The sequence below is a fragment of the Sabethes cyaneus genome, chromosome 1 (genome assembly GCF_943734655.1).
Source record: "Sabethes cyaneus chromosome 1, idSabCyanKW18_F2, whole genome shotgun sequence".
In the NCBI taxonomy this organism is placed as follows: Eukaryota; Metazoa; Arthropoda; class Insecta; order Diptera; family Culicidae; genus Sabethes; species Sabethes cyaneus.
The window spans coordinates 44,243,425-44,315,513 of NC_071353.1; the positions used below are offsets into that span (position 1 = coordinate 44,243,425).

A 72,089-nucleotide genomic window follows, 5' to 3' on the forward strand; every position below is an offset into this window, starting at 1 on the left:
ACCTTACCCGCGAAACAATATTTTCGTATGTGAATAGAATCTGTAAGTTTTACACTGTTAATATGTACTATGAATTTCATATGAAATAAATTGTTACAAAATTAAATATTAAAGCTTCATTCCGCTTATTGAATTACCAATTGTTAACAAAAAATTTATATATAAGCATTTATGATTTAGGTATGATTAAGGTTAATTATTAGCAAAATAACGTACGACCGTTGTGAAACGTGCTCATGAATATTAATGAGTTTTTCTTTTATCTAAGGCTCACCTACCTGGTTTACACCAGACTTTGTAATTCCATTCAAATCGTTTACTTTTGTCTTTGATTAAATACTAGGTACAAATGTTTGAACCGGCATGCACGACATCTTGTGACATATTATTTCATATCTCTTCCAATCGCACATAGATGTATCCATTAATCGTTCGATTAATTAAACTAATTGAATGTTAAATAAAATATTCGGATGATATTTAATCGAATACGATCATTTCCAGAAATTTTCAATTAATCGATTATTGATTAACCGGAGAGCATTGTATTCACTAATCAATCAATTCAACTATTCGAGCTAGTGGTACTTGATTGAAAAATATTATTACCTGAGTTAATCGAATGATTAATGACGCATTCCAGCGTTACGGGACACAATCAGCACCCATTGTTACCGTGTGAATCGCCTCATGTTTCACCAATTTTTTGGCAAATACTTTGTAAAATAGTTGTTTAAAGAGTACTTTATCTTCCACTACAATACCAGGGATTTCATGAAACAGGAACCGATCTGCATAGCAGGGATAGTGCCCGTCCCGCTACGCTACTATCTCCAGCTACAATTGTTATCAAGCTAGTAGAGAACTCAACCGAAACCACAAACAAGATACAGTGGCAAAAATACGGGATTCATGGCTGTACGACTATGTGCTCTCCGATAGTGAAATATTGCGCGATAATAAAGCGGAAGCTGAAGATGAAGCACAGAGAACAGACTGACAGGTTCGAAGAAAGTAATCGATATTTTGTAAATATGTAAAATCTGCCGATTTCGCCCTCCAGAAATAGTTACCTTAACCAACATTACCCGATAAAAAATCCCTCCTACTTTTTCCTCGATCTAGTAGGTTCGCGTCGGCTGAATCGCCCGATTTTGGACCCGATGAATCGGCGGATTGTTGCAACGACGCTTATGGGACAGGGCGATCTACTGATTCGTCGTTATGTTTGTTCGATCGACTAAAACCGACCAAATTGGCTATTTAGTAGGATGATATAATATATCTGGCCTATGAGACCAGACGAAATAGGTTGATTAATCGAGAGATGAAATTTATCAAAATAGACGAAATGTTATCGAGTCCCCAACAAAAGCAGACCCAATTCGCAGATGAATCGGATGACGAATTATTTAAATCCTACGAAATAGGCGGATTAATCGATGCAGAAAATAATGCAACGTACAGAACCAGACGAAATAGGTTGATTAGTCGGTAGATAAAATTTATCACTACATACGAAATAGGTGGAATAATTCATGCATTGGTAGACGTTATTAATAACTTTATTTCTAATTATAATATTATGCGTATTATCTTAGTTTTAAACGTACTTACATTCGTTTGACCATGCAAATCGTACATCGTTATATTCGTTGTTTTTAGTGGCTCGTTGCTGGTCGGAGGTGGTAGCGTTACTTTGATTAAAAAAATTGGTCATCAAAAACTACAAGGTATACAGCCCTAAGGGTTGTACGAAAGGGTGACGTAGGACTATATCAGATCATTAGATCAAAGACAAATGTAAACTAATGTATGTTTATAAGAATCTGTCAGTGCCATTGTTCAAGAACGGTTGAAAGCCCCATCAAATAAATGAATAAACTGTTCAAGTGAATGTTTAAAAGAGAAGAGCGAGATATTCAGATTCTATTATTCATTTAAGGCAATGGTAGCTTTGAAAATACGTGTACGGGTGTTCATAAGTACAACGCCTGCAACCATTGAGATAGAGATTTCTTTTCAAATCACTTGTGGGCATCATATAGGTTGAAATAGTTATAAATGACTAGCCCACAGATTATTGTATTAAATATGATTATGCTTCGCTTAACATGTTTCAATAATCTTGCTTTAACTCGCTCGTGGCCTTTAAAAGGGCCATTGGTTACAAATAACATTAAAGCTAAAGCATGTTCATCGCAAATATGACGTGCCATTCGAATGTCCTTCTCTGTTGACATGAATGGCGACATGCACAAATATTTGATGTGCAGTAAGTTGTAAGTTAGCGGCGTCCATTCACTTCTTTTGCTCCGAGAAGGTTTTACTAGTTTACTTTCACAGCTTACCGCTTGTTACATAGCAGAAAATATGGCGCACACGCAAAAATTTCTGTTTCATTTGATGAGAGTCCTTGTATTCCTATCACAGGGGTGAGGGGTCTCAAACCATCATAAAATAAATTCATGCCTCCAAAAATCCCCATATGCCAAATTTGGTTCCATTTGCTAGATTACTTTGAAATTTATGAAGAAATTTGTATTTCATTCGCATGGAAGCCCCCCCTCTTGGAAGGGTAAGGGGTCTCAATATACCAAAGAAAAAATTCTTACTTCCGAAAACCCCCACATGCCAAATTTGGTTCTATTTGCTTGAATAATTCTCGAGTTATGAGGAATTTTGCATATTATTTGTATGGGAACCCCCCTCCTAGAAAGGGGACGGGTCTCTATTAACCATAGAAAAAATTTTTGCCTTCTGAAACCACCACATGCCAAATTTGGTTCCATTTGCTTGATTAGTTCATGAGTTTTGAGGATATTTATGTTTCATTTGTATAGGAGCCCCCCCTTACGCCCTTCATAAGATTGCTCTCTTACCCCCTCCATAAAATTGCTAATCATTTTATTTGTCCAACGATACATAAATTGTTCAGTTTCGTTCAGTAGTTTAGTAGTTATTAGCATTTGTAATCTTTCATTCAAACCCCAACAAACATTTTCGTTAAATTACAGCTTATCAATCGCTTGTTACCCGGTAATTAGCTTTACAATGGTGGTATAAGCTACTATTCAACAAAAATGTTTGTAGGGATGTTACACTTCTATTTTCGTTTTCACAAAGTACTACTCAGTCCCAGTATAGTAAACAAAGACGTAGTCCAGCGTCAAAAGGAGAGCTGGGAATTCCGGAACGACTGGTGCTCACAGAGGGTCTATTTCACAGCTGGGACGGTTCTCGGTGGTACTGGTCTTGGCAACTGTGCCTCCAACTTCTCCTGTATACTGGGGGTTCACTGTCGCTTTACGAGCTGAATAGCGTATTAACCCAATTGCTGGCCGGATAGTTTCCTCAGGAACACTATCTGATGTGCCGGAAGCACCGGTCAAACAATTCAAGATCCTTCTCATACGAGCAGTATAATCGAGAAATGTAACACGAACGTTAAAAATATAATCACAGACTAACAGACGTAACACTGAAGCCTCATTTCATCGCCAATAAAAACGATCATTTCACATTTTCACTTAAGCCAAGAGTCAAATAACAGTCGCTACGCGAGAACGCCGCTCGCCTGCGCTGACGCTGTTGTCAGATAATATACAAGTAAATTTATAGCATTGGTAAATGATTGCCGCCACTGTAGTAGATGTGATACTTGAAAGAAGTGCATGCAATAGGGTCTACTGCACGGAACTCCCTTTCTCCGGAATTTGGCCACCAAACTTCCTGAATAGCAGCGATCTTCACTCCGAGTTGATGCAGCTCTCGAGCAAGCAAGCCAACCTGTGCCGATTCATGGAGAGTTCGGACATTCCAGGTACCAAGTTTCCAATCATTATCCCTTAATCGTTTTCTTGCCCCTTGCCGTGTCCTATACCGATTGTTCCGTCCTAAATTTCTTTCTTCGTTATTCGTGGTAATTGATTTTTCGGTATACTACCTCATCGGGGTCGCGATACCTACATCCCGCTGATGGGTCTGCCTTGTTAGGTATAGTTTGCGGGACACAGCATTTCATATTCAGCCACCCGTTCCGAGACAGACGCTGTGTTAGCCGCCCCTCACCTGGAGAACAGGTGCTCTAGTTCGCACCTCCTAGCTTAGCTGCTGCAGTAAGTACACGAAGCATTTCCGGGTAAGGCCATCGACCGTCTTGGCCGATCGTTTGACTTAGTCTAATTTCCAATCGTTAGTCCGTTATCATCGCTAGGGTCTTTGCCGATTGTTCCGAATAGAGTTATTATTACTCACATAGTTCCTTGCTTTAATTTTTTAGCGGTCCAGGCTTGCAAAGCCCGCAACCAACCCCACAGTATCGCCGGAGGGCCAACGTAGCTCAAAGGAGCCCCCCTCGCCTGTCAGCATACGAGCTTGGTTTCCACCGGGGTTGGTTACCCGAACTCCAACGAGGTGGCTCGTACCACGAGGAGATAGGGGTAGGAGTTGCTGGGTAAGAGACTGTGAACCACTGTGCTGTGGGGTCTATTTTATACCCAGTGCGCAAGGCACCGATGGTAAGCATTACCCAGCCGTTTACCAGCCAATGTGTGTGCAATAATAGTTCTGGAAACCTGCTTACTGATAAAATGGCTTATCCGTTGCGTATGTGGGTTCACACAACACCCTTGTCACTTCATACCGCCACCACCCTTCACCTAGGGCCTGGGCTGCCCAATCAGCCCATTACTGACCCCAGCTAAGCTATGTCAGGCCCTGTCGTTGCAAACGTTCTAGCCGTTGCAACTCCGTTATCACATCCGTTGCCGCCCTATCGACGGCACCCCATTCCCCTTATGGAAGCCAAACTGCGAGCTTGCCAGTCCGACATCACTTTCCATCACAGGCGTCAGCCTGTTTACGATTACCTGCCTAACGTGTCCAATAGGCAAATTGGCCTGTACGACGAGGGATCACCAGGCGGTTTCCCCGGCTTTGGCAGCAGTACGAATCTTTGGACTTTCCATTTGTCTGGAAATTCGCATACCTCTAAGCAATTCTGCAACATATTGGGATATGCTTGGATCGCCACTTTGAGTGCCTTATTTGGTATCCCGTCAGGACCGGGCGCTTTCCTTGTTTTTAAACCCCTGGCAATTACAATGAGTTCCTCATTCGTGACCGGAATGAGGACATCATTCGATTGACCGTACGGGGTCGGAGGCCACCAAACTGGATCGTGTTGCGGAAAGGGCCCTTCCACGATGACTTTCAGCTTTTGGGGGCAGATTTGCTGCGGAGCGGACGTACCCTTCATCTTTTTCATCACCACCTGGTATGCACCGCCCCAGGGGTTCGAATCCGCATCGCGGCATAGCTCCTGAAAACAGGATTTCTTGCTACGCCTAACCTCCTTGTTGAGCGCCAACCTGGCTGCTCTAAGTTCGACCCCCCGAACTTCAGCTTCTGCATCGGTTCAGGCCCTCTGCGCTAGCTTTCTCGCTCTGTGGCACTTAGAGCGGAGCTGGGCAATGGTATCACTCCACCAGTATACCGAGCGACGACCGTTCGTTGGCTGCCCCGTCCTGGGCATAGTGGTATCACACGCCCGTACTAGGACGTTGGTCAGCTCACGGGCACTCGGATTCGAGCGGTTGTTCTCTGCGCTGAGTGCTTCAACGAACAGGTCTTTGTCGAAGGACTTCACTTTCCACCTCCTCCCTGTCGACTTCGACCCGTGTGGCCGTAGCATTCGTCGTTCAATCGTGTACCGTATAGCTTGGTGGTCGCTATGCGTGTACTCATCTGACACCCTCCAGCCCATGTTGGTAAGCAGCGTTGGGCTGCAGAAGGTGATATCGATGATCGATTGTTGTACCCCCTACAAAAGGTACTGACGAATCCCACGTTAGGCAGACTTACATCCAGCTTGGACAGAGCTTCCAGCAAGCTATGTCCCCTAGGGGCAGTGCACCTGCTTCCCCATTCGCCAGCCCAAGCCCCTCCTCCAATGATAATGGGCTTGCGGCCCGTTAGTTCGTCGGTGAGCACGTCTTGCATCCAGTCAAACTGCTCCGGCGACCACCTAAGTGAAGCGTAGCAGCTACAGATGCAGACGCCATCGACCACAGCAATCACGAACCCCTCTTGGTTGGACTAAACCACCTCCTGGATCGGGTATCTACCCATCACGGCAATCGCTGCCATCCGACCCTTGTCGAATACCCAGTTTGCGCCGCTCCGGGGAACCCGGTAGGGATCCGCGATAATGGCAATATCGCACCCCGTTTCGGCTGCCGTTTGCCAAAACAACTGGTTCAGGTTAATCTGTATAACCTGCACCATTATCGTTGCAAAGCCCTCCTATAAGCCGCACACAGTAGGCCACCTGTGGCATGCTTATTTCCCGCTTCGGATGTGCAGAGCAAGCACCTGGGGGGATTGCTACATCCCCTGGCAAAGTGGCCATTTTCGCCGCGTCGCCTGCACAGCTTAGATCGATCGGGGGCCTTACACTTGCCTGCCCGATGGCCAAAGCCCATACACCTGAAACAGCGTTCGATACGCCGTTGGGACGCAAGAATTATTAATCATTTGCGACACTTTAAGCGAGCTGTGGATAGTAGAATAGTGAGCAGAAAATATCTTCATTCAAGAAATCCTGTGTGAAACACTGAAAATGTAATTAATTTATTAATTTATACTTACCTATCATAAAATAGTATTACTAAATAGATTTAATAAACTACAGCTTTAAGGGGACATAAACGACTAAAATTTTTGAAAAACTCGTTATTTTTTTCAGATTTTGAATCTGCAATCTTTTCCGCTTATTTTGATACTAAATTTGTAATGATCCGACCACGGGACGTGGTCGAAAAACGATCCTAGGCATAAGCATTCCAGTGCGTCGTGGAACAACAACCGTAGCGGAAAAAACGCCGCTCCTGTAAAACCACGATTTTAAAACTTTAAGTACCTTTTTCTTAGAAACTGCACAACGTATTGGAATAAACTTTTTTTGTTCTGTTGGTAGTAGCTTGGCACAGACTTTTATAACTTTTGAGCTTTGTAAACGAAACACAGCCAGAGAAAAAAGAAAAAGAATACAAAATTTTATTTTTTCCGTCATCTTTTCTTCTTCTTTTTCGTTTTTCTCGAGTTGTGTTTTGTTTAATAACTTCAAAAGTTATAAAAGTTTTTGCTAAGCTTATACCAACAAAACAATAAAAAGTTTGTTCCAATACGTTGTGTAGTGTCTGAGAAAAAAGGTACTTAAAGTTTGAAAATCGTGGTTTTACAGGAGCGGCGTTTTTTCCACCAAGGTTGTTCCACGCCGCACTGGAATGCTTATGCGTATGATCGTTTTGAAGTAGGACTACTTCTTTGATTTCTATATTGGGGTGCACTTTAGACAAACGAAAAGGGAACATGTAACGAAAAGTGGTTATAGTTTGCACGCTTATAACTCAGTCATCCGTCAATAGATTCTAGAGATATCAGTATCAATCGATTGGAAATTTTTCAAAAAATCCATTACAACACAGTAGATTACATGTTTCCCTAACAGACGTTTAATAAGTGAGGAAATATGAGTCGAATATTTAATATTTCATTATTTGCATTTTCTTGCCTTCCCACATCAGTGCTTCCCTAGCACGGATGACAGAAATATATACGAGATGAGCTGTGGGTTTATCTTCCTTTGTTGGAAACACATCGGCAAGCAGCTAGCTTGCGACACATTAGACAGCCAGTTTTTGAGTCGATTTTCGAGTGTATTTGTCGACCAACATTTGAAAGGGGCGGATAAGCCAACTGTCAAATAGAAAAATGAACTCTCACTCGTTCTGTTTGACAGTTGGCTTATCCGCCCCTTTCAAATGTTAGTCGACATTTGAAACATTGTTTGCCTTTGCCTCGGTGCGCGTCATCAGTCGGTCACCGGCTTTCATTGGAGACACATCGGCAAGCAGCTAGCTTGCGACTCATAACATCATACACATCTATCTATCTTCATTACAGATCCTACCAGTAGCGTTTGTCCGATAAACAGTATTCCCACCATTAATCCACCATAATTTTACCTACAAGGTGGACTCCTATATGCTATTCTGAAGATTGTGACCGTTAGCGAAGTCCTTCGTCGGCGAGTACCAAGCTGGTTTTTGAGGGATCGCTTTACGATGAATCAATTCCGGGAGTACAACTTGCAGACTGAACATCTGTCTGTGAACTTTAAAAGGACGTACGATTCAGTCAAACGAAATGAGCTGTGCCAGATAACGCTAGAACATGAGTTTTCGACGAAACTAGTTACGCTGCTCCGTACGATGCTGGGTGTGTCAAAATTATGCGTCAGAATAGCGGGTGAGACCTCAGTTGCTTTCGTGACGTTGGATGGGTTAAAGCATGGGGATGCACTCTCTAACCTACTATTCAACATTTCCTTGGAATGTGCGAAAGGAACGGGATTACCATGACGAAATCTAGTAGTACAATGTGGCAGGCTGCGGTGGGCTGGACATGTGGCCAGAATGCCCGACAAATGAGTAGTCGAAACTAGTTTCAGCAAAGAACTAGGAAGAGGCCGCACACTTCGGGGTAAACCCTGCACCTGCTGGATATGCGCTATGGATATAAGATATCTGTGGCTCCGTAAAGCGAGTTTGTATTGAGCCGTGTCAGATCAACTCTTAGCACTAAATGTACCGTGAAGGCGTCATTTGACGCCTTGCTTTTTTGGCCCATTTTCATAGCGTTGTAACATTATTCCGGATATTAATTAGAAAAATAATTTAAAACATAATGCCAGGCTTGCTGCTCTACTATTAATCTTTTTACTGAAAATTTTTAAAACGATAATCTATTAATAATCGTGAAATTTTCGATCTCATTGCGAACTTTTAGTTTAAGAAAAACTTAATTGATACCTAAAACGTTGGTATCGTGTTCAATGGTACCTGGTTTATCTTTTTTAATTACACGTGCCATTTGCAATAATTATTCTTTATTCCAATTTCAAACGCTTTCATTTTAAGCGAATATTTGTGGAGGAAACTTAATGTTTATTTCCTTGCCGCGCGCGGGTCTCTACGCGCTCGACTGTTTCAATCGACCGCACAATCACGCGGAAATCATGCCTCCGGACAAGTTGTCATCAACGTACGCAATTGTCTCACGGAACACGGAACAAAGTCAGCCGGGTAAGATTTACAAACATTAGTTGAACGTTCAGTCCATAATTCCTCCAAATTACAGGCCTGAAAACTATCCAAAACGATGTCTGTTTGCACCAAAGTAGCCCCAGAGTGTCGGAAAGCAACGACGGCCGGGAGGTGAGGACGGCTCGGCTTACGGGCTCGGCGACCCTTGGTTTTACTTTGCCCCGTGCATGAATAGACTCACATTCATGAAAACAGCGAAAGTTTAGAATTGTCTTAGCGAGGGCAATGAAATGGAAAGGGGCAATTAAAGGGGTTTGCTGTGCGCTGGGTTTTACCTTACGCATCGTTGTGGAAAAAGCACCGGTAGATACCTGCGCGGCTTGGTACTAATACCATTGCAGTCGGTAGAGTTGATGTGAATTTTTTGGTGGCGTTTTGCAAAAAGAACTGAACTTTGCTCCACAATATGTACTGCTTCGGATTGGCTGGGAGCCACTAAAGTACTTAGCTGTAGTTGAGCCGTAAGCCAAGATCCGTCACTGTCGGTGGGTCGGTGATGGGATGCAATAAAAGTTAAAAGATACACGTGATGAAATTATGCATTAGCGTGGGAAAAAAAGAGGAGTTTATCGACATGAATAAGTTATAACCTGCGAGAGGAGAATGGCCGGTGATTGCGACGAGAAAATAGGAAATTTAATTAACAGTAATTTCTTTATGGAGTGTTTGAATATAATATTTTAAAAATATACTCGAGTAGTTAATAAGCCTTATAAAAGTATTTTAATGCTTATGCTAGCATTAAAAAAATCATATTATCTATTTGGGAGTTACTGGCTACGAGCTGTTAAATTCCTGCTCTAATAATAATTGCGTAAAAACGAGTTGTGAAATATAATGCTGCTTATTAAGTTCTATCATTATCTTACCTACCTGTCAATTCTAATAACAATTTCTTTAATCTATTTTATTGCAACTACTTTTAATTTTCATTTTATGTTAACGATCAGCTGCATGATATGATTTCTTCTTCCCCGTTTGTTGCCTTCCGTCGTTAGTTTCGTTTGATACTAAATGTAATTAGTTGTGGACGCCCATAAGATCTGGGTCACAAAATTGTCTAATTTTCAAATTATACAAAAGCTCTTGTTCTTGTTGAACGTACTCTCAAGCACTCAATTCTAGGATGGGCAGTATGGATTCGATTATAATTAAATAATTATCTAAAGATGGAAGAGTAGAAAGTAAAAATTATTACCTACTTGTACTTGTACAATCAGATCACGGTTATTTTTGACGAAAAAACACCTGTTCCATTTACTTTTCAGAGGTTTCGTTTCCAGATGATAGAGACCAATGGCGGATAATGGTTGCTTAATTCAAGTGGTCGAAATGATATTCGCTCAACTGAGATTTTAGATGCTGTATTTGTTTCATACGATAGAAATAAAAAGCGATGGATAATCAGCTTTTGTGTGAAAACAGTCTCTGTTTGTCTAAAATCTATTGTTTTTTTTCGGATGTTTCGGTATATATTCTCAATTGATGTTGGTTCCTCAATAAGCAAAAATGAGTTAAAATTCGTGGTTTCCCGTTTTTCAACAATACTTAATGCTGTTTTTTGGCAACGTGCGGGCTCTTTTCCGAACTATCGGGACCATTCTCCATCTAGACGGCCTAAATTCTATTCCATATATACAAATATACAAATTTTCTTCACAGTAAAGTAGAAAACAACTCCCCCTATTGCTTAGCCTGATAAAATAAAGCGGATAGCATTTAAATATTCGCCATCATTACAAACCATTTCGCCGAATACCATTTTACGGAACACCAATTCTCGGTTGACCATAACGCGGAATATAGAGTTTCGCAGAATACCATTTCGCGAAAAACCTTACGCGGGATGTACCATTTCACGGAAAATCTTTTCGTAGAAACTACCATTTCGCAGGGGTGACCCAACTGAAGGAAAGTAATAGAGGTCAGTAGATCTAGGAAAATAAATAAACCTAGATAGAGGTGATCTCTACGGGGGGCTGCCCCCCGCAGTGGCCGGCGCTTCCGACGTCAGGTCGTCGGCAACACTCGCGGCCTGTGGCCGTCTCGCGCTGAATTATCTAATGTTACTATTGATAGTTTTGGTGGTCTTGTTATTCATTAATGTTTTGTGAAAGAGTCTAAAATTTCTCGAGATCGATTAGTTTTTGAGCAAAAATTTCTATTTTATTTGTATGAGAGTACTTATCCTCTTACCACAGGGGTGAGGGATCTCAAACCATCATTAAAAAATTCCTGCCTCAAAAACCCCCCACATGCCAAATTAGGTTCCATTTGCTTGATTACTTCTCGAGTTATGAGGAAATTTGTATTTCATTTGTATGGAAGCTCCCCCTCCTAAAAAGATAAGGGGTCCTAATGCATCATAGAAAAAAATCATGCCTCCAAAAACACCCACATGCCAAATATGGTTCCATTTAATTAATTAGTTTTCGAGTTATGAGGAAATTTGTATTTCATTTGTATAGGAGCCCCCCTTTCTAAAGTGGGGAGGGGTCTCAATTCACCACAGAAAAAATTCTTGCCTCCAAATACACCCACATGTAAAATTTTGTTCCATTTGCTTGATTAGTTCTCGAGTTGTGCAGAAATTTGTGTTTCATTTGTATGGCAGCCCCCCCTTTAGTGGGGGGAGGGGTCTCTAACCACCATAAAAACCTTCTCTGACCCCAAAAACCCCTATATGCTAATTTTCACGCCGGTCGGTTCACTACTTTTCGATTCTATAAGGAACATGCGGGCAGACAGACTGAAATCCATTTTTATAGGTATAGATTTGTATGGGAGCCCCCCCCCCCTCTCAGTGGGGGGAGGCATCTCCAACCATCATAAGAACCTTCCCTGGCACCAAAAGCCCCTACATGCAAATTTTCAGTCCGATCGGTTCAGTAGTTTTCGATTCTATAAGCAACATAGGGACAGACAGACAGAAATCCATTTTTATAGGTATAGATGCTTGACTATTGAAACTATGTAAAGAATTGCAAGCAACTAACTGACGCAAAGCAGCAAATGAAACGTTCAAAACTATTCTCGGATAAGAGAGTCGCTGATTTTGCTCGCTTTGAGAATTGCTGCGTTACGTCACATGCACAAATATCCCTTCAGCACTGTTTCCATGTAAGGCAACAGTTCTGAACAAATTCTTGCAGTACCTATATGGATGTAATCTGGCAAAAGGAATGGATACCCGCTCACTTTTCTATTACGTTTCACTTTCAGGACATTAATTTGGACTAGATTCAATATTTTAAGCTAAACTCGGTTGAAGAAAAGGTGTGGTTTTATGCTGTAACAAAATTGTTTACTTTCAGGACATCAAATTGGAGTAGGTTAAATGTAGGTAACATCGGTTGAAGAAAAGAGGTGGTTTTGCACTCTGGCATAATTCCCAAGCACAGATATCAAATTGGTGTAGGTCTGAACGTCGTAAAGAATATGTTGGGACAGGTAGTTTTTGTCATTTTGCAAAAATCACATTCAAATTTTGATGACGTCTTTTCCCACCAATCAGGATGCGAAGATTTCTAGTTGGACAATGTTTCATTATTTTCAATTTCTCAATAGTGTATGCTTGCGAATTAATAGCGTTCTTCATTTGGGCCAACGCGTAGAAGATGTTCCGATCGATTGGTACAAAAATATTGAAAATCGATCGGGAAACCACTAAGCTATTGACGTTCAATGCTTGACCAGATTTTTTGGAATGATACCCTATTTAGTCAAACCTTGCCGTAAGACGTAGTCTTACGTTAAACCCATTCTTCGTCTTTTCTAATACCTTCATATCATATTCTTTGTAATTTGTTTATTTGTTTATTTATTTATAATCTATCTGACAATTTGTCTTAATGAAGTGTACCCAAGTAGCACACTTTTGTCATTTCTGGTTGCTGCAACCTATTTATGACTGAAATTAGTCATTAATCGGTTACCACATCTAGTTTATAACAACTGTGCTAGTAGGGTATGATGTACTTATATAATATTTAATCTTTTCACTCGGTTAACAAATTGAGATGCAGACATGCCAAACTCGAACACAGATTCCACCGAAGTAAACAGGCGTACCATCGCAGCGATAGGCTGATTGTAACCATAGCGTGTTCGATAAAATCCTGGCTGCATTAATGATCGCTGTCGCAAGGTTCTTTCTGATGCCCGGAAATCAAGCAGGGATAAAAGATGTGGGCAATCGATGTCACCAGCGAGCAATTTAACAACGAAAGCGGCTTGCTGGATTTTTCGTCTCCGAGCGAGCGTTTCGAGACTAAGCAGTTGACATCTATCTGGATACGCTGGAAGATTCCAGGGATAACGCCACGGAAGATTCCTGAGAGCGAGCCGTATGAATCTTTTTTGGACTCGCTCGATCCTTAAGTTCCACGTTACGTCGTTCGGTGTCCATATAATGGAAGTTTTTTCAAGGATCGGCCTAACAAGAGAACAGTATAATGCCTTTGAGCACTGCGGATCCGTAAAGTCCTTGGCAATTTTGGAGATGAAGCCAAGCTGTCGGTTTGCCTAGGAAATGATCGACTTGTAGTGCGCATGAAAGATAAGCTTAGGATCCAGTAGAATACCAAGGTCCGTTACATGGTCCACTCGATTCAAAATAGTACCGTCGATATGGTAATCAAACATAATCGGATCTGAAGAACGATGAAAGGTCATGACGTTGCATTTTGCGATACTTATAACAAGTTTGTTCAGCTGACACCAATTAACGAACACGTTTAGCAACATTTGCAAATGGAGGCAGTCCTCGATAGAGCACACCACTACATAGATTTTCAAATCATCGGCGTAAATGAGTTTGCATCTATAACCAAGCGAGAATGCAACATCGTTAAAGAAAACGACGAACAAAAGTGGTCCTAAATTGCTCCCTTGCGGAACTCCAGATTTATTAACAAACGGTGACGAGATGCTTAGACCGTGTTTGACATGAAGTGTTCTTTCAATCAGATAGGATGAAAGCCACGACACTAATCTGCTCGAGGCTCCCATTCGCAACAATTTACGCAGTAACACTTTGTGGTCAATTTTGTCGAAAGCCGCTATCAGATCCGTATAGATGACATCAACTTGCGCTCTGCCTTCCATAGCCGTCGAACAAGTGGTAACGAAGTCTAACAAGCTTGTAGTTGCGGATCTGCCGGGAATGAAATCATGTTTTTTTTTTGTATGCCAGAAGGGCATTGGGTTAAAAGGCCACTGCGACAGTCTTAATGATCGTCTTTTGTGGCAGGCCCCGATTGCTGTACACAGTTTACGGATCGCTCATACCCATTGATGGAGTTGAGCGGAATAGTTGTAATCCTGTGCCCCAATTCGGTACTACATGGTTTATAAAGCCAATGACCGTTTTGGGATTTAGGCTCCATACCTGATATGGAGTAAGAAGGAAACTTCCTAAGAAGTTGTGCCTTGATAATGCAAGAGCTCCGCAATAGCAGAGTAGATGCGCTGAACTTTCAGGTTCAGAGTTACAAAAGCGGCAGGTGTCAGATGATACCTTGCCGATATTCTTTAAATGATAAAGAGCGGGGCTGTGTCCTGTTAGGAGTCCCGTGATCGTGCGTAGTTCACTACGAGTTAAATGGAGTAGTTTTTTAGCTACTGCAGGGTTTGGGTAGATAAACTGTTTAGCTTGTCTACAACCCTGTGTTTGATTCCAACGGGATGCTATTTCTAGCTTTTCCCATGTCATCAGTTCGCCTTTCACGGCGGATGTGGAGGTGCCCAGAAACGGTTCAGGACCAATAAATTGCTGAGCTGATCCTTGTCTTGCTAGGTTGTCAGCAAATTCATTGCCCTCGATTCCGCAGTGACCGGGCACCCAAAGTAATAAAACTTTGTTTTGGCGGGAGAGTTCCCTCAATGCTGTGCTGCACTCCCAAACTAATTTGGACACGCATTTGGCGGACTTGAGAGCCAGTAGTGCTGCTTGGCTGTCCGTGAAGATACCGATTTTCGCATGCCTGTACTTTCGTTTCAAGCATATTGTCGCACAGATGTATATGGCATTTACTTCTGCTTGAAAAACGGTGGGCCACTTTCCTAATGAGATAGTTTCCCTGATGCCGGGTCCGTAGACTCCGGAGCCTGTGCAGGCCCCCATTTTTGAACCATCTGTAAAAAAACAGATAGTTCCAGATGGAAGATCTGGCCCTCCATTATTCCACATTGAGCGATCTGTTTCAATCACCTCATATGGAACGCCCATATTGGGCCTGGCTTCCATGCAGTCAGAGACTGAAGTTACTAAGGGTGTCAGATTGAATTCCCGAAGTATGCGAAGATGACCGATTTGGTCACCTTCGAGTATGGTTTTACTCCTTTGCAACCGTAGTGCGCCGAGCTCTGCTTCCTTCTTCACATGAAGATGCAAAGGCAGTAAGCATAGCATTGCCTCCATGGCTGCAGTAGGTGTTGTACGCATGGCACTGGTAACTGTAAGACAGGCCAGGCGCTGAACTTTGTTTAGTTTGGCTTGGGCTGTCACCTCATTCACCTTTGGCCACCATACGACTGCAGCATAGGTTATCCTAGGCCGTGCAATAGTAGTATATGACCAGAAGGCTAGTTGAGGTTTCAATCCCCAGGTTTTGCCAAACAGTGACCTGCATGCCCAGATAGCCGAAGTTGCTTTCTTAACAGAATAATCTAGGTGGGCAGCCCAGTTCAGTTTTTTATCGAGAATTATTCCGAGGTGTTTGACTTCATTACTGAAGCCCAGTCTGACACCATTCAGTATAGGCGGAGTAATGGTATGTTTCCTTCGCCTAGTGAATGGTATAACGACTGTTTTGATGGGATTTACATTAAGTCCCTCTTGTGAGCACCATAACATGGTGGTGTTTAGAGCTCCTTGCAAGCGACTTGACAGTACTGCGTCAAACTTTCCTCTGACGATAAGTACAACGTCGTCGGCGTAAGCAATGGTCTCATAACCAAGCTGTGACAGCTTGTGAAGGAGTGCGTCGGCCACCAGTGACCAGAGCAGGGGGGAGAGAACTCCTCCCTGTGGACATCCTTTGATCACCGAAATCGTGACCGACGTATCTCCCAATGATGCTGTAATTTGTCTGCTCGAGAGCATTGCTTGAATCCAGCTCATTGTAGTGTGGTCGATTCTCTTTTGACAGAGAGCCGTATTAATTGACGCAAAGGACGTGTTATCGAAAGCGCCTTCAATATCAAGAAAAGCACAAAGTGCCGTCTCTTGATATTTGAGCGATTTCTCAATTAACGTCACTAAGCAGTGCAGTGCGGTTTCCGTAGATTTACCGTGTTGGTATGCATGTTGATTTACATGTAACGGATAGTTTTTTAAAAACTCATTGCGGATATAGTTATCCGTGATTTTCTCCATCAGCTTAAGAAGCGTTGAAGTCAGACTTATCGGTCTGAAAGCCTTAGGCATGGTTTTGTCTTTTTTGCCAGCCTTAGGTATGAACACAACCCTTACTTTCCGCCAATTCTCTGGGATATACCCCAAAGTGAAACTGGCTCGAAAGAGGTTGATGAGCTCGGACATTATAACACCGCCCGTTTTTTGTAAGAAAATGGGTAGAATACCATCCGGACCTGGAGATTTCATTGGTTCAAAAGAGCTGAGTGCCCAATTGATCGAGGCCTCCGTAAACAATCGGCGTGCAAGTAGAACCGAATCATTTGGCACATTGTGTAATGACCCATTCCACTGTTGCCCACCTATGTTTTGCCCAGTGGTCACTGTCGAACCAGGGAAGTGCGTGTTCATCAGAACTTCCAGAGTTTCCCTGGTGGTAACAGTGAGACTCCCATCCTCTTTTTTCAATTGCCCTAGACCATTGCAATGGTCCTTGGACATCGCTTTCTGCAGACGCGTAGCCTCTGGCAGAGTTTGAATGCTTTCGCAAAATTTAACTCGAGATTTCCTTTTGGCTTTGCGTAGCTCAGCGTTGTATTTGGTGAGGGAAGCTCTGTAGTCTTCCCAGTTAGACATGATTTTGGCCCTGTTGAACAGACGCCTGCCTTCCGACGGAGATTGCTAAGCGTCTCATTCCACCAGGGCACATCACGGCAAACTGTTCGCGTGTTTACGGGACAGTTTGTGTTATACGCGTCTGTGATCCTACATTGCAGGTCACTAGCGGCGATATCCAGCTCAACTGGAGTTCGTATATTATTGTGACAGGAATTACGTGAGGCAATCAGATGATCCCTAAAGGAACTCCAATTGATTTTCCTCGGATTCCTGAATTGTTCTCTCTTTAGAGGATTAGCCTCGATGTCGAAAATGATATGTCTGTGGTCTGATAAACTTGGTTCATCAGAGACATGCCAATTTTTGACTTTCTCAGCTATAGAGGCGCTACATAGAGTAAGGTCTAGGACCTCTTGTCTGATAGCGTTTATAAAGGTGGGGTCATTCCCTACATTGATTACATTGACATCGTTAGAAGTAAGATATTCAAGTAGGTACTCACCCCTGTTGTTTGTGTCCGAGCTGCCCCATATCGTGTGGTGCGCATTTGCGTCGCAGCCTATCACGTACGGCTTGTTGACTGCTCTGCAGTACTGCACAAGTTGAGCAACCTCGGGCGGTGGTATTTCGTCCTTGTCCCCTGGAAAGTAGGCGGACGCAACGACTATCTCCTGCTTCCCTCTAGTCGTCGGGACTACCACCGTAATGGCAACGACGTCGCGTTGGATGAATTCTGTAATTGGAGAAAATGTTATTCTCTTATTTAACAGAATGGCAGTCCTAGGCTTGGACTGTGTATTACAATAGATCAACTTACCATTAGCGCCGGATAGACCGAGGATCGTGGTATCGTTGATCCATGGCTCCTGGATCAGAGCAGCACTCAGCTGCTCTTTGGTGAACCTCCGGCATAGGACACTAGACGCGCCCTTGGCATGGTGGAGGTTCACCTGAATGCAGCGAAAGCTGCTCATTTGGAGGCAGGATTGCCGTTTTCAGCTTGATCCAGTACTGGATCGAGCCTTGGCGAACGGGTACCAACAGCGTTTTCGCTGAGTTGAGCGGCTGGGTCGCTCACACCGGCAGGCTTCGGTTGCCGCAGGCGACAGGCCACAGATGTCCGACCCGCACTTAACGGCGGATTGAGCCTCTGAGGTCTGCTATCGACTGGTGATTGCTGCGTACGCCTCTTGCGAGGTTTTCGCGGCGCTCGCCTAGTCTTCGCAGGATTGCATTGTTTAGGTGGCGGCGGGGCACTTCCAGTGGGAAGTTATGCACTTTCCACCCTCAACGTTGCAGGATTGCATTGTCTTGGTGGTGGCGGGGCGCTCCCAGAAGGGAGTTCCGCTCGTACCTTCCTCGACTTTGCAGCAGAGACTGTTGCGCCTGTGTTGATCAGACCTCTACCAACCTGTCGCATGCGTGCTTTGCCAAACATAAAATTTAGCGTAAAGCGCTGCTCAGTGATCTGACTTGCCGACTTTTGGTCAACCTCCATTAACAGTTCCACGGTATTTCCACGCACAATGCGACGGCGTATCTGCCACGCTTGCGTTGAAAAGCCGTCGTTCTGATTCTGGAGGAATCTCAGGATTTTCTCGTCCGTGGTACCGACACTGTCCTGGAAGTACCCTATGAAGGTGTGAGCCTTCGGCAGGTCCTTCGTGTCGTAGGCCCGTAGTTGTGCTCCTTCCCACGAGACGAGAGTAGATGCCGTTTGCTCCAGCCATTTGACCGTGTTCTGGTCAGAGCAAGCCAGTATCAAGTAGCCGTTCTTGAACTGGCAGCTCCTGAACTTGGGTCTAATGGCTGGAGTCTCCTGGTCAGCTATTTGATCCAGAAGAACGGCGCGGACAGTCTGGAGCTGATCCGTAGTGAGCAGGGAAACGGGATAATCAGCCGTAGTTATGGCTACACTGAAAGCATCCACCATTTCCCTGTAGGTGCACCCCGAGGATGGTTTTGGTGCCGAAGGACCCGCGCAGGCTCGACTGCGTGGTCTCTTTTTAGTGGGACCTTTGCTGCTGATGTTCGGCGACGCCGTATCAGCGGATCGTTGCCTTTTGGTAACGACAAGGCCCGCTGGCTAGGCTGGCCGGCCGGCAGAAGGGCAAGTTCCTCCGCTTCGTCCTTTGAGTAGCCCTTGCTCCGATACCACTTCTGCCGTCGCCGTTGCGCTTTGGAGAGACGCTTGGCTACAACTCCGGAAGTCCCAGGTTGCCCCTTGACTTCAGGTAGCGTCACCGGATCGGAAAGGTTATCCGCGTCGCTTTCCGCATTCCCTGATGGCGAATTCAGGATCAGAGATGAAGCCGAGAGTCCTCCTTCCAGCGACATGCTGTCGAGGTTAAAGTCCTCTTCCATCCCTGTATCCATTACTTCGCCAGTATTGTCCGTGCCGATGGGACTGCGCACTTCCGGTCTACCGTCGTGCGCCACCTCTACACCTACTCCGAAATCATGTTGGTCACAGGAGATATGAGACTTCGTTGCTTGTAGAATTCGGTCGCTGACGATAATCTCGAACAGTTTCGAGGCGGCGGAAAGGCTGGTAATCCCACGGTAATTTCTGACGTCACGACGATCACCACTTTTATACACGGGAAACATGTATGACAGCTTCCAGCTCGCAGGCAATTCTCCCCCAACGAATGATCGGTTAAAAATGGCGGCTAACGGCTCAGCAAAAGAACTAGCACAGCGACAGAAAACAACAGCCGGGATTCCATCCGGTCCAGGAACGTACGAGCTTTTTAACTTTTTTGAGACAGTAACAATAATGGCGGGCGAAATTTCAAACGTATCCAGGTCTACAGAATCCAGTGAAACATTAGACGCGGCAAGTTCGGCGTCTGCATCGGCCGATTGTTCAGCTTGAAAGACTGAAGCAAAATGTATCGCAAAGAAATCACATGTTTCGGCTTCACTCGTAGATTCTCTGCCATCGTAAACCATGTTAGATGGGATTGACTGATTTTTCCTTTTCGTATTCACAAAACTCCAAAACGATTTTAAATCCCGACGCAAATCAAACTGCACCCTTAGAACGTACGACTTATGAAGTGCAGCATTTAACTTTCTGTAGTTGTCACTCGCACTCTTGAAATTGTTCTTTAACACTACTGATCTATCAATCCTCAAACGACGCAGCCAACGATTGCGGTCCCTTTTCGCTTGACGAAGAAGAGGAGTACTCCATGGAGGTGAAATTGGTTTTCTTTTCACTGGAACGTTTGAGTTTAGCCATTGACGAATAACATCGCCGAACAGGGAGGCCATACCATGAACATCCACGCAATTGTGGATACAGCGCCAATCTACAGCTGATAGGTAAGCAGAAAGTCTGTCGAAGTCGATTTTCCGGAAATTAAGTTCTCTCCTGCGTTCATCAGTCGTTGGTAGCGACCCCGAAAGTTCGCCACAAACATTAATGCGAATATCCAGTGGAGGATGATGAAGATCTACTGGTCGTAGGGGATCCTCTGAAGCGGTAACCACAGCACAGCTGGCCTCAGACACAAAAACTAAATCTAGAGGGCGGCCGTTGTTATTCAGTTGTAGATTTACTTGATTCATGGTTAAGAAGTTCATGCCATCGACCAATGTTATATTCGCTGGAGTTAAATATGACACGTTAGGAAGAGTACCGCTCTCGTCTTTGCGCCATGCAATGCGGCGTTGATTGTAATCGCCGCACACAAGGACAGTATCACCTTGAGAGGCCTTGCTGCAGAGTTCACGGACGGTGCTAATGTGCTCTTCAATTATATCAACTGATCGGCTTTTGTCGGGAGGAATGTAAATATTGCACATCAGGAAACGATGACCCCGTATCGTAGCAGAGACACACACTTGCTCCAGCCTATTGCCGTTACATGTGTTAATGCGGGAACAACCATGCCGCTCGGCAACAGCAATTAACACACCGCCAAAACTATGCTTGTCGCTGTTAACACTGGATCGGTCGCAACGGAATACATTGAATGAGGTACCGAAAATCTGCAGTGAATTGATGCTGTCATTTAACCCAGTCTCCGTTAGCATAATTACGTCGTAGCTACAATAGAAAGATGCCAGAAAGATGTCGTCAAGTTTGGTCCTCAATCCTCTTCGAGCGGGTTATTATCGTCTAAATTAACACGCGCGAAGTCACTATTTATTGCTGCATCATTTCCGGTGGAGTATCGAGCGGAGCATCGAGCGTTGGCGTCAAGTTCACAGCTGGGGATCTCCGAAATTTTTTGGCAGAATAATCCTCAAACTCGCGGAATACAATACCTTCCGGCCAAGTCGAAGGGTCAAGTGCATCCGACTTTAGCGCAGGATTTAGACCGACTTTGAAGGAAATGAACGTCATACTACTAATGTCCGCCGCTTTTCCCACCAGCCTTACAACTTCAGGTTCTTGGGATATCTCGAGATTTGCTCGTACCATAGCAGAAACTTGTTCATTTGTCACATCCGAGCGAATGCGGGATAAGTAGACCCAAAATTTGTTTGCCGAATTGTCAACTACGGGAACGGACACAACGTTTTGCCCTGCTTGCTTAGAACCGGATTGGTATTCGGATGCTTTATAAGCCAGATCAGGTACACGGGAACGTTTTGCAGCGCGAACGGGTTCAACTGATGCTTGTAGCACCTCATTTTACACAAGTGTTAGTTATAGATGACATAGCCAGTGCAGGCTTGGTATGCACTTTTCGCTTAGATAATGCTCTTTTGATTACTGCACCTCAGCCAAGCAAAATTTGAAAAAGTGGTGTATGGGGCATTTGGAGAACAAGTAATTGTCTACAATATCACCGAAGAGAGTAATGTTTTATCTTTTGTATTTATGGCGCTGTAGGGCTGCAATGCCGTTGGTAGCGAAACGAGCGCTCTTTTTGCTACCATCAGAGTAGCTGCCTTATAGCGCCTTAAATACAAAACATTAGTTTCTTCAGCAATATTGCAGATAATAACAAATTCTAAAAATGCCTCATACACCACTTTTTCAAATTTGGCTTGGCTGAGGTGCAGTAATCAAAAGAGCAAAATTGAAGCGGAAAGTGTATGCCAAGCCTGCGTGTGCCTATGAGAACGCATTACGAACACTATGACAGGTTAGTAAATCCTCTTACCGTCAGGAGCCGCCCCTTGACTGACGATTGAATCTGCGAAGAATGGCGTATCTATGTTCTTGAATAATCTAAGGCTGTTGCTAATGGTAGTACTTATCATTTTTATGAGCTCGAGCAAGAGATGCTAGTCTTTTTTACCAATATCGTACCTCGAGGTCTGCTGAGAGAATATTCGCAGGACTATAGATTTCATATGGCTACTAGATGAAGCAAGTCAGATATTCGTGGTTGTTCCACGATAGATGAGGCTTGGGAATGTTGATGTTTTAGTTAAAGACGTTGTTTTCCTCATATGCCTCCATAGCAGCAATTTCTCGAAATGATCCTGGCAGTTTAGGAAACAATGGTCACATGTAGGAGCAAGAGGTACCCACAAAATATCAGGGCTATTTGGGTTAATATAGAACAATCCAGTGTACCAAGGTATTCAATGAAAAATGAGAATGAGTACAATGTATCGAAGAAAAAACTCCATAGAAGTTTGGTTTGAATTGATTTATTTCATACAAATACAAATACAATCTCTGTTGGTTCTATTGTTACGTTCTTAGCACCAATTTTAAACCCCTTCTTTTTCGGACCCACAACAGATCCTGACCGGAATATGTTAATGTTCGTGAGGTGCTCGCACTAGTACTGTCGCGACGAGACCCTTCAGTTCCCATTTTCTCTGGAACAACCCTATCGCAACCGCAAATTGCTGCGGGACAGGTTTTGGGGAAAGACTTACTCGTTTTCAGTCTAGCATTCTTCTCACCAAACGCTCCTCCACTTTATTGAAAAAAGCATTACGTTGATGACTACAGGGCAACAGTCGTAGAATGGGACTTATGAAATACCGCATGACATCAACGAACGCTGGCGGCTTTGGGTAGACTCTCTTCAGCAACCGGACTAACTCCACATTCCAAGATGTTATTTTCGCTCTTCGAATGATCTCGCTCATCTACAAATCCACCGGTTCGTGGACGCTAGCGAAACCGCATACGATGCTGTAGTTTTTTTGCACTTAGAAACCGATCGTGCCATCGAGGTCCACTTTGCTCCAAACATGGTATTCGCAAGATTCGACCGGTGAACTAAAATGCAACGTGTTGTTGAGTATGTTCTCCGCGGCATCGATAACTCCCGCCGGCGTGGCGTAGAGCTAAGGACAATTTGGAACTGGATCACCTCACAAACGATGAAATCTCTTGGGCTGATGAAGCGTTGCCAAAGATCGCTCAAAGTGAGTGATTTGCTGACGAATTCAGCATTCTCGTCAAAACTTAAAAGCTGCTTGGAAATCGACATGCTACCGTGAACAAATCAAGCACCATCTACAGAAAATGTCCGTTCCTGGATGAGAAGGTTATCCTGCGAATCGGTGCCGCTTCGTACGCTGCTACCGAAGTTAAGTTTACCATCCTTCCCAATGAACAACTAATTACCTTCCTCCTAGTAAACAGGTATCATCGCCGTTTACATCACGTCACCCGCGAAACCATCTTCAACTAGATTCGACAGAGCTTCGAAATCTCAACACTAGCACGACTGCTGGAGAGAGTGGAACGCACCTGTGCCTTCTGTCGCCCAAGCAATCCTCGAAAGCAATCCCCCGACCAACAGTCATGGCTCCGCTGTCGGAGATGTGCCTACAGAGACTATAGATTACAGAGGTGCCGAGACTCTCAAAATCCGCTAAATTTTGAAACAAGACAGAGGAACAGAAGAGTACCATCTTAAATAAAGGTAACTCTCCGCTTTCGTTCAAAATCTAGCGGTTTTTAAGTGTCTCGGCGCCTCTGTAATCTACAGTCTCTGTAGATGTGCCTGACGGTCTTCATTCAACCCTTTGCTTTCGCCGGGTTGGACTACTTCGGGCCAGTACTCGTGAAGGTTTTGCCATCTTGCCATCTTGGATTGCCCTCTTCACTTGCCTTACAGACAGGGCTGTGCCTATGGAGCTAGTATACTCACTGAGCAGCGAATTTTGCGTCATGATGGTGCAACGCTTTGTGGCACGGGAGGCATAGCGAGAGAGTTCTGAACCGACAACGCCGCCTGTTGCCAAGGTACAAGTAACGAGTCAAATGGACACCTCCAACAAAGCACTTTCGGAAAAGTTTTCGTCGATAGACACCACTTGGAAATCCATCTCACCAGCGGTGCCTCACATAGGAGGCACGTGGGAGAGGCTCGTGCGATCGGTAGAGGTGACGATTAGAGCAATCTTGCACTGTCCACGCAAAAAACCGTATGATGAAACATTAGAGACCATCCTTCTGGAAGCGGACGGAATGATCAACTTCGGACCGCTTACCGTTGTCCCTCTAGTGTCTGCAGATCAGGAGGCTTTAAAACCCAACCACTTATACTCTCCTTACTTCGAAGTAGCTGGAAGCTAGTCATGCACATCTTTGACGATTTCTGGAGCAGATGGGTCAAGTAATTACACGGAGATGCAAGTGGTTCCAGGATCCAGGATCTGGCGGAAGGATACCAGGTACTCGTGGTTTAAGTACCTAAATCTAAAAACTAAACTAACATCTGTAAGTACGGATCGATGAAAAGCGATGCTAGGTGAACTTAATACTAGCATTAAAATCTATATGCAGATAACGGTCGATGCTGCGAACAGTGGGAAACAGGTCACACTACTTTCATACAAAGTACGCCAAATTTGAAAACCAAAAATTAAATTGCTTTCTTATAAAATTTCTCTAAAATAAACAAGAATATTTTGAGTGTTTTGAGCTTAAGACTTCACTCACAAAAGCACATTTTGCTACTCGTGGAGTTAGTCAACATTACCCAACAAGTAGCTTGGTGCACAAGTATCATTTTCAGCTTTGTGCATAACGTTTAGGGAACGAGCTGCGATTCTTGCATCGAAAAGGGGTCTAGTTTTCCTTACAGATGGAATAAGCCTCATATGTAGTAGAATTTGTCTCATTCCTGACTTGGTTCATGGTCAAACTGCTTGATTTGAACCACGAATTCGAAATACTCTTTGTTGGATATTGCGATGTAGGTACAACGTAACCTTAGATTTAAAACTGTGCTTGAACTTGTACATCACCTTTGGAGAAGTAGCAGCTTTTTTAGTGTAAAATTGGTCATCTCTGGACATTTGGGGCTTCGATGGAGGAAAGTAGTTTTCGTCATCTAACCAGAACAACAGACCTTCCGCAGTAATTCTGAATCATCTATCTGTATTAGAATCTCATAGTTTACTAAACATCCTGTGGATGGGAGACTGCGAATAACGAAATTTCTGCTTCCTGTTGATTTACCGAATACTTTGTGTTGAACATGTTGTGCAGCAAGCAAGTATGTAGCAAGTATCTTCCAATTCATTATCTTTGTTGGGCGCCAGCTATTTCTCTTCCTAGATGCTAGATTACGGTTTACGGTGGAAACTGGAATATTTTCCCTCTTAAAATGGTCCATCGTGTATTTATTTCCCCGATCTCCATTTGCTTGAATGAATTGTACAATGCGCGAGCGCAGTTTTTCCTGTTTTGACTGAACATGTTAACGTAAATTATGGTGTATGACCATTTTTAGGAGGGTGTAAAGATTCATTTACCTATGGTGACATTTTCTGCTAACGTTATTGCTTTGATAGAAAAGTGTTGGACACCCTCTCATTTTTAAGTGCGAGCCCGTTATTCTAAAACTATTTGATTTGCTGATCTGTTTATAAGCAAATCCAAATCCACAATTAACATACAATCCAACAAACATTTTTGTTTAAGAATAGCTTATTCAACTATTGTATAGCTAATTCCCGTGGAGCAAGTGCTTGATAAGCTATTGTACAACAAAAATGTTACTTGTGGTTTTCTTTAATCACCGTACGTTATTCTTTTCGGATTTAAATTGATTTTTCTCGGTGAAACCATTAAATTATAACTTATCGTTAACGTTTCAGCTTACTCTATTCAGCCATCCTCAGAGAAACAAGTTATAAGCATTCAAAATCAAACTCAAACCATTTGTTACCGTTACCGGTTCACTGTTTCAGCATCTAAGTGACGCTGCGACCATTTTCCAGCTCATCAACCTCTACCGAATACATCTGCTCTTGAGCCTGGCGCCATCTATACCTATAAAGAAGGATTTCTGTCTGTCTGTCTGTCTGTCTGTCTGTCCGTATGTTCCTTATAGAATCGAAAACTACTGAACCAATCGGCATGAAAATATGCATGTAGAGGTTTTTTGGGGCCAGGAAAGGTTTTAGTAATGGTTAGTAACCCCTCCCCCCACTAAGAGGGGGGGCTCCCATACAAATGAAACACAAATATCTGCATAACTCGACAACTAATCAAGCAAATAGAACAAAATTTGGCATGTGGGTGTTTCCGGTGACAAGAATTTATTCTATGGTAAATTGAGACCCCTCCCCTCTTTATAAGGGGAATTATAACGCCTCTCCTCTTTAAGAGGGGGGGGGGGCTTCCATACAAATTTCCTCATAACTCGAGAACTAATCAAGCAAATAGAACCAAATTTGGCATGTGAAGGTTTTCGAGGGCAAGAATATTTTCTATAGTGAATTAGGACCCCTCCCCACTTTAAGAGGGGGGGCTCCTGTACCAAAGAAACACAATTTTCCTCATAGCTCGAGAACTAATCAAGCAAATGGAACCAAATTTGACATGTGGGTGTTTTTGGAGACAAAAATTTTTTCTATGATGAACTGGGACCCCTCCTCACTTTAGGAGGGGGGGCTCCTATACAAATGAAATACAAATTTCCTCATAACTCGAGAGCTAATCAAGCAAATGAAACCAAATTTGGCATGTGAAAGTTTTCGAGGGCAAGAATATTTTCTATGGTGAATTAGGACCCCTCCCAACTTTAAGAGGGGGGGTTCCTATACAAACGAAATACAAATTTACTCATAACTCGAGAACTAATCAAGCAAATGGAACAAAATTTGGCACGTGGGTGTTTTTGGAGACAAATTTTTTCTATGATGGATTGGGACCCCTCCCCACTTTAGGAAGGGGGGCTCCTATACAAATGAAATGCAAATTTCCTCATAACTCGAGAATTAATCAAGCAAATGGAACCAAATTTGGCATGTGAAAGTTTTCTAGGGCATGAACATTTTCTATGGTGAATTAGAAACCGTCCCCACTTTAAGAGGGGGGGCTCCTACACAAACGAAATACAAATTTCCTCATAACTCGAGAACTAATCAAGCAAATGGAATCAAATTTGACACGTGGGTGTTTTTGGAGACAGAAATTTTTTCTATGATGGATTGGGACCCCTCCCCACTTTAGGAAGGGGGGCTCCTATACAAATGAAATGCAAATTTCCTCATAACTCGAGAATTAATCAAGCAAATGGAACTAAATTTGGCATGTGAAAGTTTTCTAGGGCATGAATATTTTCTATGGTGAATTAGAAACCGTCCTCACTTTAGGAGGGGGGGCTCCTATACAAATGAAATACAAATTTCCTCATAACTCGAGAGCTAATCAAGCAAATGAAACCAAATTTGGCATGTGAAAGTTTTCGAGGGCAAGAATATTTTCTATGGTGAATTAGGACCCCTCCCAACTTTAAGAGGGGGGGCTCCTATGCAAATGGAACCAAATTTATCATGTGGGTGTTTTTGTAGGCAAGAATATTTTCAATGGTATATTTTCTATGGATTTCCCCACTTTAAGAGGGGGGGGGGGGGGGCTCCTATACAAATGAAAAACAAATTTCCTCATAACTCAAGAACTAATCAAGCAAATGGAACCAAATTTGACATGTAAGTGGTTTTGGACGCAAGATTTTTTTCTATGGTGAATTGAGACCCCTCTCTTCTTTAGAAAGCGAGTTATGGCCCATCTCCCCTTTAAGAGGGTGGGCTTCCATACAAATGAAATGCAAATTTCCTCTTATCTCGAGAACTAATCAAGCAAATGGAACCAAATTTGGCATGTGGGAGTTTTAGATGGCAGAAATTTTTCCTATGGTGAATTACGACCCCTTCCCCTTTTAAGAGGGGAGCTCCCATACAAATGAAATTCAAATTTCCTTATAACTTGAGAACTAATCAAGCAAATGGAACCAAATTTGGCATGTGGAAGATTTTGGAGTCTTGAATTCATTTTACGATAGTTAGAGACCTCTCACCCCTGTGGTAGGGGGATATGGACTCTCATACAATTAAAACAGAAATTTTTGCGAAACTCAAAAACTAATCGAACGAGAAATTCGAGACTCTTCCATAAAACATTAGTCACTACAAGACCACAAAAACTATCTATAGTAAAACTAGATCATTCAGGACGAGACGGTCGCGAGTGTTGCCGGTGACCCGCCGTCGGAAGCGCCGCCCACTGGGAGGCTTTCAAAACTCGAGATTGTGACAAAGATCATCCGAGATTCATGGTTTATGTACAACACAGGTTAATTTGTGGCAATACGAAGTTTGTCGGGTCAGCTAGTAATAATATATTTTGATTTAGATTTTAACTACCGTCGACCCCCGTTCGTTTGAATGATTCCTCATGCAAACTAACGGGGTTAGTTTTTAATTGGAACAACTGGCAACCCTAAATATGCTGAAACTTGTATGAACTGATCACCCTGCTATTTGTTATTGTTTTGGTGGTTTGATTTTGTTGACGCTTTGGCAGTTGCAAGCAGCGAATATTTCATTCTCTGATCGGATTTCTATCAAAATCGTTGGGAAAACGAAGTGTGAAACAGATTAAACACGCTGGATCAGTATTGCGACGTTTGCCCCTATGTAGACTACCCCGATTTACACGATAATCACAGTTGAATCTCGCCCACGATTTCGCTCAACGTAAATAAACTGAAAGGGAAAGGTACCGAATATGTTCATTTTTTACACGATCATAAATCCTATACCTGAAGCGTTTCTATAGATGAATATTAGCTGTTGTTAGATCGTAACTCTTATTATTTTAGAGTTGGAATAATTCAGGAGCTTTTAATTGCCTGCAAACTGATTCACCTGCATGTTACGCATTTGCAAGAACAAAAGCTTTAGTTTGGATAAATCCAACCGCTGTACCTTGTTTTCAATTACGTTGGCTGTCTGTGACATTTGAGTTGTTTACATTCATCGAGCATAATTTCGTTTTCTTGGAGTGAAGTAGAAATCTCTGCCTCTGGAATTTTTGCCAATTGAAACAAATTGGTAAGCTATTTTCGTAGTTTGTAAGTTTAAGATTTAATTGATTTTTTTTATATGGAATCGATTCAAGACGATGATTTTATTGATAAGGATGACAACAATGAAGAAGTATGTGCCGCGGAGCATTTATTAGATCCGACGAGTTCGAAAATGAGAGTGCAGGTTACGGTGCTTTGAATCTTAGAACGGAAATCATTGACGAAGTCGATTGCTTGAATCACAGTAAAGAAAAATCATGTACATCGGACGAAGACAAAGCAACTACTTTGTTTTCTGTCAGCCTTGTTGTATCTTTACGCGACTTCAAAAGACAAACTTCGGGTGAGGAACTCGACACATGGGCTGTACGCGCTGATAGCGTGGAAGAGTTCTTGCACAGTATTTGGGAGAAGGCCAAAAAGCATCTCATACGGCACATTGTAGCTGTTTGTGATGATGAAGGTAATGTAACCTACACCTAGAGCACGACGGAAACAACCTAGAGCACGACGGAAACAGATTTAGTTCATTTTGCGTTGTTCTATGATAAACAAAATCGTCGAACAATTACTGTGGATAAAATAACAACAAAAATTCTGCAAAACTGGCGAACTAAATCTTCCGTAGAGTTACTGCTCCATAAATACTCACTAACCGTAAACTCCAAGCTGTGTAGAAGAAAGTGGAAAAAACTTTGATCGATACAGTTTCAAAAAATCGGGGAGGTGCTACGACTGCTGAACACGCTCAGGAACTGGCAAAAGAGTTGCGACTGATGCACGGACATCTTTGGAATGGACACGAAATAGCGTAGAACATCTGGGCAAATACGATATTAACTGCACCGGCTTATCAACATGAATCATTAAAGAATGATGCGACTCCTCCTACTAGCTGCTTGGATTTGTTTTCGTTTAGTGAAGGCGAACTTATTCGATGAATCCGTCGCGTGTATCGTGTTACGCACAATATTAACGATGGTTATCAAGCTGACGTACAAAAGATTATGGATGCATTCACTGCAGTCAAAAACATGCATCAAGCGCAAAGGCGACAAATTTCCGCTATGGAACGTTTTTTGGAAAATTTGATGCTGAGGAGTCAACTGGGAGAATCATTCTGCCGAGTTCAAGTTCTGCCGAGTCAGCCTTAAATGTAAAAGAGAGTGATTTTTTCGCTACCATTTCATCTAAAGTTCAGGATGCCGAAGATATTGACCACACAATTTAAGAATTTTTAAAGATATAAAATATAGCGAAATAAACGTAACTTTTGTGACATTATCCGAAAATAAATAATTTCCTTCGTTGAATGTTGGAAAAATTTTATATGTATTTGTTTTTCTAAATCGAAGCCTTTTTCGTACAATTTTCCTGAAAATCAAACCCTGGCAATTCAGATCTATCATTTATAGTTGGATCAAACTTACCGCCTTTCAAGTACCCACACTTTCAGAATAAGTTATTCATATTATAATTGGAAAAGCTTTTCATAATTCTCACAATTATGTACTTGACGACCTTTTTGCCGCATTCATCATATTCACGTTGAAGTCGTTTCTTACACAATGCAAAAAGCACTTCTATAGTATTCATATGGGGACAGTAAGCTGGTAGGAAAACGACATGTATCCTGAATGACCTAAAATAATAAACTAAATTGGGGTCGCAATGAATTCTTGCCCCATCGAGGATCCGGAGAGGATACAATCCGGACTGATATCGCGTAAATGTTCTTTCAGTATGACAAGCTTCTATCATGCCATCCTGTCCGGCGAAACATAAAAGAGATTCTCGAGGTTTGCAAACAAATTCTCCATCAAAAAGAAGTTGTTTGCCACGAACTCCAAATCCTTTTGCTCGTAACATAGCCTTGTTATCGAAGCTGACTTAATCAATAAATAAAAGGTTGTGGTAGTCCCATTGCAGAGTTGACAGTTCATTATAATATCGGATAATATCACTTTCACGTATTTGTATTACTATTCGTTCAAGTGTCTTCCATGTCATTCCTTCGTGATGAAGAATTCTACAAATGGATGCTATAGAAATTGTTACATGAAAATGTTTAAAAAAGAGTCTTGCTGCTTCGTCCAGGAATGTAGTTGGGTTAGACTGGTAAAGTTCTACTAGCCATCGTCGTTTTTCTGTTCCAATTTTTTCTGCTGCTCTGGTATATTTGATTCGATTGAAGATCCCATTTTCCTCATATCTTCTGATCCAGTTGGAAATTGTGGTCTTGTTTTTCTTGTAAACTCTAGCTAGCTGTGCCTTTTTAAGGCTCAAAAAGTAGTAACCATATAGCACATGATAAACTGTATTGATTGTAGCGCGTTGATTTTTCACTTCCGTCAAAATATTAGCCATATCTGAGCAAAGAAATATTGTTAAACTTTTTGTTTATTTACGTGACTCAGTATATTTATATAAGTAAGCTGAATTTATCTTGCGCGGGCCAAAGTACTATTGTTAATGGAAATGTAAATTATTAAATTAAATTGAAATGTGAAATCAAATTTTGATTGTTCTGAAAAATATCAAACCACACGTTGATCAAACCAAACGTCACTATACTGTCACACTGACGGTGCGAAATACGGGATGTTTCATGGGACGATTATCACAAAAGTCGAAACAGTCATAAAAAGGGCAATACAAACCAATCGTGTTTATGTACATTGTCTGCATCTAGGACAGGACGTGCCAAGTGTCAACCGCGGCGTTGACCCAAAATTGACCCAAATTCTGATTGGCTGAAAGCGACGAGCAACCGTTGACTGGAAAATATAACGCGGTATCGCTTTCAGTGTTGCTGAAACTCATTAGTGGGAATACGACAATAAGTTATTATTTCTGAATTTTGATTTCTTTTGTATTCTGTAGTTCTATGCTTGGTTCTATATTAGTTTTGTTTGTACATTTTAATTTTCAAATTGAAATGCAAAACTTGATTTTGGTCGCATAAACTGTAGTGTATTCGGGAGCTGCTGTTCGGCAAACGAAGTTATTCTTAAAATGATATGTGCAGGCAACAGTGGTGCAGAGTGTAACAAAGAATATTCAATCGGGATGGCGGTAATAATAAGAAGAAGAGTAAGAAGCCAGTTGGCACGTCCTGTCCTAGGTCTGCATAAGCAAATGAAGTTTTGTTGAGAATGGCATTTGAACCAGTTTTAATTTGCACGTCGAGCGAACCAGCGGGATTCAAATTAAAAAGTGTTCACATTAAAAACGGTCAAACGAACGTCGGTCCACGGTATTTAATTTAGTAGGTAAGTATATAATTCTTCCTTATATTTCCAGTGTTTTTATATTTTCAGGACTCTGTTTTCTACTAGTTTTCGGGTAAAGCGTGGCCAATCTACGGGTAGGGGAACTGGGGGTAAAATGAACACCCTTAGCAGTTTCGCCATTTGCTCCCCCAGGAACCAATCAAATGCTGAACGCACTACATGAATTGAAAGCTGGACTCATTTTCCACGTAGCAATGTATAAAGATGTTTGAAAAAGGACGATTTGTCTTGAAAAATTCCTTATTTTCGAAAGCGTCACATTCGAGCTTGATTTTTTTCGTGTGGGTAAAATGAACATGCAGTGAGGGCAAAATGAACATGTCATCGAAAACCAAAGTTAACGTGCAGTTTGGATAAATTAAACATTATTTTACATTGTCATTGTTCTACATGAGCTGTAGATATTCAACAAGTCTGCTGAAATTAAAATAGGACTCCACAAAGTTAACATAATGTATCTTCGCCACGTTCATATAAATAATGCTTGACTTTCAACTCGCATTATCGGTCATTTTCCGTCATTTTTCGTGAGACTCGATCATTTTTATTGATTGAATTGTAATTAGGTCGTGGCTGCTGCTAAATTGGAAAATAAAAATTCATTAGACGCACTGATCATTTTGCCCCCATAGTGAAGTGTTCATTTTACCCCCAAAACACCAATTGTTTTCAAAGGTTTATTATAAACAAACAGTTGATAAAAATATTTGGAATTTTTGACGGATCCGCAGGATAGTGATAAGCAAACAACACTAAATAATACCAACAGTCGAAATTTAATTTGTTTCGCCAAAATAGTTTATTTCGTAATAGTGTAAATTACCATCGGCGTCAGATTTCAGCAAAAATTTTTCACTTTTTCAATTTTTCTCACAATAGAAAGCTTATGATCACTACATCTTGAAATACTTCTAGGAGAAGATACCTATTGACCAGGAAAAGATTTTGATCGGTTTATTGGGAATTTGGCAATCTGTTCATTTTACCCCCCCCCCCCCCCCCCTTCTGTTCATTTTACCCACAGTTCCCCTAAGTAATGCACTACAATAATATTTATGGGTTACGCACTACGGTTAGTGCGATTGGGTAACATACCTTGGAAGCAACGATATTTAATTGCGACTTTAGTTCACGGGGAAATTTCACTTTACTGCGTCCAACTTTAGCGCACTATTTTTTACTTTTCGCTGACTAATCCTCCTTTGAGTGTTTTTTTACGAGTAGGAGAGTGTTTATATTTATATACAGTGAGCTGTCATACCGTTGTACTTGCTTGCAACGGAAAGGTGTGTTGTTCACTTTTTCACCACGACGAGGGGATCTTCACCATTGATTCAGTGAATCAGCCCAAGAATCAGTCCACCGTTATCCAGGACGGGTGTATCAACTGGTGCCATCTGTTTTACTGCCCTATACAATAGAAGGGATGACCATTTATTTCATCGTTTCACCTCCACCCTCAGCTAACATTAAACTCCGGGCCAATTTGGTTTATTGACTAATGTTATAATTAGTTAAAAGTAAATATTGCTAGCAAAATTCATACAGCTTCCATTTTCTACGCTGCCAGAGTAATTTCCCAGAGCGACAAACAACGGGAATGGTTTTGCAAAATGTGTCATAAGCTACTTACTGTGCCGGGGGATAATTTCCGATTGATTTGCGGCCATCGGACCCAGCACAGTGTGTGATTATAAATAATTTAGTTTTCCGGTAATAACCGAATTTTCACCTGCCAATTCATGCCGGCTGTAATTAGCACGCCGAAGTCATAAATATCCAATTTTTTTTGTCGAGAAAACGAAAACGTAAACAATAAATAGGAAAGCCGAAAAAGAGATTAATGCAATGCTGTTTTCCAAACTGCTTCGGTAAGTGCTACTGATGGTTGTTTTATCTTGTTTTTTTTTGCTTCTCGGTTCGATGGTTCACTTTTCAGACGAGTAGTGGCAATCGACGGGGTAGCCCAATTTCTTACCCATAAACCCGTTAACTGGCACTTCTTTTCATCTGACCGGAGAGGTAATATTAAAAAAAAATAATTTAATTCTTGCTTCTCCGAAACGGAATCGCAGATACGGCAGAGACAGTACCGTGAGTCGACGAAGTGCCCTGAAGAGGCAATTTATCTGTTTAGGCATGTGCACAAGCATGTTAGCAGCCACTCAAGCTCACGCGAGGGGCGCATTAGCGAAAGAAGATCTAATCGATACACTTGAAGACTCAGGCAGCACCGGTTCGCCTTCGATTCGGCAGAGCGGCTTCCTCGACGGATTCATGCGGGAACCTACGACGAGCGATCATTAGAGGCAGTAACGATGGGTGATTTATCAAAAAAATGCACTGTGCGAAAGGGGAGCACGGAAAATTTTCGGACTACTGAGAGGCAATTAAAGCGGATGGTTAATTTTTGAGATTTCCTGTGGGGAAACTCTGCGCTTGATTCGCGTTTATTCGGTCTCTCGATTTTGCAACAAGTTTTCTTCAAGTTCGTTCTATCTAACAATACAACTTATATAAATTATCAACAAGAATAGGTACCACCGATTGAAGAGGTGGTTGCGTGTGCGGTTTGCGAGGTCCGCACGCTCGTTATCTCTCATTTTGCCTTAGTATTCTTATTCGTCTTCAACAAACATAAAAAAAAACATATTTTGCGTTAATTTAACATACTTATTTCAGCTGGTGACTCCTTTCGGAAAATAACAGCAAACAAACAGTTAGAGGGGTAACAGATACCGGCACAGATTAGTTGTAGGTGAAACAGTTACGGCTTTAACTTCTTAGATAATTAAGATTAAGTAGAGGATAAGATACTAGAAATAAACGGAGGACACCTCTGGAAGGTCCTATGAGGACTGAAAATGACTGTTGGTTTTGACAGCTGGTTGCATTGTAGCCGCGAAGCGATTATAGAGAGACGGTTAACCGAAATGAGGGTTCAGCATACTTTTGATGGGGCAATCCGTACGGAAGAAGAAAAGCTTCGCGCCATAAAATGCGGTTTCGTGTCAAAAAAACGTACTAGTTTTCTTTGTGTAGATTAATGGAATAATGGTGAAGAGAAGAAATAGCATTCCATGACGAGGGTGGAAGGGCAGAAGAAGGAAGAGAAAAGTATAGGTTTCAGAAGTTAGTTGGATGCCTTTGAAGTTTCGCGATTAGTTGGTAATTTTTGCTCTCGTCGCTGCCTAGAGTGCAATGAGCGATGGCGACTTGATGTGGTGGGAAAGTTTAGCGCAGGGACAGGTGAGAAAAAAATAGGTGAGTAGATATCGCATGAGTTGAAGCACCTTAGAATAAATCACAACATGCATGAGAGCGGTAAAAAAGTCATAGACAGAAACAAAGAAAGGTTAAAATATATTGCTACTTTTGAAAGGCGAAATAACGATTGTATGTAGATTCGGAGCAGGTTGAGTATGAAAGGGCAATGCAATGTAAGGTACAGGTGGGATGGGAAAGTTAGACAATGGTTCACTTGCAAAGGAAAATCCATGGAAAATGCGAAAATTGTTAGATTTCTATCAGTTGAAAGTTGAAAGAACTTACAGTCGGGAGGGGTGAAAGGAAAGTTCCAAGCGAGACGTGTGAAGGGGGCGAAAAAGCCTTATTGAGACATGTTGTATCGTTCGCAGAGGTGGGACAAGGATCGGAGCTTCAGCTGATTGTTAAGTTGCTGCCTGCTTTTCTAATAATTTAAATAAATAAATAAATAAATAAATTATCTCTTTTTAGTCATTCGGCAGTGAAAGGTTTGGCTGATCCGGCGAGCAGATTTTCCCGGTGTGTTCCGGTTTCCTGGTTTCACGAACGGTAATAGTAGTCAACAAACAACAAATCTCGGGAACTTTTTCATATCCGGAGCGTAGTTGGTGAGTAGTGTTTCTATCTGGGGATGAGTGTGCTAGCTAGGATGTTCACCTTACGCTTGATTCTTTGCGTATGAGTTGTAGGCCAAGTTCTGTGCAGCGGCCGAGGCAGCAAGATCGGCCGACCGCCGGTCCCAACCGCCACCACCGTGGCCGGATCCACCGCTTGACCAGCCACCGCCGCCTCCCTGCTGTTTGCTGGCGACCAGTTTCTTGAGTCCAATGATACCGGCCAGCAGCAGGGCAATCTTCGATACAATCAGAGCCTTACCGGCGAGCAGATACAGTCCAGCGATAGCCACCGGAACCATGGCGGCCATCTTCATCATGAAGCCCATGATCATCATGCTCATCATCTTCTTCATCTTGCCACGACCTGCAGAGGAAAAAGAAATGATGGAAAATGACAGTTATTTCGATTGTTAGCCATAGTTGTGGTATCGGCAGGTTAGAAAGTAAATCAGGCCGAAACTCAGTGCGGGAAATGGTATGTTAGTTGTACTAGTGAAAATCTGTGTTACCCAGATTCATATCTCAAAAATTATTTAGCACCGTCGATTGATATCGTACTTATTACAGGTCGGTTCTGGTTATGAAAATTTCATGAAAAGCACTAACTAAGTTTAATTCGAGAGATTAAAACACTTATTAAATCAAACAGAATTTAAAATTCTTTAACACACACAACATGAGCTGTTATATTTTGTTAAAATGTCTTATTTTGTTACAGTTTTTGTCAAGTGTTCTGCATCAACTGATACAGGTGGAAGATTTGTTTAAACATAACCTGTTTTCTCATATTATTTATTGCCTTTAATGTGGAGAAAAACCATGTTGTAAGCAAAAAATAGAACAATATTTGTGCTGACAAATTGAATTTGAATTTAAATTTAAAGTAGATTTTTTACGTCCACTTTTTTGTGTCTGAAATTTAAATGAACGTACTCCATTTTTACGTCCAAAATTTGAATTAACGTCCTTTATTACGTTCCTCTAGTGGTTTGCATGATCAATTTCATAAAACCGCTAATAAAAATATGAGCTCCACTAGAACCTTCCAACGACCGTTATAAAACTGTATTTGAACAAGTGGTCTACTCTTCAAAAAGATTTCATAACCTCTTTAAAAATCAGGTTATAAGCTCAAGTAGTTTTATCACGCTCTGTAAAAAGCAACAATAAAACCGATTGTGCTTTTCGCTGCTAGACAGCCACCACCATAACGTAATGAAGCTTTTCGCTTTGTTCTATAAAGTATATAGCTTACTCTGGTAGAATAGGAAGCTAAATCAATCATCTAGCTTTGTTAACCTGAAAATATACATTCGAGAGTAGAAAAGCTAAAGTTGTACTATCAAATTATCCTGATCGATTTGTTTTGGTTGGTTTGTTTTATAGGGACCATAACAAAATATCCGATAGAATAAATAATAAATTTTCAGCAGATTCCAGAGTTGTGGAGCATATGCGCATTAAATTTTGTCGGGCTTATTGGAATTATAGGAGGATATTACCAACGCGCTATCGTAATTCTGGAATTTTTGAAAATCAGTTTATTTAAACATAATAAATACATTCAATTAGTCAATCTTAATTTCTAACCAAATCATTCTAGTGGCTTTTTCTGACATGAAAACCGATTGTTAATAACTTTCTTTCTGGCATTCACACTTTGCTTTGATGAACATGGTTTACCTTCCAGCGTATTTTTAAAAAACGATGAAGCTTCTACCGTTAACCGAAAATGTGATTTGTTTGCTGAATACTGAAATAATGCTCGGGAGTTTTCAGCCATGAATCAGCCTCATCGGAAAATATTGAAGCAGCATTACGTTTTGTTTCGAGTGACGAGATTGCAGCTCAAACATTTACGGTTACTGAAGTTGAAGTTGCTGAAGCCGTTGGTAGAATTAAACAATGCTATTGCCCTGGGCCGGATGGCATTCCTGTCGTGCTGTTGAAAAAATGCTGTGAGACTTTGAAATCGCCAATCGCTTCATTGCTCAGTCTCTCTATGCAATGCCATCAATTTCCTCGGAACTGGAAGACCTCCTTTATGTTTCCTATTTTTAAAAAAGGAGACAGGCGTAATGTCGAACACTACCGCGGAATTACTTCTCTGTGTGCTTGCTCGAAGGTTTTGGAGGCAATTGTTTATAAGCATTTCTTGTTCCATTCCAAGAACTATATATCTACGTCGCAGCGTGGCTTTTTTCCTGGTAGATCAGTATCAACTAATCTGTTGGAGTTTACCTCTGTATGGTTACGTGCAATGGACCAGCGTCATCAGGTTGACGCAATTTACACAGACTTGAAGGCAGCTTTTGATCGCGTCGACCACGGAATTTTACTCGCTAAACTCAACAAATTGGGTGTTGTTTTGAATCCTATTTACGAGACCGCAGAATGGCTGTTAAATTGCATCACTGTCATGTTGGTTCTTAAACTGGAGTACCTCAGGGCAGCACTTTAGGACCGCTATTGTTTTCTTTGTTTGTGAACGACATTTCTCGTCTATTATCACCGGGTGCGAGATTACTATACGCGGATGATACCAAAATCTACATAATTGTTTGTAACAACGATGATTGCCTGTCACCTCAAGAATTGATCAACCGATTTGCAGAGTGGTGCGATTGCAATTGTATGACTATAAGCATTCCAAAATGTGCCGTTATCAGTTTCTCGATAAAAACATACGTTGTTGTATGATTACCGCATTAATGGTCAAATTCTACAACGTAGTGATAGTGTTACCGATCTTAGGGTTGTTTTGGATAAACAATTAACGTGTAGGCTTCACTCTGAACTGATCATCAACAAAGCATCACGACAGCTAGGAACGATACTTAGGATTGGTAACGAGTTTCAGGACCCTGGAACATTACGCACTTTATATTGCTCGCTGGTACGCTCGATTTTGAAAACAAGCTGCGCTGTTTGTTAGGGACCCCCATTTTGAGAGTTGGTCTCTTCGTATTGAAAGAATCCAGAAACGTTTTGTCCTTGGAGGAATCCTGAAAATCTGCCGCCGTACGAGAACTTATGCCTTTTAATTGCTTCGCTTCAGCAACGACGGAAAGATATCGGCTAATACGGCACACAAAATACTAGTGGGGATCCATTTGATTACAGAACTTTTACGATCAACTAACGTCCGTGTTCATATATTTTAGGTATTGAAACGTACTTTCCGAGATAGAGAAGGGTTGCTAGTAGCAGGTTTCGTTTATTTTGCAACCAATTGCGAAGCATAGAATCGCTAATATATTTGGTTGTGTGGAATTTGCTATGATCAAGTTTCTACTACGTAAATTCAGGTCACAATGAATATAATTATTATTAGCATATTTTTGGCGCTCTGTGATCGTTGATTTAAAAGCGAAAATAGCTAGTACATTTCATGCTCAATTATTGAGGTTAGCATCACTGCACATCCATGCTCGGTGCCTTGGTTACATGTCAACAAACGACTGCCGTGAAATCGCGAGTGCAATCGAAATTAATTGAAATATTCATAGAGATAAGTTTGACCTAATTTTTATTGTACGATGTTGATTTCCTATGACTATGGGAATATGTTGGTAAGTAAAAAGGGGAAGGGAATGGAGATATTGGGTGCCATACTGACTGATATAAATTTTATAGTAGTTGTAGTAGCGGTTGCGTAGATTTGACAGATTATCTGTCAAATTGTATGGGTGAACTGTCAGATTAACGCAAACGCAACCGCAAAGTACCAATTCTGCGCGGGCCTTAAGCCTCTTTACTTTATCCGGCCAAAGTCGGGACAAGCTATTCACAAACATATACCAAAAACACTCCACCAAGAAGACTGGCAACTCTGCCAAAAGTCGAGAGACAGTGACAGCAATGCAACCTGCTGAATTAAAGTTCAGCTAACACATACTAGTGTGTGTAAATTAGAATATGGATATACACAAACACGTATGCAATGTATTGTTAAGCTCGCACATATCTCTTTCCATCTCGTGCTATATAGGTCTGTCGAATAAAAGTAGAAGATCAAGTTCCGAATGCGGAATGTAAATGTAGCACCAAGGCTTTGCTTCAAATTTAGATAAATTAGTTATGCACTACAATTTTATATCTTTTTCACAACTTGTTCCGCATTCGGTTATTAGAAATAACCTGGTTTATCGATTCGCTAAACATCAATAAACGATCAGTTGCATATCAAAGTTGCTCCATATCAATAAATTTTCAAAGAGCTTTCAGTTTTCGCCATTTTAATAAACTTATAGCGAAGTAAACAATTGAAAAATCGATCTAAAAGTGTAGACCACAGATAACAACCTCTGTTGACGACGGTGGCAAATAGTTTTTGTGTATGTGCCATCATTTTAACATCACTACCAGACTGATGGTTGCTATCACCAACACTCATTAGCAATAGTAACTCGCTTGGCATAAGAGATGGCGTTAGTAGTATCGTTCTTTGCTGTGTATACGTCCAAGCTGAAGTTCAGTAGTTTTCGTTACAATGCAACCGGAATAGTTTACCATCCTACGTATTCTTCAGTTGCTGATACAATTCTTGAATAAGTCGGAGTGCCCTGGTAAAGAAATCAAGTCGTATTTCGAGTTGTTCGAAGTCGTAATTCGCTGTGGGTCAGCATCAGCATGTTTATATTTACAAGCAGTGCTTAGAAATCTCGTATTCAATATATGCAATACGCCTGAATTGATGCTCATGCTTTGCTGTTTCTTGCCCAGATGAAATGAACTCAGCATTGCCATCCTGAAACCGACGATTCGAGCGAATCACTTGCGTTCATGTACGTGTTTTCTCTACATTCATTCACACTCGATAATAGTGAATGAATTCAAATGTGAATCATTCATTTATTTTGAACTGCTGACAACGGCAAATGAAACTACGATGAACGTAAACTTTGTTCCGAAGTATTAATTAATTTCCTTCAATCAGGTTTTGGTTGATTTTCAAAAGTAGCCAGTTCAAACAACCTAACTTAAAGACCTAAAATATCACTTAAGAGCAAGAGATTTGATTGATAGATTAGATGAGCAATCAATCAGCACTGCAATTAAAAAATGAATTGTATTGAAAGGTAGAAAACGGAGAATGATAAACACTGTCAGCAGCTCAGTAGTCATGTACATAGGCTGACAGATAAAAGAATAGTACCGTATGCGCTAAATGCGTTTTGTATTCAGCTTAATTCAGAGCTGTCAATTTTTTGAGTACTGTTTACAAGTTTAGCTATGTGACATATTTTATCCATACTAATATAGCATTCAAATAAACGAATATCAAACAAATTTTAAACCAACACGTGAGATGTACAGTACAGTGGTTTTCGCACTGACATAAAACCACTTAACCACATCCCCTTGAAGTATTACAGAAATTAATTATTGGTGGTGGACTATCCACATTACAGAGACTATAGATTACAGAGGCGCCGAGACACTCAAATACAGCTAAATTTTGAACGAAAGCAGAGAGTTACCTGTATTTATGATGGAACTCTCCGTTTTGTTTTAAAATTTAGCCGATTTTGAGTGTCTCGGCGCTTCTGTAATTTATACTCTCTGTAATCCACATATTACGAGCTATAATGGTGGATGACGCGGATGGCATAATCGATGTTCGCAATGTTAGAACAGTACCTTTTACATCTTTGTTTACGATAATCATATCTTTCCCGCACGACCCTTTTGTTTTGTTTTGTGAACGTGCGGAAAGAAAATAATTAACGCATCCGAAAATGTTAGAAATGCGTCAAATATTACAAACATGGATTATGCGGTCCATCATTATGGCTCATAAAAATAACCATTATTTGTAAAGTAAGGCACATTTTTGTACTACAATGTGTTATGGTTGATATGAATTATGCAATACGATTATTGGCATTGACAACTGTAAAACAGGTTTTAGAGGCTGCTCGTACTAATAGAAAATCTCGTTACGAACTGTCAGTGTGTGCGTGATGAGAAAAGCAAAAATATTTCCCTCACTTCTTTTCCCACACAAACCACTCACTAGTATCAGCACCCCAATGTGATATATACAGTGTGACCCATATGTTTTCGAACAAAAACAAAATCATATATTTTTGTAAATAAAGGCTGAATTTCTAATTTTACTTTTAGAAGTTGTTTACCCATAGATACTGAACGTAACAAACAATCATTACTCTATTGAATTGCCTTTTGCCTGGATAACACGCTTCAAACGCTTTTTAAAGTCGTTGCATGCGGCACCTACTACTTCCATCGGAATATCATCCCATACCTTTTTGATAACTAACTTAAATTCATCCAAATTATGATACAATCTTATAATATTTGAGCTTCTGCTGCATGTACCACATTTACAAAAATCCAATTGGTTCAAAACAGGAGAACTTGGAGGCCATTCCTTTTTCGATATGAAATCCGTCGGATTGGCTTTGCACCACATCTTCACAAGATTGGCAGTGTGGCTGGAGTTCCATCCTGTTGAAAGCCGTAATCTTCTTCACCCTACATTTCCCGAACGTAAGGTATCAAATTTTGTTCTAATACCATTTCCAAATAGTATTTTACATTAACTTTCACATCATTTTCAATAAATACAAGAGGAAGTTTCCCTTTCTTTGAAGTACATCCCCATACCGTGACCGCTGATGAATTTTGGTTTCGTGGTACATTCCGTTTGTGCTTTGGAGCGTCCATGATGGAAAACGACCACAACCCTGAGCCTGATGCGGTATTTGAAGAACAAACAACTTCTCATCAGAATAGATCACTTCTGAAACACCGTGCCGACAGAGCAGCAGTTTGCATCTTTCCTGCCGCTTTTGTTTTGTCGCTTCTGTTAATTCATGGATTTTGCGTTTTTCGAATGGTTTCATGTGCAGATCCATTTTCAAAATTTGACGAAGAGTCTTCTTTTTGATATTCAGCTGAACTGCCATTTTCCGTGTGGACCGGTCACAAATGCGACGAATTCGTTCTCGAACAAACTTTTGGACCTCTGCAATTCTAATACTTCGTTTTCTTCCGTTTTTTTAACGGTTTTTATTTGATCCCGTCTCGACAAATCTTTTTAGTGTATAGTATAAAAATCCTCTTTTTAAGCCGTGATGTTTAAGGTCACGAAAAATAATGCCGCATGAGCACCGTTTAACAATTTATTTATTATCAACGACCATAACTCAAACTCTGGTACGAGCACATCGAACGAGACACAATACGAAAATGAAATTACGTCAAGCAAGACTTAAGTCATGATGCCACACACACACATGGTCTTAGTTTGATTGTATTAATTGTATATGCCGGTGCAAGCAAAAATGATTTTTGTTCGAATATATATGTGTCACACTGTACAGGTGTGGCGATGTTGGTTAAGAAGTGTTAGTGCAATGAAGCAATTTCATCATGGTGTGGATGGAATCGTAAACCGACCAATCACCGATCAAACGGGACATCAAACTCCAAAAACAAGCGTCCGATTGTTCGACGCAGTTTATTTTTGTAGTTTAACGTCGTTTTCTGATTTTTCGCTACTAATATCATAAAATGTCTTCGTCTTCTACACTTTTTTAAACCTCATTTTCAGCACCCTAGCAATATAGTTGTCAAAGAATAGTTCAAATGACTGCTTTATGACTAATACAAGTCATGAATAAATTATCTAACTAGATGTGGTAGAAGGGTATTACTTGGGCAATACCATAATCGTGGATTATAATCGCCATAATAGAAATTACTGATAGCGAATTTATAAATTAACCTCGCACATGTCGATTAGTACTCAATTTTAAACGAACTACCAAAGTATACATAAATTAACCAAGTGTTCATCCCGGTTAAACTGACAGCATTCAGTTTTAAGCGCAGGTAAAAACTATTTAGCATTACGGTTTATGGGTCGATATGTCAAACTGCGTTTATCGTTCATGAATTTCGGCTTCGAGTTAGCACGAAACCAGGGTTATTTATGAATTTACTATTAATTACGTGTCAAGTTTTCTTTCAAAGCAAATCTGTTTTCTAATGAAAACAAACCACCAACACATTCGCCCATCTCTATATGAAAATACGTTATTGTGATGGTGTATCATTAGACATGCTGAAGTTTGTGCATAAAAGTTTGTTTTTGTTGGGTATTTTACGTTATTACTTTTAATGAATATGGATGTCTCGGCTCTCAGTTGGGATTGAGGTAAGTGTCAACAGGATCGTAGCCACGCAATTGTCCAATACTCTAACAACAGGCTGCGAAGTTTGTCGAATAAAAACACAGAAGGTCAAGTTCCGAAAGCGGAATGCTATAGCAACAGGCTTTGCTTTGCGTTGGATGTCTCGGACAGATTAAGTTTAAATATGAAGAATTTGGGCTTATAAATTCAGATTATAAAGTCAAAGCAGGGCTCATTTCTCCTTAAGATGTTTTCATTCAAACAGTCAAAAGAAAAATTTGAAAATTTGTATTACTTTTAAAAATCTTTTCAATCATTGGTAATTATGTATTAAATTGAAGTAAGTTGAATTTAGGACACAACGAAAAACAAATTATTTATACTTCTAACGTAGGAATCCCACGTTTGCTGCCCAAGGGTTCGGAGTAACTTCCCTTCATTAGTTGAGCTCAGCTTTTAAGAAGCCTTTAGAGAAGATCAACTGTCTATGACGACACGTTTACTGTTATTTTCAAATTCAAACTATAGAAGTAGGTTTATTGCTGTGTGAAAGGTTTTCAACATTTGACAACTCAGATTCGAACATCGATTAAATAAGTATTCAACAGTTCAGTATGGGTTGCACTTAAATTATTATTTTCAAACAGTAACAACAATTTTTAATTCTGCGTTTTAAAACCAGAAATCGAAATAAGTTTGCAATAATATTACTGTTATACCTAGATAATTGCCCGAAAGAAAATAAAAATAAAATAATTTATTAAAACCACAGTAAAAAGTAGTGTATATTTGAGTTTAAAAATGCCACTACGCCCAAACACCTTTGCGATGAACTCATCGATTTTACTCTTAGAACAATCGAAAATCGAATTCGTTGCATAAGCTTATACTTTATCACAAATAATTCGGGATTCTTATTGTGAAACAGGAAAAAATCAACTGTTTCCATACTGAAATTAGTATCTTCATCCGATTCTTGCAACGAGTAAAATGCAATATCTTGAACTAGCTGTGAAATGCCTTCTCACAGAGACTGTTTACTGTTAGGCCATAAACCTTTTCTACGCACTTCCACGTTTATGCCGTACTCTTCCATCTTTAGTTTCGTCGATTATAGAACACAACATAGTGATCACAAACCTGTACGATCTATCACAAAAATTTCAACATAATTGTAATCATTCAACGTTTGATCATGTTGTTTATAAAACTGTCTCTTCCATGCCAATAAGCATGATATGATGCACTTGTCACACAAAGCTATACGACTTAGTCCAACCGAATTAGAATCAACATTTACTTCGGTTCGCTTAAAGTTCACACTTTCAGTTCGTTATCAAACATCAATTCACGGAACGCACCTTCTTCCAGCCCGCGGCCAAGTTCGTCGCTTGACAGCTTGGGCAGACTGATCTGGATCGTCCGGCTGCTGAATACTCCGGCAATCTTGTCCAACAGAATGTTGGTCAGTGCTTCGTCGCGTGCCTCCAGCCCCCGTGGCAGGCTCTGTTCCAGTTCCGTTTCCGTCAATGGTTTGCTGTCCTGCAGAGTGACAGCGCGCTCGTTCCGGACAACCTTCATGTCGCCAAGGGTAATCGATTCAACGCGGCTTAAACGATCGATGAAGGTGATGGCGCGTTTTTTCAGGCATGGTGTGAATCCTGTTTCAGCCTTCGAGCACTCGTCATACACTCGTACGATGGCACGTATTCCTTGGCTTTGATAATCCTCGGTGGCACCTAGCACCACCGCACTGAGCACCACAACGGCACACACAGATCGTAACACCGGATGCATGTTTAGCTTGTTGTAAACTTTTTTTTGTATCAAAACTAAAAGTCCTTTTTAGGAGGCTAATTTTCACACGCCTCGAAACACAAAACACGTTTGCCGCAGTTGCGCCCACGTTGAGAAGGATTCTTCTTTGCTGGAAGCACACCGGTTCACAGTCGCAAGATCACTGATGCTGGGTTCAAAAAACAACGTCATATTTATATGAGGCGAACGTTAGTTTTTCGTTTTCCACCGCACGCGGCAGTACAAAATCTCGCGCCCGCGACAAACCGTTCGCGCGCTTCCAGCGGGCCGCGCACGGGAAGAGCGAGAGAGCACGAAAACACGAGACAGCAGAAAAGCCGCGAAAAGCCAACCGGCGAGAGTCGACTTTTTCCGCCTTTTTGCCGATAAACAACCACAGGCTCTCTTTCTAGCATCGCGCCGCTTGTGGCAGACGGGAGGTCGGGAACGATGAGATGCACTTGCTTTTCCCAACCCACCACCTGCGATACGACGGGAGTAAACTTTTCGCACTTTTCGCTTTCGGTGGCGACTGGTCGGGTTGACACGACGATGCACTGTGTTGCAATAACGGACATGACCACGTTATTGCTATTTTGAGATCAATTATTGGTATTGCTTTTGGTTACATAAAGAATCGATGACGCATAAAATAATCATAAACATTTCAGTATATTGAGAACGAGTAAACGTTAGGCAATTTTATTTCCTCAATTTCTCTAGATTCGACAATAAAATCACTTGAATCACTTTATCCAATTACAGCTGTGATAGCATCGCGTTAAAGTACTACGTGTTAAAATCATTGAAATGTGTGTAAAATAAAACCTGACAGGCATGGACCGATTCTTTGATATCATTTTAGTTACTTTTTTTATATATACAAATGTGTTATGCAAAAATGTAATAAAAATTGTGGTTTCTAGTAGCAAATGCAATAAAAAGTTTTTTTCCACATACAAATTTCAAACCTAACGCCGAACACTGCACTGCAGTAGATCGCTGTTTCAGATGTTTTTTATAACTACTACTACAGTGTATATTCCAAATAAAAAAATATTTCTAACATAAGGTCCTCCGGGGCAAGTGGGAGCTAAAAATAGCATAGTGAGGGTTTATTCGACTTTGTAATCTCACTTATAACTATTTTAAAAATCTTGAAGCACAGAAACTTCAGTGGTATCAGGGATGGCACAATCACTTTGACTCAATTCACATTCATTTGACAGTACCGTCTTAGTTATGCAGATTTGAAAAAGTTGTATATGGGACGATTGAAGAACTGGTTATTATCTACAACTTTCTTTTGAATAAAGTATTGCTGTATCTTTTGTATTTACGGTGCTACAATGCTAGTACCTCTCTAGTGACTAAGTGAACGTTCATTTAGGCACCAATGAGTTACTAGCATTGTAGCGCCGTAACTACAAAAGAAGCAGAGCTTTATTCAGCAAAATTGTAGATAATAACTAATTGTACAAATGTCCCATATAAAACTTAATCAAATTTCGCTTGGCTAAGACGGTACTGTCAAAGAATGTGAATTGAGTCAAAGTGTTCTTGCCATCCCTGAGTGGTATCACTTCAAAAGTTTTATGACAAAAAGGGACTACCTACTTACATGAAATGAATCTAAGGAGAATTTACAAAATCATGACCGAAGGTCTCATATGCCTCATTTACCGGGGCAATTTTTTAGCGATCGTTCGTGTTGGCAGTCGTGGTGGAGACATCTACAAACATTATGTTTTATTTGTTTATTTATTTACTAGCTAACCCGACAAACTTCGTATTGCCACAAATTAACCTGTGTTGTACATAAATCATGAATCTCGGATGATCTTTGTCACAATCTCGAGTTTTGCAAGTTTCTGAGGAGTTCAACCTTAGATGATTCATTTTGGCAGCTACGTAACTACGAAAGCATCCTAGGTAACCAATAAGCATCACCAATGCTATAAAAATGCAAGCCAATCAGCATTTAAGTCGCCTTGAATGCTACTTAAATGCTATTTTGGCAAAATATACAGCTACTTTACTGCTAACCTTCTTATAGTGCTGACAATGCTAATTTACAGCTAATTACCGACACGAAGAGTTTGAATACAATTTTTAATGCCAATTTTCAACACTTATGCAGTCAAATTTATTGGTTATTGGTATGGGTATGGGTAGTTTAATATACAAATTTGCAATTTTTCCTCACAGTAAAGTAGAAACCAACTCTCCTCATTGCTTAGGCAGCAAGCGAATAGCGATATTCGCCGTGATTGTACAACATTTCGCCGAATATAATTTCGCGAAAACCCTTAAACGTAATGTACCATTCCACGGAAAACTTTTTCGTGGAAAGTACCATTTCGCAGGGGTGATCCTCTCCTTACTCGCTCGTTGTTATTCTGTTTTATTTGTATGAGCGTCCATATCCCCCTACCACAGGAGTGAGAGGTCTCTAACCATCATAAAAAAAATTCAAGACTCCAAATCCCCCACATGCAAAATATGGTTCCATTTGGTTGATTAGTTCTTGAGTTATGAGGAAATTTGTATTTAATTTATAAGAAAGCCCCCCCCCCCCTCCTAAACAGGGAAGGAGTCCCAATTCGTCATAGAAAAAAATCTTGCCTCCGAAAATCCCCAAATGCCACATTTGATCCCATTTGCTTGATTATTGATTTGCTAAAGTTATGAGGAAATTTGTATTTCATTTGTATGGGACTATGGGAGCCCCCTTCCTAAAAGGGGGAGGGGTCATAATTCACCATACAAAAAAGTTCTGCCTCTAACTATCATAAAAACCTTCCCTGGCCCCAAAAACCCCTACATGCAAATTTTCACGCCGATCGGTTCAGTAGTTTTCGATTCTATAAGGAACATACCGAGAGACAGACAGACAGACAGACAGACAGACAGACAGACAGACAGACAGACAGACAGACAGACAGACAGACAGACAGACAGACAGACAGACAGACAGACAGACAGACAGACAGACAGACAGACAGACAGACAGACAGACAGACAGACAGACAGACAGACAGACAGACAGACAGACAGACAGACAGACAGACAGACAGACAGACAGACAGACAGACAGACAGACAGACAGACAGACAGACAGACAGACAGACAGACAGACAGACAGACAGACAGACAGACAGACAGACAGACAGACAGACAGACAGACAGACAGACAGACAGACAGACAGACAGACAGACAGACAGACAGACAGACAGACAGACAGACAGACAGACAGACAGACAGACAGACAGACAGACAGACAGACAGACAGACAGACAGACAGACAGACAGACAGACAGACAGACAGACAGACAGACAGACAGACAGACAGACAGACAGACAGACAGACAGACAGACAGACAGACAGACAGACAGACAGACAGACAGACAGACAGACAGACAGACAGACAGACAGACAGACAGACAGACAGACAGACAGACAGACAGACAGACAGACAGACAGACAGACAGACAGACAGACAGACAGACAGACAGACAGACAGACAGACAGACAGACAGACAGACAGACAGACAGACAGACAGACAGACAGACAGACAGACAGACAGACAGACAGACAGACAGACAGACAGACAGACAGACAGACAGACAGACAGACAGACAGACAGACAGACAGACAGACAGACAGACAGACAGACAGACAGACAGACAGACAGACAGACAGACAGACAGACAGACAGACAGACAGACAGACAGACAGACAGACAGACAGACAGACAGACAGACAGACAGACAGACAGACAGACAGACAGACAGACAGACAGACAGACAGACAGACAGACAGACAGACAGACAGACAGACAGACAGACAGACAGACAGACAGACAGACAGACAGACAGACAGACAGACAGACAGACAGACAGACAGACAGACAGACAGACAGACAGACAGACAGACAGACAGACAGACAGACAGACAGACAGACAGACAGACAGACAGACAGACAGACAGACAGACAGACAGACAGACAGACAGACAGACAGACAGACAGACAGACAGACAGACAGACAGACAGACAGACAGACAGACAGACAGACAGACAGACAGACAGACAGACAGACAGACAGACAGACAGACAGACAGACAGACAGACAGACAGACAGACAGACAGACAGACAGACAGACAGACAGACAGACAGACAGACAGACAGACAGACAGACAGACAGACAGACAGACAGACAGACAGACAGACAGACAGACAGACAGACAGACAGACAGACAGACAGACAGACAGACAGACAGACAGACAGACAGACAGACAGACAGACAGACAGACAGACAGACAGACAGACAGACAGACAGACAGACAGACAGACAGACAGACAGACAGACAGACAGACAGACAGACAGACAGACAGACAGACAGACAGACAGACAGACAGACAGACAGACAGACAGACAGACAGACAGACAGACAGACAGACAGACAGACAGACAGACAGACAGACAGACAGACAGACAGACAGACAGACAGACAGACAGACAGACAGACAGACAGACAGACAGACAGACAGACAGACAGACAGACAGACAGACAGACAGACAGACAGACAGACAGACAGACAGACAGACAGACAGACAGACAGACAGACAGACAGACAGACAGACAGACAGACAGACAGACAGACAGACAGACAGACAGACAGACAGACAGACAGACAGACAGACAGACAGACAGACAGACAGACAGACAGACAGACAGACAGACAGACAGACAGACAGACAGACAGACAGACAGACAGACAGACAGACAGACAGACAGACAGACAGACAGACAGACAGACAGACAGACAGACAGACAGACAGACAGACAGACAGACAGACAGACAGACAGACAGACAGACAGACAGACAGACAGACAGACAGACAGACAGACAGACAGACAGACAGACAGACAGACAGACAGACAGACAGACAGACAGACAGACAGACAGACAGACAGACAGACAGACAGACAGACAGACAGACAGACAGACAGACAGACAGACAGACAGACAGACATAACATTTACTATACTTAGAAATCTAATAGCAAATATATCAATTTTTGTATAAGCTGGGTTGAAACTGGATGAATTTTATCTGTCAGATAGGAGCAAATGAACACAAAAAGTTCATCCAGTTCCAATCCGGATTGAATAAACAAATTCCAGGTAACTATCGCAGTTAGCCATGGCCATTCCGTAATCCGCGTTGACGGTATCTAATATTTTTATGGGTTTTGCCTGAGAAAAAGTGAGAGAGAAGTATTATTGCTTTTGTTTTCACCTTTTCCTGGATAATTCAGTGGGATAATTTTATGGGGCTTCTTGTAAGAGTGAACAAGCTACGAAAACTTTGTTGCTTTTGTCAACGCGATAAACAGTTCGATGCACTTGATCATCAATTTTAATCATTTAATATCGAATCTTCTGATGCATTTCCTAGTGGCCAGGTTGAGTCACAAACCGCTGAATTTATATTCCTATTTCACATTGGTCAATTCGAGGTTGAATGAACATAATTCCGAACTCAAAAAACAATTTTCGCTCGTTGACTACTTCTACGGATGTTCTGGATTTGTCGGAAAATCGCTTGATGGCTTCTCAATAGCACGGATTGTTTACTTTATTCGTCAAGCATTTGTAGACTACATACAATAATGTTATTACAATGTTTACTTATATACTATACATTGTTCCTATGGCTAAGTCGTAGTTTCATTTGGATTCTGGACATAGTGATGTCAATTCTTTCGCAATTTTGATTATAAAGGCGCATCATGTTATTGACTGGTCCATTTTTCGCATAATTGGTCTTATATGATTTTTCCAAAAATATTTTTCTAGTTCTAAGGTTACGACTCGGCGCATAAAAGTTTAATTGAGCAAGCAAATCTGCGGACTGGATGCGTTGAGAAATAATGTCATTGATAAAGTAAAGCATTGCTTGTTCGCGACGTTCTTTAAGTGTTTGTATATGGATGAGCATGCAGCGCGCTTCATAAGATGGTAATGGAAATACTGTCCAGTTAAGTTTTCGAAGCGCGTATAGTAGAAATTGTTTCTGAACAGATTCAATGCGTCCTTCGTGTAACGCAGTGTGTGGGTGCCATACAATATTGCAATATTCCAGAATAGGTCTTACATATGTAATGTATAAAAGTTTTATTGTGTACGGGTCTTTGAAATTATGACTGAAGCGTTTGATAAAGCCCAGCATTCTATTTGCTTTATTAATAATGGTATTGTAATGTTCTGTAAATGTTAGTTTTGAGTCTAAGATTACTCCTAGATCCCTTACAATTTTACATTTTGGTACAATATTGTTTCCTAAGTATATGTCAATAGAGGGAGTTTGAATTTTCCTGCTAAATGCTATTGAGTTACATTTTTTTACATTGAGGTTTAGTAAAGATTTGTTGCACCAAGTGTTGAATACATTGACTTCATTCTGAAATACTGCGACGTCATGGGCATTTTTTATTTCCATATATATTTTCATGTCGTCTGCATATACAAGTACTTTTGAGTGGTTAAGTATGTAGGAAATGTCATTTACGTGCAAAATGAAAAGAAGTGGCCCTAAGTGGGAACCTTGGGGAACTCCAGAGGTGACTTGAATAGGGTCCGAGAGGGCATTTTGAAAGCGAACAATTTGTTTACGTTTCGTTAAATATGATTGAAGCCATTTCAAGAGCTTCGGTTCTATTCCAATTTTGCCTAATTTGAAGATTAATAATGGTATGTCTATTCTGTCAAATGCCTTACTAAAGTCCGTGTAAATAGCTTCTACGTGGTTGCCACTGTCCATTGCATTAAGAGTAAAATATTACACCAAATAATAAGCTAGTCCCTATGGAAAGAATTTGGAAGCTATGAGAAGACTTCACAGAAATGAAAATTTACCAGATGTTCCGGAAGCTTTGGAAGACCAAGAGGGGATTTTTTCTGTCTCACCAAGCATCTGTATGATGGAAAATTATATACTTGACATCTTTCCCAAAGAAACCATGGTCGTGTTGATTCAAAATTTCGTAAAATTCGGGTATAGCCCAAATTAACTCAATTTCCGTATGCTACGTGTACTTGTATAACGCGCTTCTTATAACGCGGTCCCAATTACCCGCGTTATACAAATATCGACTGTATAGTAAAATTGTTCTTTTCATATAATTTTACGTAACTTTGTTAGTGAATATCGTGTTTTTCATTTGCGGAAATGAGAAATAGATGTTTCTGACCTTCTCGTATGGATGTGGTTTTACTGTTTTTACTCTGAAAAGGAGAATATATATTGGAAAACGTTTGTTAAGACTTCAGCATTCCTGATTTTAAACTTTAAAGTCAAAATACATTATTATAGTTTTATACAATTACATCAAACGAATCATCCTAATTTTGTACAGTAGTCGTTGAATTCGACTCAATGTGCGCTTCGAATGCAACATTGCGGTAAAGTGGAAAAGGTAAAAACCGCGGTTTATTTCCCCCTTATAAGTGCATGTGTACATGCATTCGAGTACGAGGCGCAATGAGCTCGCTCGGAAAGCATCTCACCTTTTGGCAGACAATAGCCGGAGAAAAGCGCGTAAAGATTAATCTCTTCTGATCGCAGGTCACCGAGCCGCGGATAGACGGTTGCAGACTTGCAGTCGAACGGAAGGCCGGGCTCCGGAGAGCCGGAGGGAATTTATTTATGATTCGCGTAAAGTGACTGCAATTAACATACTGAATTTTGCTATGTGGATAATAACGTTCAGTCAATAGAGATTTGTTACGATAATGAAGTTTAAATATTTTGACCCAATCACATTTCGGTTTAAAATATTAGCCGCCTGGCTATTTGAAGTTTACTTTATCGCAAGTGTTTTTCCGGCATGTCCTTGAATTTGAGTTGTACTTTTAAAATTTCAATTGGCTTATGATAAATGTTTGCAAAAATAACAAAATCAGTTAATAACAAACGTTTGCAAAAATAACAAAATCAATAAATAATAATACGATGGAGATGTGTGAACGGATATAAACATTCATCGCGTTTTCTTGATTCGCCGCAGTTGCAAACATGAATGAAATAGCAATAACCTACCTACTCAATCTTCGTCTGCGCTAATGAAGAGCAAAGTCGTACGAAAAAACAAATCATGTTTTCTTGCTCGCAATGTGCCGGCGCTACCGGCGATGATGGAAGTGCAAATGCATTTTCCCACAGCCAATCTGCGTTGCCGTTGATGATGAACTAGGATGTTTCGTTTTGCTGCATTGGTAAGTAAAATGAACTTACACATCCAGCTGGCCGCCCCTCTGTCTGACTTGTAATAAGTTGTTTGACGAATAGACAAATAAAACTGTTGCAAAAAATCGTTCGGGTAAAATACGGCATTTGTTGTGTACCCAAATCAGACGTGTTTACTGTTTAGTGCTTGCTGGAGAGGATGGGCTCTTTGCAGTGTATAAATCGGGTAATTTCATTTGAATTATTCCCGCGGTGTCCGTTGAGAAAATACGGGTTATGTTTCTGTGAAGCATAAATCAAATAAAGATCACTACGACCACACACGTTAGATAGGAAATTTTCATACCTTTTGTTTCTTTCAACATTTTATCTTTAAATCACCTCAAAATTTATTTTTGATTTGCATATAATGTTACACAATTGGAACGGAACACGAAACATGATGAGCTCAATGCACCTTCGTTCACTTCGGTGCGTCATCTTCTGTCGTTCATGCATGCATACTGTATAATTCGCACGCGAAGATGTCTGAAAAAATCGCAATTCACATCAGTACGGAATCTGTTTCTTTTTTCACATTAGGTGGCAATAAAAACAAATATTTTCCATCTGAGACAGGGTGCGCATTTCTTGTTATAGCAACGCATAGTGGCTGATGTTCATTTGCTAACAAAAATAATTACGACCCCCTGAACAGAGCCGCATTCTTCCTTGCTACGGAGCACAATGAAAAGAAGGTTTCTAGGAATCATTGGTATAACTCCAACTACATCTACTGAACTTCAATTTAAATGAAATAGTATAAAATCCATTTAAGGAATTGACTCCATGGTCAATTTATTTCCATTATAAACCAGATATTGTTAAAGTATTGATTAATTTTATATTGTGCATCACCAATGTCAAAATTACTAATAGAAAATATAAGTTTTCCTTTGTGCGATTACATCGATTTGAAGGTAGTGTAGTTTAATAAGTAATAAAAATGCTATTTATTGAATGTCATATTGAATGCGGAAGATTTTTGCCTTTATGATGATTTTCAAACTATTACAGAAATTGAAAACAAATTTGATTTAGGGTAAAGAACTAGTTTTAAGCAGTCTAAGCGGGTCACTGATTGTTTTACATTATTACAAGCGATGGGTTGACTAAGTGGGGGATATCAGCATACCAATCTACTTGCTATCTTTAGTTCTTCAAGCTGTTACCATTGGAAGACACTATTGTTGTGCTAAACTTTGGATTTTTCGCTTTAAAAGTTGGAGCGGCGAAACTAATTTTGAACAGACCGAACCCATTTTCACCCGCAAGGTGCTTTTTTAAGCAATCCAGAAATCTGAATTTTTTTACGTCCCCTTAAAAAATCCCTCGAACTTTTCCCCCTATTCAGTAAGTTCGCGTTCCTATCCGCGACCTACTAATCGGCATCTGATGCGTAATCGGCATAGCGTATCGGCATAGATGCGTAAAATGCCATCTGTCTAAATTGTTTACCGGGGCATACACTCACCGCACCGTTCGGCAAACGGTATTCGTCGTCTTTCTTATGGGAAACTGCGAGTTTGACGTCTCGCTCGCTGTTCATAAGGATGGTGGGAGAACAAAAGAGGTAAACATATAGCAGTACAAACGATCCGACCCAGAACAGTGTTGTCAAAGCAAATAACATTGAAACACATCGTTGCTTTATAAATCACTGAGAAAATCTTCGAAAATTACTGAAAAAGCTGTCTTTTGTGTTGTTTTTAATAAAGAAAAATTAATTATGAACATACATTTCTCTTGAAAGTATTGAACCACGTGTTAATTTCAAACTTAAAATTCTTATTTCCAGAACCGAAACAGTGTCTTGGCAACACGATAGTTCATCAGTTGTGCTGCAGCTGCTGCTAGTGGTGAACAGGTTCCGTCAATTCAGAATTTGTTTTCAGTTTTGTTAGAAAATAATAAAACTTTTGGCTAGTGACAAAGCCTTAGATAATAGAAAAAAAGAGAGTAAATAATATGGTATGCGACAATTGAGTGCTTGACTTTTAGAGTGGTTGTAATCAGTGCTGAAAAATGTGATGGATTCGTTAGTAGCGAGGTGGCGATTGCCTTCAGCAGCTGAAAAATGTACGTTTTTGGACAACAATTTTTAATTCATCATATTTCTTGTCGGAAACCCAATAAATTGTGTTTGTGTGAATCAAATGTATGGTTAAGTGATTTGTGAAGATGATCCTATCAAAAGATTTTGAAAATATGAATAAAAAAGTGCATTTTCGGCTCATTTATGTTCAACTGATTAAAATAGGTGACACTGCTTAACTCGTTCCTTACCCTAATATTGGCTAGTAGTTGGTTTTAATATTTTAGTCGGACAAACTGATGCAACTGATCAGAGCTACAATCATTGGATCGAGTGCTGTGTTTCGTGCGCATCTCAGGGATACTCTCCAGTGTCTTCGAGACGCGAGGAGGGTTGCGACAATGTGACGGCTTATCCTGCATACTCTTCAACATCGTTCTTGAGAGGGTGATCCGAAGGGCGGGTATCGAGACGAGAGCTACGACTTTTAGTTAAGGTAGTCAACCCTTCGGCTTGGCAGTTGACTTTGATATCAAAACCAGGAACTTTGCGACAGCGGAGGCAATCTACGCTAGCTAGACTGAAGGCCGAGTCTACGAGGACTGGGCTAAAACTAAATGCGTCTAAGTCCAAGTACATGAAAGGAAGTGGCTCAAAGAAGACAAACGTGCGCCTCCTAAGGATGATAAGCGTTGACGATGATGAGAAGACAAACGTGCGCCTCCTAAGGATGATAAGCGTTGACGATGATGAACTGGAGTTAGTAGATGACTTCGTGTATTTGGGAGCGCTACTGACCGTCAACAACAATCCTATTCATGAAATCCAGCGGTACATTTGAGCAGGAAATCGGGACATCTTTGCCCTTAGCAAATCGCTACGATTAAGAAGCATACGGTGACAATGTACAAAAGCCTCATTAGACTGGTTATTTTTTATGGATTTTATTTATTTATTTATTTATTGTTTCTTTGTCTTCGAAAATACTCGTACAGACTGTTGCTTAAGTTAAATTCATAATTCTATTTACAAAATCGTTCTTACTAATATGAAAGTCAAACTGATCGTAGACAACGTAACGTCGCTACGGTTTGTGAGAACGTCAGAGATAAACACCCGTTGCAATCTTAGGCGCCTAGCGGAGAGTGTTTCTAAGCCAACCAGTAAACAGCGCGAGGTATATGGTGGCAACTCTGTAGGGTTAGTCCAGGGGAGTTGACGAAGGGCAAACCGTTTAAAATGTTTTTGGACTTGTTCTAATTTGAGGGCGTGCGAGACGTGATAAGGTGCCCATACTGGCGCTGCATACTTAAGTATACTCCGTACCAATGAGCAATACAGTGACTTAAGAGCTATATGCGTCTGTAATAAATGCTGTATGGCGGCGAACGGCACCCAGAACAGAAAAGGCTTTAGCAGCAGTTAATGCTACATGCTCATTGAATCGCAGTTTGTTATCTAAAATCACACCTAAATCACGTATAGAATTCACCCGATCAAGGACGGTCGAGTCAATCTTGTATGGGAACTCAGTAGTAGTTAGGCAGCGAGTAAAAGATATTATCTTACATTTCTTGATGTTTACAGTCATACCGTTTTCGTCACACCACAAGAAGAGTTGATCGATGTCGCTTTGCAAGGCGGCGCAATCTTGGGCGGATGATATCACCCGAAAGATTTTGAGATCGTCAGCGAAGAATGATTTTCTGGATGATATCCGATATGTGAGGTCGTTTACGTACAGAATAAAATTAAGCGGTCCCAGTACACTCCTTTGAGGAACTCCTGAGGTGACGTTGAATGTTGTTGAGGTTTCATGGTCAACCTGTACAAAAGCTTTTCGTCCGGTGAGGTATGATTCCAGCCACTCAACTATCCAACTCGGAAAACCAAGATGGGCAAGTTTGTCGATTACGAACGTGTGCGGAACAAGGTCAAAAGCCTACGAAAAATCTACGTAAATTGAATCTACTTGGCGACGGGATTTCACTGCAGGGAACAACGTGTTGGTATAAGCCATAAGGTTTGTAGTTGTAGAACGACGTTCAACGAAACCATGCTGAAACTCGCTGATCAAAGGTTTTGTAGCATTGCTCAGGAAACGATGGACGACTGTTACAAAGACTTTAGCAAGGCAACAAAGTATCGATATTCCACGATAGTTATCAACGAGTTGAATGCTTCCTGATTTGTGGATTGGGACCAATCTTCCAAATGGACGGGAACGTACAGTCAGCAAGAGAATGATTGAAAACCAGAGATATCGAGGCAGCTAGTTCTTGCGCACAGTTCTTGATGATAAATGGCGTCAATCCATCCACTCCAGGGCCTTTTGATACATCTAAATCGTTTAGCACTTCAAGTACATCCCTATCCGAGAAATGAAAGCTCGAGATGTCCACATCGTATGATGGTATCAGACGAAATCTTTCCGGCTTGGATGCGGGCAAACTGGCGCGGAACACGCTCTTAAAGAAGTTAGCAAACAGGTTGGCAGCTTCTTTGGTTGAACTGGAAACACGTCCTTTGTATTCCACGTTACTCGTTGTGCGTTTTGACGACCTGTGGGTCCTTGTGAAAGCCCAAAATGACGACGGATTCGATTTCAGGTTCGATTGCACCCTGTCCACGTACGCTGCATAGGACACTGTAAGCAGATCATTGTAGTCACTTTCGATGATACGTAGACGATTACTGTTTTCTACAGATCTGGTGCTAAAGAATCAGTTTCGGGCTTTTCGAACCACGGGAAGGCTAATTGATGAGCATGCGAATATTTTGAGGTGAACCGGATTGATCATCAGCGGTTGTAACCACAGGGTACGTTATACTGCAAACCGAAAGTACTTAAGGCAGCATGAGGGATGAATAATTGAAATACTTGCCTGCGGATGGAATCCGGAGAGCCCCTTCCCTTTTCTCGAAAACAGGGCCGGGATGTCTTTGATGGCAGGATACGAACGAATGACGTGATGATGACCTCTTAAAGATGGGTTGCACGACTGTTTCGGGTGGGTAGGGATTCTCCTTACGGCTCTCGCAGGTGCATCCCGGTGGAGATAGATTCATTATCAGTTCGTTGCTAGGTTCGGTGTTACTGGTGATAGAGCAGGATTTACAGCAGAGACTCTCCGAAGTTTTTGGACGGTGTAGTCCTCAAACTGGCGAAACATTATTCCTTCTGGCCGTGATGAAGGATCAAGCGCTTTGTCCTTCAAAATGGGACGAAGGCCAACGAAATAAACGACATATTGCTGGTGTCAGTTCCTTTTGCCACTAATTTGTACACATCAGGGTCGTTGTCAAGTTTCAAATTTGCCTTCACCATTGAAGATATCGCATCATTGGTTACGTCTGGTCTAATACGTGACAGATAAAGCCAGAACTTATTGACTGGTTTATCACTGACAGGCACAGATATCACGTTCTGACTAAGCTGCTTTGACCCTGCTTGACATTCAGTTGATTTCTGTTCTGAACTATCAAATCCTCGTGGTCGTTTAGCGGCTCGAGTTGATTCCCCAACTATCGGCCATCGATTGAGTTTTGGGGCCAGAATTGACGGAACGGTCTTCGACGACATCGTTGTTATTTCCGTTCAGAGACTGTTGATTGCATCCGTCAAGGCTGCCATAGGAGATTTCTCATCCACTTGCCATGATAAGAATCGGAAATGGGAGTTTTCAAACAGCTCCGCGCATTTGTCACACATCCAATAAAGATTGTTTCGGTGTGAGGTGAAATAACCCATCAGGGCACGTGTAACACCAGAACACGACATATGAAACATGCTGCCGCAATACCCACGGCAAACTACAAGCTCAATGCCAGTGATAGCTTGACAGCATTTTCCGCAATTTTTTTCCATGATTGAGGATGTTAAACCAATTACTATTTCTGATTGGCGTTACGGTGACGGAAAACGTGAATCGACTTTTTGGGTGTACCAATGACGGTTTTATTTTATGCTGTGTCGTTGCTCACAGAGGACATATGCGATCATGCCGTGTTCAGGCGGAAGGTGCTGGAAACGGAGTACAAACGGAAAGTTGTGAGTGGCAAAGGGGTATGAATTACGTGCTACACGCACTGCTTTTAGAGAACCCTCGTATATTTGGCGAAACTCGCGAAAGTGGGCTTGACGCGCCGTAGGTTTACCAGACGACAGTGCGACGAAACCTTCAACAAGCCCACCGGCAGCAGGAACAGGTGGGCCATAAAGCGATATGGATCGACTAGATCGAAAGCAACTTGCAATTTCTGAAATTTCTGGATTGGCGACGAGTGAAACAACACGAGCTACCCCGTCTCTATGCTGACGACGACGTAAAATAGTCCCAACTCCAAAAACTCTGTCCTCGTAACTGTTACTCCGGTAACTATTCTGCGTTGATTCGATTGCAGCGGATGAATTTTACACTTTCTTTGGATTAGAAATGTTACCACTAGGTAATGAAGATATTCGGCACGTGGTACAATATTTATCTAGGCTTTTTTGTGAACGCCGAATTTTTAAAAATGTTCTAAATTAAGTTTAAGCAATCATAAGAAAAAGGTTTTTCAAACAGAGCCATGAACAGAAATAGTCTTGATTAATTACCGTGCAGTACTCATAAGTACGCTCAGTAAATGACCAAAATTTGTTGCTAATAATTTTTATAAATTACCTGAGATCACGTTTTACCTTTGTTATACTATAATTACCTTTGTTATACTACAACAAAGGTTTAAAAATTGGTCGAAAAACACGAAATTGATCCGAGGCCCGGAGGGCCAAGTCACATATACCAATCGATAGGGTTCGACGATTTGAGCAATGTCTGTGTGTGTGTGTGTGTGTGTATGTATGTAATGATTTTTTCTATCGCCTGTTTCTCAGAGATGGCTGAACCGAATCGTTCGCTATTACTTTTGTTTGAAAGGTATTATTGTCTAGTAGATCACTATTGAGTTGTTTCGTGATACGACGTTTCGTTTAAAAGTTATAAGTAAAAATGTGAAAAATACGTGACCCGGGTTTCTCCGGAACTACATGACCGATTTCAACGATCTTAGTATCAAATCAAAGCCCTTATTAAAGCTAAATTGTTCAGGATTTTTTTATTGAAAACAAACAAGTAGTTTAAAAGTTAGCCTTAAAAAACCTGTTTTGACAAGGTAATAATTATCGCCTGTTTCTTAGAGATGGCCAAACCGATTTATGCGCTATTAGTCTCATTTGAAAGATAATATATCCTAATAGATCACTATTGAATGATTTTTTGATTGGACGTTTAATTTGAAAGTTATGAGTAACCGTATACACCACACCAAAATTAACAATAATTTAGAATGATTTTAACGAAGAAAATTTACCTAATTTCAATTATTTTAATATCAAACGAGAGGCTTTCACACTACGAATATGTATGCAAAATTTCATAAGAATTGGTTTTACTGGTCAAAAGATATTAACCCTCGAACACTCGCGCCAACTTTTGTAATACAGTTACTCGCGCGCAAAATAGTCAAAAACCAAAGAAAACGTGTGCAAGGGAGTTTTGACTGGGAAAACTTGGTTTTAAGTTTATTAGACCATTGTAAGAGTTTCTTGAAATTGAAAGCTCTATCGTCTGGAAAAATTTAAATTTTGATTAATCGCCCTAAAAGTGAAATTAAAAATTGTTTTTTCTTCAGTGTCAATATAACACATTGATGTGTTCTGCAAAGTTATAGAACATATTATTACAAGAAATTTTGTTGAAGACTGTAACCTTCTATCTCTGCAGCGAAGATAGAAAAATCTTATTTATTGTATATAAATTTGTAAAATCAGTTTTTCTATTTTTGCTCTTTTTGTAATTGTTGTATAACTTTTATATGTACTACAAAATTTTACAAATAATAAAAATACACAACTTTGCTGAAAATAGTATACCTGTATGTTTGCTTGTTTAGGAACTGTAGAACTTTGATTATAAAGAATGCCCCAATTTTGACTCCGAATTACTCGACTACCAACAGACGGATACATTTTAAACATTTTACATTTGCTGATAGTTTTGCTACATACATTTTCCCAATAGTTTAAATTATTAATGCATTGAATAATTATGACATTTTGCGCACAATAAGTTTGTTGAAGAATATACGTTAGTTAAACAACGTTTTGTAACTTTATAACAATATGGCGTTGGAAAAACTGCACGTGTTGTATCAAATACAACAGCGTGAGTAACCGAAGGTTAATAAAAATTGATGAAAATTATACAAGAAAACTCTACTGATGTGATTCAAATAGAATAGCCACAGAGAACAGACATCCAAGCAAAAGGTCCCCACTTGGATAAAACTTATGTCAAATTAGTTGGGAAACTATAGTGATGATGTCGCTGAAGGCGCATAAAATTCTACACTAAACTCACAACAGCTAGCTTCTGGCGCTAGCATTACGCTTATAGTCCATATAAACTAGCGCCAGAGGAGCCAAAGGTTGTCAGTGTGCAAATCAAAAGAATCATTTAGTTGGGAAACTATAGTGGTGGTGACGCTAGCATATTAGGTGATTTTAATTTGAAATTTTATCCAACAATTCCCAAAAAATTTGTTCGTGAATGGATGTCTGTTCTCTGTGGAATAGCATTACAGGAAACTATGCATAGTTCAAAAACCTATAAACTAGACCTTTACTAAACAATGTATATGTTAAAGAATAAGATTTCCTCTTACAACTTACTTTTATTTGCACTTACTCAGATTAATAACAACAGATTAATAATAACTTACTTATCCTTACTCTGCAATTTCATGAAAAAAGGATCTATCAATATTTAAAAGTGTTCTTATTTTGATCAAATTTTGTAAACTTATTCAATTTTCAAAAATTTTATGTAAACCAACGCACTGCGTAACGATAACCAATAGATGAATTATGTTCCGAAGCCGTGTCGATTTCTATCTCAAATAGCAAGTAAGACCGTATAACAAAGGTTCCTTTCACCACTAGGTGGATTAAATCGGGTTTTATTTTAGGTTTTTTGTTCAGTAGTTGATCAGTTGACTACATCCAACAAACATTTTGGTTGTATAACAGCTTATTAAGCACCTATTAGCAGATAATTAGCTATACAATGGTTGCATGCAAAGCAAAGCCATGGGTTTATACCGTCTTTAGACATTACCCTTCTTTATCGACAGACTTCGCAGCCGGCTATTAGAGTACAGGAAAATTACGGGGCCAGTGCAACAATCCTACTGACTCTAACTAGCAAGCACCGCCTAGCCGAGATTCGAACATAAGACGACTGGCTTGTTAGACCGGCGTCGTACCTCGAAGCTAACTACGAGCTACAATGGTTGCATAAGCAACTATTCAACAAAAAGGTTTGTTAGGCAGTACCTTAGCGAAAAAGAATTGACCTTTCACTACTTTTTCGATGTCTGTTTCGTTGAGGCACTGTATCCAAATGAGCTTCTACTAAGCAAAACACCGAAAATGAAGCCTGCCTGAGACATGTTTTATACCAGTCGTATGATATACTTCGAATTTCAAAGTCGTTAACTGTCTGTAATCTATACGTTCTAACTATATCCAAAGCTTGTCTTTAAGTTTGCAATCGAATTGAAAATCTATCTAGTGTAATTTGGAATTAGTGAGGTGAACTCATATTTGGCTGATTTCGGGAAAACAACGTAAAGCTAGTATGTATTAATGTACTGTTACCTTTGATCTTATGGTGATTATAAAAATTATAATAACAATGTGGACGGTTCTGGTGACTAAAACTGGTCAGGAAAACCGCAATTAGCGTGCAATAAAACTCAAATTGTTGCTTGGGTAATGACTAATGATCCCGAACACACGAGTTCGTAGACCACCTGGAATTCTTCATCGCTAGCGACAACCAGTTGTGAAGGACTGACGTTGTTCTCCTTAGAGCCTCATGCGCTTTTTTGATGGATTAACCCACATTTCATTTCGTCTAGCTTCCGTTTTAAGTTTAGTGCAGGCATCTGGCATCCCTGCAAAGCGTCTTGCTACAGAAAAATAAATTCAATCCTAATGATGAGAAAAATTAGCTCATGATTTCAAGCCTCTAGTGGTTAAAGACCACCCTCAAGAAAACTACACCATTCCTGTCATTGCCTGCTCTCCGTATTACACCATTAAGTGCGGTGTTGAATGTAAGCATGAAAGTGTGACACTTTGTCTCGATTCCCTGCGAGAAGGATGCATTCAATGACTGCCCATTAATGTGTGCTAACATCACTTGACACGGCCTGGGACTCTAACGCTAACCCACTAAAACCTCATTACTTCTTACCCGAAATCAATTCGGGATCGCTACAAGACGATTACTTCGGGTGGAGGCTGTGCTTTATCATTACTTCACATTCAGTGCTGTTCATCGCTCCTATAATGGTGCTCTCTCTACCTATCAATGCACTCCGTCATGGACACCCACGCGAGGTTTCGTTACTCGGGCCGTCGACCGTCAAGACGTCGAGACTGACTGGGAAGTGCCTTCTACCATAACTTATATTGCGTCACAGCCACTCTCGGAGAATTTCTCTGTAGCGATGGCTACTTTCTCTCATCGAATACCTGCTATAGCTATGTACTCGATCGACTGTATCATACAGTGTACTAAAATCAATATATTTTCACCAAACCAGAATAGTAAGATATTGAGTTGAAAATTTGGGTTTTCGTATGATAGAGTGATTTGGTTTGAGCGCCAAATGTTTCGCAGACCTGCGAAACATTTGAGATATAAAAAAGCGTCCACTTGTATAAAAAGGCGTCCACTTGTCACACTTCTGTGAATTTGGTAAGATTGTGAGTGTTTACTATCATAGACTGTGAACCTGCTGCCCGGAGAAGTCATCTAACTTGCTCTGCATATCGTTTTGGCGTTATGCGAGCTAGACAATGTTGTCGGCTAGGCCGAGGTCATTTAGCTGCTCCATCGACAGAGGATTCCAAGGCAATCCTAGACTTTGTCTACTATCAATTGCTTCAACTAATATCGCATCCATAACGATGAGAAACAGCAGCGGTGATAAAATGCTTTTGTGCCAAACCTTGCACGAGACTGGCTTATCTCGACGCCTTTTTTACGAGTAGGGAAATCTGCTGAGCACCTGAGAAGATACGATGCTATCAGACACCTACGAAGACAATTCAGTTATTGTGGGTTTGGCTATCCCGACCCCTTCTAATGATGTGTGAGGATGCCGATCCACAAAAACCCTACTCGAGTATTCAGCCTCAATCCTCCCTGGCACCACCTTATCGGTATTACTTCAGGGAGGGGCTATTGTGCCGCAAGGGTACGTTACTCTTAGATGACTACTAGACTATGGTAGTTCAGCTGTTTAGTCGCCGTTGATCGGCTCTTCAGTGGTTGTAGCTCAAGTACAATCTGGGTAGCAGCCGCATTGATCGCTCCCCAAACGTCCAAGCTGGAACACATCCTTCGGACTAACTTATCCGGAGTAGTGTCCTGTTCGCTCAGTGCCATCATGTTACTTCTCGCGCTCACGAAACGAGGGCATATGAAAAAAGCATATTCTGCAGTTTTCTCTACATCCACGCATTCGGGACACGCGGGGGACTCCGTATCCCCGAACTTATGCAGATACTGTCTAAAACAACCATGCCCTGACAGAATCTGTGTCAGGTGGAAGGTCGACCCACCCGGGTACTTCTGGGCCTAGTCGATGCGTCCACCGGCCTTTTGTGGAATCAGACCATGCCCGCCGACATGTGGCCATCGAGGCCGAGCTTTGTGTATTCCGTTGTACTCCGTATGCCTCTAGTTCCACGTTGGTTGAAGCACTCTACGTCCTCGCTGATGATGATGCCAACAGGCATCATATCCGCTAAGACGCAGATTACGTCATGTGAAACTGTGCGATACGCACTCGCCACTCTCAATCACATGAGACGATCGTTACCTTCCAGCTACCTAGGTAGCTTTTGGTTCCTAACGCCGATGACGACACCGATTCGCCAAACCATAGTATGGAGTGAACCGCATTGGCTAAAAGAAAGGCTAACACTTATAGAGTAGCAAGCCGTCAACTTAACCTCTCTTCACCGTGAACTTCCAAGGTGATGTCGTCCGCAAAGCCGACAATCACAACCCCCACCGGAAACTTTAGCTTTAACACCTCGTCATATTGTGTACTTCGAGAACCGGACGCTAGTGTACGACACGGCGGACGGGGCGAAGAGGTACAAAGTGACAGCGGGTGTTCCACAGGGTTCGATTCTCGGCCCCACGCTTTGGAATGCCATGTACGATGGGGTGCTGAGGCTCGAACTACCCACTGGGGTCGATATCACTGGCTTCGCCGATGATATCGTCCTTACAGTGGTAGGCGAGTTTCTGGAGGAAGTGGAAATGCTGGCATCAGACGCCATAAGCATAATAGAGGGTTGGATGGCGGGCGTCAATCTGCGATTGGCCCACCATAAGACGGAAGCTGTGATGGTCAGCAACCGAAAGTCGGCCATAGAGGCAAAAATAATCGTGGGGGGACAGGTGATTGTCTCCAAACGAAGTGTGAAGTACCTGGGTGTCATGACAGACAACAGGCTGAACTTCACCAGTCATGTGGATTATGCTTGTGGTAAAGCGTCAACGGCGGTCACTGCTCTGTCTAAGATCATGCCGAACGGCTACGGTCCTAGCAGCAGTAAGAGACGCCTGATGGCCAGCGTTGCCATGTCGGTGCTACGATACGGTGCACCGGCGTGGGCCCCGGCTTTGGAGAGTAAGCGCAATCAGGCATGCCTGAACAAGGTGTTCAGGCTGTTAGCATTGCGCGTTGCGTGCGGCTACCGTACCATATCGTTGGATGCGATTGGGGTTATTGCAGCCATGATTCCAATATGCATACTCCTAGGTGAGGATATCGAGTGCCATAGGCAGAGGAACGTCAGGGGCGCTAGGGACAGAGTTAGGCTGGACTCTATTAGGCGTTGGCAGGCGGAATGGGATCGCACCGACCATGGTAGGTGGACCCATAGGCTGATCCAGAACATATCGTCCTGGATCGGCAGAGGTCATGGGGAGGTAAACTTTTTCCTTACCCAGTTTCTGTCGGGTCATGGATGCTTTAAGAAGTATCTACATACGCGCGGGCGGGCAGATTCACCCTTTTGCCCCGTTTGCACGGTAGCCGAGGAAACGGCGGAGCATGTGATTTTTCACTGCCCGCGGTTTACGTCCACTCGGCAGGTGATGCTTGCGGTCGTTGGAGAAGACACCAACGCCGACAACATCGTGCAGAGAATGTGCGCTGAGCAGCGTGCATGGGGTGCCGTCGATAGGGCGGCAACCGCGGTGATAACGGAGTTGCAACGGCTAGAACGTTTGCAACGACAGGGCCGACATAGCTTGCTAGGGTCAGTAACGGGCTGATTGGGCAGCCCAGGCCCTAAGTGAAGGGTAGTGGCGGTATGAAATGGCAAGGGTGTTGTGTGGACCCACACACGCAACGGACAAGTCGGAGTGCTTCGGCACGTCCTCCCTCCTGAAGTAAAACCTAACGGTAGTTCCGGGAGGGGTTCAGGAACGGGCAGCAGGAGAGTTTTTAGTAGGTAGGCGCATGCTGGCACCATGTGAATCCTATTCGGAACCGCGAAGGTGCTGTCTATGAAGATTTTCTCCCTGCATAAACAATACAAAAAAAAAACACCTCGTCATGCATGACGTTCCACAACACCGGGCCCAGTATGGAACCTTGCGAAACCCCTGCGGTGATTGGAACGCACTTCTGACCTTCCTCCGTGTTGTAGCATAGCACACGATTCTGGAAATAATTTCCTAGAATCCTGTACAGCGACACCGGCACTTGGGCGTTCCGAAGCGAGTTGGCTATGGAGTTCCAACTAGCGCTATTAAACGCATTTCTCACATCGAGTGTGACAACTGCGCAATAGCGGATACCCGTCCTCTTGCGCTGGATTGTCACCTTGGCAGTCATAGTGACCGATAAGATGGCATCTACCGTAGATTTGCATTTTCGGAAGCCGAATTAGTTCTTTGACAGACCGTTTGTACCCTCAGTGGACTGTACGAGTCTGTTAAGGATAACCCTCTCCAGCACCTTGCTGTTAGTATCGAGCAGACAGATCGGCTTATTTGACGAGAGGATACCCGTAGGTTTTCCCGGCTTCGGCAATAGGACCAGGTTCTGTCGCTTCCATCTGTCCGGGCAGTGGGCGTTTTCTAGCCATCTACTCATTACTGCCCGAATAATTCGGGAGCCTCTAAAATAGCCGCTTCCATAGCCAAATTCGGGATTGCGTCTGGTTCCGGTACCTTACTCACCAGCTTCTCGTTCGTAGCCGTTGCTTTCTCCCCTAGTCTAAGAGGCCGACCATCTTACGTTATGGTCTGAGACACTGGAACGTCGGCGGTGGGACGACTCAGCGACCTGAGGCCAGGGCCTTGGCTCGTGGCGCGGAAAGAGGCTCTCCATGATCCGCTCCAGCATCTCTGGAGATCTCTCTGCGGGCGCCATTACGACGCTGTAGGCATCACCCCACGGATTCATATTGGCACTAGCACATAACCTTCCAAAGCATGCTCGTTTACTAGCTTTTATCCCACTCTTAAGCGCTGTGCGTGCAGCAACAGGTGCTACTCGACATTCAGCCCTGCCTTCGTCCGAACGAGCTCTTTTCATAATTCTGCTCGCACGAAAGCACGCTCCGCGGAGTTCCGCAATTTCATCCCGTCTCTACGCAATTTTATACCGCCTCTGCGCCTAGGTGCGCCCCAGATGTTTTCGTGGTTTTTCGTCAACAAACACCAGCATAAGAGAGTCCTGGAATTCGTTGATCTGCTCCAATATAATGCGGAGCGTTGTGATATGATCTACACATGATCGGCTGATACGGAATCCAACATACTCCTGCTGGAGGGCAGCGTCGATCTTCTCCTGGATCTGATCTGCTCCTTCCGGTTGAGGATTTCCTTACAGAGTACTTTGAGAGTAATACAGAGCAACGTGATGTAAGTTACCGCATTTTGTTATGCCTCATTTTTTTAGGACTTTGAGCAATATGCCCTGCATTCAGTCCACCGGAAAAGTTGCGGTTTCCCATATTACTACTTTCAGTGCATATCACTGAAAAGCTGATGCATCATCTGGGCTGACAAAGATGGGTTTGTTTAGAGCATCTTGGCTGAGCTGCAGTCGATCCCTGGTCCTCTGTTGGATTTCATATTTTTGATGGCTGATTGTGCCTTCGAGTTGAAATACTTGACAGAAATACAATTAAAACTATGTAAAGAATTGCAGGTGCTTGCGCAAAATCAATTCGCGACGTTGCTTTCTGGGTGACGCCATTTTTTTCAATTTTCGAAAAACTGACCGCGATAAATATACAGTGTAAACAATACACTCCATACTACTTCTACCCAAATTTTCAAGAGAAAATACCCAATGGGTAATTTTCTACACCGTTTCTTTCGTGGTGCAATTTGATGTGGAACACCCTTTAAGACAGACGCTGATTTTTCTTGCTTTGAAAATTGTTGCACCACGTCACATAACCCTTCAGCTCTGATTCTGCGGAAGATGACAGTCCCGAACAAAATCGTCAGTATTGTTACCGTCGATATCGGCAACAAGGCATTGAATGTACATTCAAGGCATGCATTTAGTTTTTCTATGATAATTTAAATTCCATTATTCTGTGTTCCATTAATTTTGATTTCGTTTTCGTTCAAATTTTGGTGGCTCATTCTACTTGTATTAATTTTAAGTTAAGTTAAGTACTAATCCTAAACTCACCACCCTGCTAAATAGTCACCCAGCCCAAAATAAGCTTGGAAGACTACGCATGAAGTCGACAATAATAAAGAAAATTGTACAGACCAAAAAAAGACGGCAAAGAACCGCATTAAAATATTCAACCCTGAAACGACTAACATCTCTTCGGCGAGTTTCAGATATAGGCGAAATCGACGCAACACCACTGTGTCCGGTGTTCGACAGAGAAGGGGAGTGTGACAGGGGGATTGAGAGTGATGACAGATGAGCGAAGAGGGGATTCGTTGAGACCGGTCAAGAGAGGAGGATCGTTATTGCTTGTTCCCGAACCCGGATCGAAAAACGTTTGTCGGTGGTGGAAGACCACGTTTGAAGGAAAATCCTCTTGTATTGTTGCCGCTTTTAGTGGATTGCGTGAGTGCTCAAGAATAAAATACGTCCACGTTTGACTACGGCGCCCCGTGAAAAGAGCTAACGAGGAGATCCTGTGACCGTCAAGCGGTTCGCTGTGATATTTTGTTACGGTGAAATCGTGGAAAATCTTCGCCATTTTGTGACCTGATTGGATTCGACCGAAGCTGCTCCGTAATCAGACTTCTGGTGAAGCATGTAACCTGTTCGTTCACAAAGGCCATTCGAAGAGAAGATCATCGTCGGCTAGGAGCCCGAATCCCAGTTGCGGGTTACTGAAGTACTTCATAGCGTTACAGCAGTGGGACATCGATCGGCGAGTTCCCGTATATCTACAAACGTCCCGGGAATTTCGACCTGAAGGTGTAAGCAGAAGTTTTAAACACGTATCACCGGTGGCAGAGGAGGTGCTGGTGGCCGACGAGTTACGCCATCGTCGAGTCACACGTGTTCGTCGATAGGGACGAACGTTTCGGAGGGGAAGGCCCGAGGAGGTTTGGTTGAGCCTGGCCCCCGCTCTTCGACGCCAGACCCGATGAGTCCTTACTTCGTTCACGAGCGCCGTGGATAGAGCGACCGTCAGGACTTTAGAAGCTCGATCCACATCATCGTTCCAGCCAAGGTACGTCACACTCTTCCTCTACGTATGCATGTTCCTGTCTACAGGGCCCCAACAGTTCCAGTCGGCCGCACCGTTTAAATAATGCACGATTGCATATAAATATAAGTATAAAAATGATTTGAATTGTATAAATTTTGATTGCTGAGCCCTATGTCTGTCTTGCATGTGTATTTGGTGTTATGTTCGCTTGATAGTCCGAGGTAAGTTTCTGGGAAGTGAGTCTCCTCCAGTACATTGGTGGGTAGCCGACCCTGTAACCAAGAGTCCGACCGAGCTAGTCGTTAGTTACAGTATATGGATGCAATCTGGCATAAGGAAAAAATTAGTGTTTATTTTCCTATGATGATTCACTTTCAGGACATCAAATTGGACTACATTCGATGTTTGAAGATAAAATCGATCGTAGAAG

At 41.7% G+C, this 72,089-nt stretch overlaps 1 protein-coding gene and 1 pseudogene across 1 annotated transcript; one reads left to right on the top strand and one right to left on the bottom strand.

Annotated features, from left to right (window-relative positions):
- The first annotated feature begins 29,534 nt into the window (after positions 1-29,534).
- LOC128745628 (uncharacterized) lies at positions 29,535-30,633 on the top strand (annotated as a pseudogene).
- Positions 30,634-36,620: 5,987 nt separating this feature from the next.
- LOC128732722 (uncharacterized) lies at positions 36,621-46,541 on the bottom strand. The gene is made up of 2 exons (XM_053826042.1): positions 46,106-46,541; positions 36,621-36,943 (listed from the first exon to the last, which is right to left on the bottom strand). Exons 1-2 carry the CDS (start codon positions 46,539-46,541, stop codon positions 36,621-36,623), a joined length of 759 nt encoding a protein of 252 aa, XP_053682017.1.
- Between the last annotated feature and the right edge of the window lie 25,548 nt (positions 46,542-72,089).

Excerpts from the sequence above, each read along its gene's own strand:
- LOC128732722 (XM_053826042.1), bottom strand. The coding sequence starts at position 46,541 with ATGCATCCGGTGTTACGATCTGTGTGTGCCGTTGTGGTGCTCAGTGCG. Across the intron at positions 36,944-46,105 it reads TGGCCGCGGGCTGGAAGAAG|GTCGTGGCAAGATGAAGAAG; the intron begins GTGCGTTCCGTG and ends TTTCCTCTGCAG.